The sequence below is a fragment of the Coffea eugenioides genome, chromosome 11 (genome assembly GCF_003713205.1).
Source record: "Coffea eugenioides isolate CCC68of chromosome 11, Ceug_1.0, whole genome shotgun sequence".
Taxonomy (NCBI): Eukaryota; Viridiplantae; Streptophyta; class Magnoliopsida; order Gentianales; family Rubiaceae; genus Coffea; species Coffea eugenioides.
In genome coordinates, this window is record NC_040045.1 from 39,356,438 (window position 1) to 39,427,202 (window position 70,765).

General features: G+C 36.1%; 6 protein-coding genes across 9 annotated transcripts in view; 3 read left to right on the forward strand and 3 right to left on the reverse strand.

The window, feature by feature from the left end:
- The first annotated feature begins 5,514 nt into the window (after window positions 1-5,514).
- On the forward strand, window positions 5,515-11,588 carry LOC113751329 (pentatricopeptide repeat-containing protein At1g22960, mitochondrial). Of its 3 annotated transcripts, none has more exons than XM_027295298.1 (5): window positions 5,515-8,085; window positions 9,728-9,833; window positions 9,932-10,032; window positions 10,358-10,436; window positions 11,198-11,588. In XM_027295298.1, exon 1 carries the CDS (start codon window positions 5,661-5,663, stop codon window positions 7,923-7,925), a length of 2,265 nt encoding a protein of 754 aa, XP_027151099.1. In that variant the 5' UTR covers window positions 5,515-5,660; the 3' UTR covers window positions 7,926-8,085; window positions 9,728-9,833; window positions 9,932-10,032; window positions 10,358-10,436; window positions 11,198-11,588. The 3 variants fall into 3 exon arrangements, with proteins under 3 accessions (XP_027151099.1, XP_027151098.1, XP_027151100.1); XM_027295297.1 differs by having other exon boundaries at window positions 11,219-11,588; XM_027295299.1 differs by having other exon boundaries at window positions 9,728-9,807; window positions 11,219-11,588.
- A 2,947-nt stretch (window positions 11,589-14,535) lies between these two features.
- LOC113752543 (palmitoyl-acyl carrier protein thioesterase, chloroplastic-like) lies at window positions 14,536-16,965 on the forward strand. The gene is made up of 6 exons (XM_027296657.1): window positions 14,536-14,898; window positions 14,974-15,107; window positions 15,824-15,937; window positions 16,019-16,187; window positions 16,262-16,330; window positions 16,439-16,965. Exons 1-6 carry the CDS (start codon window positions 14,536-14,538, stop codon window positions 16,778-16,780), a joined length of 1,191 nt encoding a protein of 396 aa, XP_027152458.1. The 3' UTR covers window positions 16,781-16,965.
- A 7,729-nt stretch (window positions 16,966-24,694) lies between these two features.
- On the reverse strand, window positions 24,695-33,359 carry LOC113751310 (CDP-diacylglycerol--serine O-phosphatidyltransferase 1). 2 transcript variants are annotated; one of them, XM_027295267.1, is made up of 14 exons: window positions 32,980-33,359; window positions 32,691-32,756; window positions 31,343-31,509; window positions 29,968-30,033; window positions 29,812-29,871; window positions 29,045-29,135; window positions 28,538-28,592; window positions 28,319-28,398; window positions 28,067-28,183; window positions 27,895-27,979; window positions 26,972-27,063; window positions 25,479-25,732; window positions 25,258-25,346; window positions 24,695-25,106 (listed from the first exon to the last, which is right to left on the reverse strand). In XM_027295267.1, exons 2-14 carry the CDS (start codon window positions 32,691-32,693, stop codon window positions 24,979-24,981), a joined length of 1,287 nt encoding a protein of 428 aa, XP_027151068.1. In that variant the 5' UTR covers window positions 32,694-32,756; window positions 32,980-33,359; the 3' UTR covers window positions 24,695-24,978. The 2 variants fall into 2 exon arrangements, with proteins under 2 accessions (XP_027151068.1, XP_027151069.1); XM_027295268.1 differs by lacking the exon at window positions 32,691-32,756.
- Window positions 33,360-40,718: 7,359 nt separating this feature from the next.
- On the reverse strand, window positions 40,719-55,429 carry LOC113754391 (DExH-box ATP-dependent RNA helicase DExH5, mitochondrial). The gene is made up of 19 exons (XM_027298792.1): window positions 54,900-55,429; window positions 53,344-53,498; window positions 53,171-53,258; window positions 52,560-52,790; window positions 50,724-50,819; window positions 49,613-49,801; window positions 49,363-49,522; window positions 49,151-49,281; window positions 48,190-48,357; window positions 47,830-48,102; window positions 46,561-46,755; window positions 45,296-45,499; window positions 45,051-45,120; window positions 44,786-44,934; window positions 42,837-43,142; window positions 42,491-42,550; window positions 42,260-42,412; window positions 41,932-42,042; window positions 40,719-41,721 (listed from the first exon to the last, which is right to left on the reverse strand). Exons 1-19 carry the CDS (start codon window positions 55,284-55,286, stop codon window positions 41,254-41,256), a joined length of 3,594 nt encoding a protein of 1,197 aa, XP_027154593.1. The 5' UTR covers window positions 55,287-55,429; the 3' UTR covers window positions 40,719-41,253.
- A 1,136-nt stretch (window positions 55,430-56,565) lies between these two features.
- Window positions 56,566-60,350, reverse strand: LOC113753057 (fructose-bisphosphate aldolase 3, chloroplastic). The gene is made up of 6 exons (XM_027297134.1): window positions 60,003-60,350; window positions 58,733-59,002; window positions 58,541-58,650; window positions 58,331-58,421; window positions 57,965-58,234; window positions 56,566-57,087 (listed from the first exon to the last, which is right to left on the reverse strand). Exons 1-6 carry the CDS (start codon window positions 60,165-60,167, stop codon window positions 56,809-56,811), a joined length of 1,185 nt encoding a protein of 394 aa, XP_027152935.1. The 5' UTR covers window positions 60,168-60,350; the 3' UTR covers window positions 56,566-56,808.
- Window positions 60,351-65,399: 5,049 nt separating this feature from the next.
- Window positions 65,400-70,765, forward strand: part of LOC113754225 (uncharacterized PKHD-type hydroxylase At1g22950-like) — a 6,349-nt gene continuing 983 nt past the window's right edge. Inside the window, exons 1-7 of the mRNA XM_027298588.1 lie at window positions 65,400-66,094; window positions 67,298-67,345; window positions 68,690-68,866; window positions 68,962-69,112; window positions 69,206-69,292; window positions 70,002-70,126; window positions 70,717-70,765. The exon at window positions 70,717-70,765 is cut by the window's right edge and continues 70 nt beyond it. Coding sequence (XP_027154389.1) covers window positions 65,633-66,094; window positions 67,298-67,345; window positions 68,690-68,866; window positions 68,962-69,112; window positions 69,206-69,292; window positions 70,002-70,126; window positions 70,717-70,765 — 1,099 coding nt within the window. The 5' untranslated portion in view covers window positions 65,400-65,632. The remainder of the gene's footprint in view (window positions 66,095-67,297; window positions 67,346-68,689; window positions 68,867-68,961; window positions 69,113-69,205; window positions 69,293-70,001; window positions 70,127-70,716) is intronic.

A 70,765-nucleotide genomic window follows, 5' to 3' on the forward strand; every position in this document is an offset into this window, starting at 1 on the left:
TATCCGCCTCAGAACGCAATAGGGAAGAGATTGAGCTTGACAAGTTGATACGATGCCCAGTTGGAATAAAGCCTTTAGGACATCAAATTGTATATATTAAAACTTTAGACCTCAAATTTGGAGGGTCAAATCAAAATCGGCCGTGCGGTAATGTCCAGCCACACCGGCATCTTCAGTGGCGCCAACTGCAAAACCAGAGTAGAAAAAAAGGGTAAAAGAGAGTCAAACTTTCGAGTTTTGACATTAAAGTAGTTGGGGAGCATTGATTGCTGAGAACAAAGCAATTAGTTTATTTCATTTAGGAATCTGAAATAGTACAACAAACAAATTGTAGCAGCAGGCGACTTTTGGATTTTGTCCCAGCCATCTTGGTTTCTAGTTGATGCAGACCCTTGTTGCAGAGCTGAGTTAGCGAAGCTTTTGATTCTCATCATGACTTGTACCTCCACTGATGTTGTCTTAAAGGGTCTTGATGAGCTATAGAAGAAAGGGAACTTGAACATTTTCGCAGAGGATCAAATCGAAGAGCTTAAATTTCAGTTCAGGTTCATCAGAATATTTACCAAGTGGAGGCCAGAAATCCAGGATTACTATTACATCCAATTTTGTTATCGAACTATGGAGGATCAGGTACGATATGCTGAAACCCAATTTCTTCAATCAACAAACATCGATGCTAACAACTTGGTTGGTACAATCTACAAGGGTCTTTCTGATAAACATAAATCTTTAGATCAAGAAATCCATTCTCTTGGTGGCTATTATTTTGAGTATCATCAGAACACTCGAATGAGTTATGAGGGCATGGAAGTTGAGAAAATTATGACGGAACTAATCATCCCTTTACAAGAAAATCGGAAATATCAGCTCAGAAACAGATTTCTTGTGGAAGAGATAAAAAAAACTTGAAGAGAAGCTAAGATTACTGGCAAATTTCTTGAAAGTTACGGAAAAGGAAGAAAATAAGATGAAAAAAGGTGTCTTAATTCGTGTTCAAGTTGCCGTTGAAAATGCTCTGGTGCTGTCCTTCTTGTGCTCTGTGAAGAGTTCATTCAAAGAAACATACTTGAGAGTGAAGCTTTTTGATCTGTTATTAAAGATAAAGCATGTTGAGCCATAGATCAGAATGTTTTATGTGGAAGCCTTGAAAGCTTCAAAAACAATAAATCCTAGGTCTATTGAGGTTGATGTTCAGGCTGTGCTTGCTGTGGATTCTCTGCTGGATGATCTAAAGAACTGCTGCACATGAAAGCCAATCGAAGTGTTATCAGATTGAAGTCCTTTTTGAGGAACTGAGGTTCCTGAAAGATTTTCTCAATGGATCCCCACCTGAAGGACTATATGGAGCCAGAGAAATTGACTTCTCTGCTAATACAGATTGAAGATTTGACCAAGGAAGGAGTCAAAATCTGCCATTCACTCATTCTTTGCTGGCCAATTGGAACATGACATGAACGAGGAAAAGAGTCCTTTGCCCGATGATTTGCTAAATAATGTAAACTTTGCATGTAAGCCTGAATGCTTCTTCTCTTTCATTTCTTTATTTATATTAGTTACTTCTGGAGTCGAGCTCATCTGATGTTCGAGTTTCTTGTCCTTTGCTTCTCTCGATTGTTTCTTGTCCATCTCAATTGATTGTGGATAAAATGATTGTAAACTATGTTCCACTAGCTTTCTTGAGTTACATCCACAAGTCTTGTTCACTTCCACATATTAGAAACTACTTTGCCTTGCTTACAATCACAAAACTTAGATAATATTGCGCCAGATGAGAGCAGTCCTTCCTTCCATTCCCATGATACAAGGCAATATATTCACATAATGTGACAAGTTTTCTAGATCAAAGACTAAATGCTGTCTTTTGTGCATCTTTTCCATTTAAATAGAAAAACTCTGTACCTTCTCTTCTGGTCAGAATATATCTACCTATCTAATATATTAATTACAGATATGCTAATATACAGCTCATATAGTAGACCATAATCAGCTACCCTTGATTAGCGCAATTAGTAGACCGTAGCAGCTGCCCTTGACTTTTGTAATCAGTAGACTAGATCACATAATCAACTGTCTTGACTTTTGCATTTAATAGACCAGATCCCATAATCAGCTGACCTTGACTTTTGTAATTAGTAGACTAGATCCCATTGCCCTTGATATAATGCACATTGTCATGCAACTAAAGCAAGTCCCTTAAAAACTTATGTCCTTAATTTCTTTCTTCGTTGCAGCAAAGGAGAAGGAAAAGGAACAATAGGAGAACCAGATGCTTGCATAAATTTGAGGGCAGGTTCTTGTACGAATAGGGGAAAAAAAGCCCGATTCCGCCTGTTGTCCCGAAATATTGCACGGTCCAAAATGGACTGGCAAAGCAAATTTGGAAATCAGCGACTGCAAAATTTTTCAGCCATGATAAATACAACTTTACCAAAGAATATCCCAAGTTTTACATTTTATATATAAGTTTGTACAACGGTTCCTCGAGTATGTACAATTATTTTGAACTGTTGTCACATATGACATGACCGAACAAATTTCAAGGTTTCAGTTTTAGCATAGTATGATATTTGCACTTCAAAAAATAAAAAATAAAAACACTTCATCCTTTTTTTTTAGGGTTAATTACATTTACCTCCCCTGAGCTTTGACCAAATAATGAATCGATCCCTAAGATTTGACCAAATAACAAAAAGGTCACTCAAATTAAAAGATGTATAACAGATATACCTCTCCCGTTAGTTTGTTGCCGTTGACTGTTAGGGTTAATTACATTTACCTCCCCTGAGTTTTGACCAAATAACGAATCGATTCCTGAAATTTGACCAAATAACAAAAAGGTCACTCAAATTAAAAGATGTATAACAGATATACCTCTCCCGTTAGTTTGTTGCCATTGACTGTTAGGGTTAATTACATTTACCTCCCCTGAGATGTGACCAAATAACGAATCGATCCCTGAAATTTGACCAAATAACAGATTCCTCTCCCACACTAATTTCTGTCACTTATATGTAACGGAAATAGCCAAAAGTTTGAATAACCCTTATTGATTTCCATCAAATTTTTAAGGGTTAATTACATCTACCTACCTTGTGGTTTGACCAAACTACTTTTAAATCCCTGTGGTGTGGTAATATTACAAGTACCTCCTTTTTAAGTAATCCCGTCAAAGACACTTAAATAGAAGTAGTAAAATGTCATATTTACCCTCTTTGTAAAACTTGTAGTTAGAGAAAACTTAAAAAATCAAAGGTGGTTTCAATAACAACAGACAATTGAGCGATGAAAGAAAATTTATAGAAGCAATGTAAAGGTTCACTCAATCCACCACAAAAATGAGACGGGCATGATTTTAAAAAATGAGACCATTACCAGATTCTCAAATATCCTTTGACTACTGAATCGGCCATGACAAAGTGTTTTGTGTAGAAAAGCCTTCTGCTGGTTTGGTTTTACAATGGGTTACTAATAAATAGAGTAAAATGCCAATAGAAAGCTGGTACTTCGTTTATATAATATAGAAAAAGTATAAGGAGCTGGTACATTATGGAAAGAAAAAATGCATACTACGTTTTCAACCCTCTTATTCGCTGGAAATTTTAATTTTACTTTATCTTTTAAATAAATTATTTTTTGAAAAAATGGGTACTTTGTTCATATAATTGGGAAAAGTCGTAAAGCACTGGTATTTTATGAGATAATGGGTATTACCCCATGTAACCCAAAATTTGTCACACTATTTCACCAAATTACAAAATACGTGTATGGCAAATTTTGCGTTACAAGGTCTACCAGAATTTACTCTAATTTTATCTGTTAAATAAATTAATAATTTGTTGGATTCAAAATTTTATCTGTTGACCAAAATTTTTTTTCTGAAAACACAAAAATCGATAGGTCAAAAATTTGAAGGAAATCAATAAGGGTTATTCAGACTTTTGGCTATTTCCGTTACATATAAGTGACAGAAGTTAGTATAGGAGAGGAATCTGTTATTTGGTTAAATCTCAGGGATCGATTCATTATTTGGTCAAATCTCAGGGGAGGTAAATGTAATTAACCCATAATTTTAATAGTCAACGGCAACGGACTAACAGGAGGGGTGTATCTGTTATACATCTTTCAATTTGAGGGACCTTTTTGTTATTTGATCAAATCTCAAGGATCAATTCGTTATTTGGTCAAACCTCAGGGAGGTAAATGTAATTAACCCTTTTTTTTACTTAGTGAAATGACACAAAAACCTGTCAAAATTTCTAAGAGACAAAATTGTGCCTCTATGCATACATGAATAACTCTTAAATTAGTTTTAAATTATCGTACAAATAATAATAAAGAAAACTCTCAAAAATGATGATTTTAAAACTTTCGTATTTACATGAGTTGTTTAATAGTTCTTGAACAAAGTATTGGATTTTGTTGTTTGGAGTTGTATATTACCTTTGAGTTTGTTTATTATTTTTCAGGTGAAATTTTTACAACTTAAACAATGTTAAAGGTTTTTTTTTTTTAGAAATTGTAAATGATACAAAAAACCTACCAAAAACTCTAAGAGACAAAATTGTGCCTTTATTTATTCATCAATAACAATTTTTAATTTACTTAGTTTTTTCTATTCTTAAATTTATTTTTAAATTGTCATACAAATAATAACAAAGAAAATTCTTAATAATGATGATTTTAAAACTATCTGTTCACATGAGGTTTTCAATAGTTCTTGAATGAAGTACTAGATTTTGTGGTTTGGAGTTGTATATTTCTTTTGAGTTTGTTTATTATTTTTCAGGTGAATTTTTATAACCTTAAGCAATGTTAAAGTTTGTTTTCTTAGAAATTTAAAAAGAATTAAAATTTTGTAATCAACCGTGTAGAGATCTCTATAAACATAATACAAAATGATCATTAAACTATATGTTTTGAAGGTGATTTTGGCATTAAGGTTGTTAAAGATTCTAGACTAGAATTTTTTTCAGAATGCTAATATTGTTTACCTTAACTTTTTTTTTTATCAAAAGAGATAATAGTAATACTTCTAAAATAACAAATAACCAACCAAAGCAAAAAGGAGGATTATAGAATAAGGGATAACAAGTAAGGGTGGAGTGTCTAGAACTTTTTTAGAGTGTCAATATATTATTTACCTTAACATTTTTAATTACAAAAGATAACAATAATACCCCTAAAGTAGTTTTTAATTACCAACCAAAGCAAAAGGAGGATTATAGAAAAAGGGATAACAAATAATGGTGGAGCGCCTGAAACTTTTTTTTTAGGGTGCCAATAATATTACCTTAGATTTTTTTTTTTTTACCAAAAAAAGATAACAATAGCAAATTATCAATACTCCTAAAGTAGTAAGTTACCAACAAAGCAAGGGGAAGATTATAGAAGAAAGGGACCCGACCCATTGAGCTTCTCGGCAAATACGGGTTCGGGCTAAAGCTTCTGTAATCCTCACTTAACCACGCTGCACACTTGCCCGCCGATAGCAGCTCCGAGTTTCCAGAGTTTCCATCCACCACCGCTAACTGCCGCCCTATGCAGCTGCTGGAGATTAATGGTAATCCATCAGTGGCTTCATCTTCTCAAATACCCAAAATTCATTTGGACCAATTAAATTGAAAAGCCAAATCTTCATCTTTTTCTTCTTCTTTACGCACATGCATGTAATCTTAATTTCAGTTTTTATCCGGCAAGTTCTCTTTTTTATCCAATTTATGATGACCCTTTATGCCAGAGCTTCAAAATCTATCATCTCCAAGAATTTTCTAAAGGTTGAGGTAAAGTTATTATTTTTTGCCTCAATTCATCAGTCTCATTGCCCCCCTGTGTTTATTGGTAATACTGCAGATTTAAATAGTATCAACTTTAAAGATATGTCTCCAGTTATATACTCAGTTAATAAGCATTCAGATAGTTATTTTCAGAATTTTATTTTGAGGACAATTCTTGAAAAGCCTTATGTTGCTGGGAATAGTTTATGGATTTTTCCTGACCATTATCATGCTGATTCTGAGCTGTTAATAAGGGTTCTTAATTCAATTCAACAAAAGCCGAAAGTGGCCCTCAAATTGTTTAGGTGGGCTGAGGGGAAACCGGGGTTCAAGTATTCTGAGTTTCTGTTTTGTACGATTCTTGGTGTTTTGGTACAGCATGGTTTTATGAGGTCTGCTTATTGGGTTGTGGAAAGGGTTGTAAGTGTGAATCTGAGTAGTGTAATGGATGTTTTGATCGACGGTTATTTGAATTCGAAAGTTTCTGTTAAGGTTCTTGATTTGGCTTTGTGGGTTTGCACGAAAAAGGAGAATGTTGAGCTTTGTTTATTGGTTTTTGATAAGATGATGAGGAACGGGTTGTTGCCAGATGTTAAGAACTGTAATAGGATTCTTAGAGGGCTTAGGAATAGGGGTTTTATCGGGAAAGCCAGGGAGGTGTACAGAATCATGGGCAAGTTTGGTATCAAGCCAACGATTGTTACATATAATACAATGTTGGATTCTTATTGTAGAGAAGGGCAAGTGCAAGAAGCAGTGGATCTTCTTTCAGAAATGCAAAGGAGAGGGTGTTTTCCTAATGGTGTTACATATAATGTGTTGATTAATGGACTATCAAAGAAAGGGCAGTTTGACCAGGCTAAAGGGTTGATTCAAGAGATGTTGAACAAGGGATTGACGGTTTCGGCTTACACATATAACCCTTTAATATCTAGCTACTGTGCTAACGGAATGCTTGTTGAGGCGTTGGGCCTTGCTAAAGAGATGGAAATGAGAGGAGCTTCTCCTACACTATCTACATATAATACATTAATGTATGGCCTTTGCAAACAGGGAAGAGTTGGTGATGCCTGGCAATGGTATCCTGTGGTGTTGAAGAAGAATTTTGTTCCAGATATAGTGTCATACAATATTTTGATTTATGGCTATTGTCGAATGGGTAATGCCAGGGCTGCTACCTTCTTGTTAGATGAGTTAAAACGCAGGAAACTTATTCCTACAGTTGTTACGTACAACACAATTATTGACGGACTATGCAAACTTGGGAACTTAGAGGATGCAAGGCAGCTCAAGGATGAAATGGTTGATCATGGTATATCCCCTGATGTATATACCTATACGATTCTAGTAAATGGTTCTTGCAAGGCAGGACGCTTGTCTATGGCTGCAGAATTCTTTGATGAGATGTTGCATAAAGGCTTACAGCCTGACCGCTTTGCCTATACAACTCGAATATCCAGTGAATTGAAGCTTGGTGATGCATCCAAGGCATGGACTCTGCAAGAAGAGATGCTTGCAAAAGGATTCCCACCTGATATGATAGTCTACAATGTCTTTGTGGGAGGGATCTGTAAGATGGGGAACTTAAATGAAGCATATGCAGTGTTGCAAAAGATGGTATTCGACGGCCTGGTGCCTGACCATGTCACCTACACAAGCATTATTCATGCTTGCTTGGAAAATGGGCGTGTTAGAAAAGCCCGGGAGTTATTTCATGAGATGTTAAGCAATGGCTTGTCTCCAACTGTTGTGACTTACACAGTACTGATTCATGCACATGCTGGTCTGGGAAGGCTAGAACTAGCACTTATGTACTTCTCAGAGATGCAGGAGAAGGGGATTGTGCCAAATGTGATAACATATAATGCACTGGTAAATGGTCTTTGCAAATGCAGAAGGCTCGATCAGGCTTACACATACTTTTCTGAAATGAAAACAAAAGGAGTAATACCTAATAAATATACTTACACCATTTTAATAAATGGGAACATTGACTTGGATAATTGGTTGGAGGCTTTGCGATTGTATATAGAAATGCTGGATATGGGAATAAAGCCTGATTCTTGCACACACAGTGCCTTGTTAAAAGATCTAAACAAGGACTATAAATTATATGCGGTGCAATACCTTGACTATGTAGTCGGGAAGTGAAGATAGAGCTGATGAAAGGACTTGAAATAACCATACGCATAACACTGGACTTCTAAGGATTTGGTGTATGAATGGGATACTGAATTGCTAAGGATGTTGTACATGATTGAAGAATTCAATATCTCCTGGCACTATGTGCTTTTCCAGGATGAATGACTAGGTACGAGTTCCATTTCCCTGAATTTTTCTGTAGCACAGATTTTGAGAAAACTTCTCTACATTGTGAAGCAAGTACCAATACATGTTATCTTGTTCATAATCACCTGAAATTTTGGTTCTTCAACTTGATAGATATGCAGTCGAATGACTATTCACTAATTGAGAATGATGCACACAGCTAGTTTTGTGTAGAATCTCTGAAAATTTTTTTGTCCAATTTTGAATAGTGTTAACTCGGATCAATCTAAGTATTAGTTTCCTGGCATTCCTGATAGAATTGATAGTCTTCTGTTTTACAAATCCATGAGAATGAACCTTAGATTGCAGCAAAGTTTTGAAGGAATTACAGAGTTATTTTATTCCAAAAAATAGTTTCTGCTCTTATGTTATCTCTCTTCCTCCCTATCCTTCCCTTTTGGCATAACTGACATAACTGTTATTGAACATAACTTTGATTTTGGATCTGAAGCAGAGTGGCCCCATAACTTTGCTTGGGTTAAACCTTGATCTGAATATTTATTTGTGAAAGGACCAACCTGCTTGCTAGGTTATGGATTACTCAAATAAGGGCTAGAGGAAGTAGAGTTAAATTGTTTACCTTGCATCAAGAATTTTAAGGAAATGTTTAAATGTTCAGTGATGACCAGAACATCAAATAAAGGTTGAAAATCTTTTTTGAGAAACTACTCAAATCATAATTAGTTGACAAACTTAAGTATGAAGTGACTATTATTTTGGAGGACTTGAAATTTTCATAAAATGGTATATTGAAGTAAGAGAGGCCATACATTCCTATTGGAGTTTGGAAGTTCGAAGGAGCTCAGAGGAAAGGAACTGACCCACCATCAAGGATAAACTATCTCAGCTAACTACATTTGCGTCATGACTAAGAAAATGTTTTAAGTCTATACAGATTCTATTACTACTATAACTGTGCAAGTTAAATTTAAAAGTCTTCAGATTGACATAGAAGTGATGATTCATGCAATTGGAATTGTGAGATGGTGAATAAGCAACAGGAAGGTGTGAGACTACCAAGAGTGGAGACACTTTATTTCCTGCAAATCTGTTTAGAAGAATATAGGAAGCAAAGAGAAAATTTTTCTGTGTGTTGTTGCTGACATAGGGAAAGCTTATTGGTGTTAAAGCTATTATGATTTTGGAGGAAAAGAAGTCAAAAACAAGGTATTCATGAAGAAGATGAAGATTCTTGAGAATTTTAATCACTAAGTTGCATGAAGAGTGGTTCAAGTGCTTAATGTTTTTGCCATGACCATGGGTGAGTAAACTATAGAAATGAAGGTTAAGGTACCTTGGTAAAGTTCATTGCCAATATTATAATTTCTCTTGAGAACAAGAAGAGGAATCAATGTGTGGTTTAGAGCTGGTGAGTGAGGTGCTTGAAATCATATTTAGTTCTGGAAGGGTTTATGGAAACTCTGTATTTTATGTGAACATAATCTTGTTAATTGATTTATTAGTCCTCTCTGGATATATATGCCCATATAACCTAGTAAATTACATGGATGAATATTTTTTTTCGTTCATTTGTCCACCATGGACAGTTATTCTACAATGATTTTGTTTTCAAGTCAGATCACTTTGACTAGATAATGAGAATGTAAATTCTTAAATTTGTACAGGTACCGTAATGTTTATTGACCATTGATAGTTGCACAATCAGCGAGTTGGTGCTTGCTCTGAAGAAATTGGGGAAGAAATTGTATACTTCTTCCTTCCAAGAGTATAGTGAGTTTCCATTTCTGTCTAAAATTATAAATTTTATTAATGCATGCTTTGGAATTGTCATTGTTGTGGAAATCATAATTCTGGCGCATTGACGACAGGATGTGCACTGTTTGCCAAGCGGAATTCAATCTGGTTCTGAGACAGTTTGAGTGCCTCTACTTCAACTTAAAACAGGCTGCTAAAAGCTGGACTTCTGAAGGTTAACTTCTCTTGTAACCTCTGTGGTTAGCGAATTTCATGCTTAATTGTGCTTGTACAATGTTTAAAATGTTTGCATAGCTATGACCTCTAATAAACTGGTGTTCTTTTTTTCCCCACAATGTATTAAGTTCGTTGTTCTACAGTACTTCTTGTGTAATACTTAACTTCTCCAATGCAGCCAGAATGTGATGGGCTACTCTCTTTTTTTCTTTTGGGGGGTTTCTCTCTGTTGTTCTTTATATGTTGAAAGGTGCTCAGTTTGGTACAGGTTTCTTCAGTCTTGTAGTAAATTTACCTCATTAATCATCCCTAACCTTTCTCAGGTAACATAAAGGCCAGTGGTGCTGCAAAGGGTGTACATGTTTGATGCAGAATTATGCAGGTCCTATATGTGTTTATGCGGTAAGTTGTGAGCACTTTACAGATCGATTTAATTGGTCATAGAAGTAACTGCCACGCCTTCAAGCTACGTAGGCTATGGCCCAATTTGTGGTTTTAGGGCATCCAGGCAGCTAAAACCATGAAAAGATGTTTTGGAAAATGTGAGCCATTGTCAGGCTAATTAATTTAGAATACCGAATGATTACTCTGGACATCAGCTTCTTTCGCTATGTGACTCTAGATATATATGGACACAAGTTTATATGATTTATGAATTGAAGATGATGCCTGGAACATTTTTCCTGATATAGTTATTTGTAATTTATCTTTCATGTTCTATACACTTCCCTCTCGACCGTTCATTGTGTTTGCACGGTGACTTGTACCCACTAATGACAATGATTCACTGTTTGATGGGTCTTTTTTTATTTATCTCCAATTTGCAGTTCTTTCCTTCTTAAACATTGTACTTTCTTTGTTAGAATGTTTGACAAGCCATTATTTTTTGTGTCAAAACTTAATATAGGACTTAAAACTTTAGTAAGTGATGAATGTTAACTTTAACAATGTTTCTATGCTGTAAGTTTTCAGTTTTGCATTTTTGTTAAAGTTACTTATATTTAAGATATTTTTGTCTTTAAAGTTAAAAGACTGAGACAGTAATGTTACAAAGGCTGCAATGAGGAATTGCAAATGGTTGAAAGATGGAAGCTGATGATGCTTCTTTGCCTTATGTATTTGTGATTTTGCTTTATTTGCTCAGTTATTGGCAATTTATGCAGCTCTTGCTGATATTCATGCAGAAGGTATGATGCTGATACTACTAGCACTTCCAATCTGTGTCTCAAGAGATATGACAGTGAGTGCACGCTGGATGCAACAAAGATCTTATGCGGAGGTTTGAGGGAAGGCTCGGATGTAAGTTTGTTTCTGATGAGAAGGAAGGATGGAATATTTTCTTTTTATCATTGATATCCTAGAACCCTATAAAATGCTAAGCACCTGTTGCTTTGGTGATTGGCAAGTTAATTAGGTTTTGACTGTAGATGCTGGGATGGGATGCAGAATGTTTTTTTGTCCTATGCTGTATTATTCAATTTGCGTGAAGTGTATGACTCGTGAACCAGATTCTTGGATTTATAATTTATTTGTTTTGTCAGTTGCTTTCTTGAAGTTTAGATTGTCGAGCCAAGCTATCTTTGGGGGGTGTTTTGGAAATACACTGTAGCCTTGTATATAAAAAACTTTCATTATAATTGTTTGTTGGAGTATTCTTAAAATTTAAAGTTTTATGGGATTATTATTATTTTTTTTAAAAAAAAGCACCACCCACCATCCCCCTCCTCCCTCCACTTCCATGGCCACTGTCACCGCCACCACTACCTCTCCCATCTCCTTCTTCCTCCCCTCTGCTCTTTCCTCCGGCTCCCTCCTCGCCTCCCCCTTCTCTTCCGATCGTGGGGAAGGGTGGCGGGTGACAGAAGAGAAGTGGTAGGAATTTTTTTTTTTTTTTGTGTTTTTTATAACTTGTTTTTGAGATGTGTGTTTTTGGACTTTTTTTACGGTAAATTCCACAAACAAAAATAGTTTATGAAAAAAAAAAACCCTAATCCAAACAAAGTTTTAGTTATCTTGATAGATCCCTTTTAAATAAGTCAGTAGAAAGTTCCCTCGTCAAGTAAAGTCAAGATGCACTTCCTTGATGTCTTCATCTGCCCAAAGTATCTGGTTATTTCCGCGAGCATGACATTTAATTCTTAAATTCTTCATCTTGAAAGTTTGTCAGAAGGCCAAGTCATTGGTCACTCATTGGTTGGCTGCTGATTGTGATAGTACAATTCTATAACGAAAAGCATTGGATGTGTATTCTATTATTCATCACTGTGACAGTTACAAGAAATTCGTTCTGAAAATATGCAACGAGAATCACTACTGAACTCCTGAAACTGGTCAATGACACGTTATCTTCTCTGTCATTTCTAAGCTTTTTTTCTTGTCAATACAGGCAGTCCTTGTACGTTTCATATAAAAGTCCACCATTTGCCATTTCTCTTGAGTCACATAGAACCACCAAGTTCAAGGCTCCTAAGTTTCTGAGTGGCAAAACATTTCTTTCTCGAGGTTATCGAGTGAGTCAAGAGTTGACTATGGATTTTGCATTTCCAAGCCATTCGATTCTCTTTCAAAGGTAGCAGAATAAATACATTGGTAAAAATCCAAACAAACCTGACAGTTACAATACAAAATTTCACTTTCCTGTTTGGAAGTTACCTGCCTCGTAATTAACCTCAAGTGGAGAATGCTCTAATATGTTGGATGATGCATATCAGCTTTAATAGTGAAAGCATGTGTTCTGCATAATTCTTGAATATGAAGTGATGTGATGTGATGGATAGGTAAAGATTTTCTATTGTATTTTACAATGAATTAGATTGTACTTGAACCCTTTCTAAAAATAATACAAAAACACAATTATGATGAACTTCATGCTACTTGGGAGATGCTTCATGAACTTGAATAGCTCCAAGGAAAAAAAAAAGAAATTGTACCGAATCTACTGATGTAGAGAAGTCAATAGGTTAGTTACTTTGGTGTGCTTGAGCCATCTTTTGTACAGCTCCTACCATGTTTTTATTTTATTGGAATTATTAAAGAAAAAAAAACTTTCAAGACAAAAACTCATGCTATATAAAAACTAATTTCGTTTTAGTTCATTAATGAAGGACACCAACTAGAGTAGTGCTCGAGGATTAACACGTAAAAGAACCAAAATTCAAAGGGACGAGTATTATATCTAAGTATAATTGACTCTACTTTGTATTATCAGGCTACGTATTCCACTATAATTATTTTTCTAGTAATCTCTGGTAATTTGGAGGATTGTAAATTGTAATAATTCTGCACCCTATCCATGTTCGTATTGGACTATTAATCATGGGACTTTTGTTTCAAGTTCTAAAAGTAAAACCACCCTTTAACCTCCTATACTAAATAGATGTGATTTTGCTAATGTTATGATGCAGCAAATTTTTTGGTTTTTTGCTAATGTTTGGTATTAGGAGCACTATTATTAAGCAATGGAGGCTTCTAAATCATCCTGAGTATTTAGATATTGATCTAAATCTTGCATGCTCACATTCAATCAATAGATATCATCACAAACAAGATTTCAGAATATTATGTTTCTTGACTTCTCTTCTTGTCAGATGTTGATATTTTGGTGAAGATCTTACAGTTGTTATAACAGTGGAGTTTACATATCCAGAATTTATCCTTGAACAACATCTATATTAATCCAAGCTCCATATATATATATTTCTCTTTTATCTTTGAACAACATGTATATATATATTAATTGTTTTAGAACAAGCTGAAAATTTTAAGGTTTTTGAGAAAGAATACATATTAGAAAGATGACAATAGATTTCCCTTTGTTTGAGGAATTGAACAACCCTTTTCCAAGTAAGCATCGATCTTCCCGAGCAGATCTTGAAAATCATTCAGAAAATGTCTCTTGTTCCATGCAAAATTTTGAAGCTGACAAGTTGAAAGGGATAACTTGAGCATGACTTTACCTGTTAAAAATTGCAGCATCTTACTTTATCTCTCGATTGTGTCGCCGAAGCCAGTTTATCAAAAAAGAAAATTAAGGAAACTTAGCCTTGCTAGATTGGAAGGCCTCATGAGATGTTTGTAAGCTCATGGCAACCAAAAATACGTAGCCTTGCTAGATGCTGGAATTCCGAGTATGAAAAACGGATCACTTGAATCCTATATTCTCATAAGTCTAACCACCGAAATACTAATTTCTTTCTTGTTTTTTTGTTTTTGTGGGGAAAGTGCTAGAAAAGGAGCTCACCTCTTTGTCCTACCTCAAATGACGGTCACAGCTAAGCACATAGCTCAACTCACATTCTGGTTCTTAAAATACAATCTTCTAAGAGACATAGAATTCCCCCTTTGATATATATGTAAGACAATTTTACAAAGTTCCATCTTTTGTTCCTCTTAAATAAATAAAAAATTCTGTCAACTCCTCCCACAAAGCACTACAAAGGCACTAGTGCAGCAGAAACAATTTTCCAAACTTTTGGAATCCAGACAGAAAAAAAGAAAAAACATGGCATGCCTCTCTTTCTCGGCCTGTTCTACTGTTAGGCGCTCAAGCAATAGGGATGGCCATGAACCAAATGACCAAAATATTAGTAGTGTCAAAATCAATGGTACTTCTAGCTATCCTTCAGCTAAGGTCGAATTATCAGGCAAAAGGAATGGAGCTGCAACAGTTGCTTCTGAGAATCTTTACATCAGTACTCAGGAGGTTCGACAAAACATTCCAACAAAGAAGCAACTGGTTGATCCTTTTCGTCAAGGGCTGATTATTGAAGAGGGAGTTGGTTACAGGCAAACTGTTGTTATTCGATCATATGAAGTTGGTCCTGATAAAACTGCAACACTTGAGAGCGTACTCAACCTTCTTCAGGTGATTATTCCAACATTTTATATGTAGATATGATTATGCAACTGAATATGTGCTTATCAAAGCTGGAAAATGCAGGAAACAGCATTGAACCATGTATGGATGTCAGGCCTTCTTGGTGATGGATTTGGAGCAACACATGGTATGATGAGGAACAATCTTATTTGGGTTGTTTCAAGAATGCAAGTTCAAGTTGATCATTATCCAATTTGGTAAGTCTCATTATCAAGAGTAGTTCTTCAATGCTTAGAGTTTCAGCTACTTAATTAATCTTCACGGGCTCTAGTTTTTGCTGTTTATATGCACAAAATCTTTAATATGAGTTGTTCCGTCTCATATTGAACCACAGTTTAGAATCCTCGTCTGCATAAAATGGCAGAAGCCACCGCAGCTTCTAATGAGGACAGTTTTTGCAGTGACGCTATATTGCTAGAACCGTCCAATAGAAGAAAATTGTAACTTTTTCGATCGCATGACAAAAGTTTCGGCAAAAATTTGTAATATCTGCAGTCTCGCGTTAGAAACGTTCACTAGCACATTGAGATTTTCGCCATGACGTGGAAAATTGTTGAAAACCAAAGAGTGCACGGTTCCTTTTGCTTTGCTTTTGTAGTTTTGTGGTTTAGTCTACCTAGATTTTTCCTGTTGTTTTACACTACACAAAAGGCTGCTGCTGACAGAAACAGTAAAACACGAGAGACAGACCAACCCTTCGTGTCTGGTTAAACTAAGAATCCGCTTGTTTTTTTTAGTTTTAAAATAAAATGAAATCAGCAGGTCAATACCTTTCTAGCAGAAACTAACATAGTTTTTTAACAGTTTCCATCCATGAAAAGTATAGTCTGTTAATTAGAAAAACCTGCTAATTTACTGTCACATAATCATGCACAATAAGAAGTGAGAAAATATCTTTGCTACTGTATATAAGGGGTGAAATAATGGAAATAGACACATGGGTTGGAGCATCAGGCAAAAATGGCATGAGGAGGGACTGGCTGCTTCGAAGTCATGCCACAGGACTTGTTTTCGCTCGTGCAACAAGGTGAAGCTCAAAATATCATCTTTTATCTTCTGAGGGATTTAGCATTTTCATGTTTGTGCTGAGGATCTCTTGATCGTTCAGTACATGGGTGATGATGAACCAGCAAACTAGACGCCTGTCGAAAATGCCAGATGAAGTCAGGGCTGAAATCTCCCCATGGTTCATTGAGCAGCAAGCTATCAAAGAAGACATCCCAGAAAAAATTGAGAAGTTGGATGATAATGCAAAATATATCATTTCAGGCTTGCAGGTGAGTCCAATAACTCGTATTTCTTCTTCCCATGGAAAGATAATTTTACTTATCGATGGTTTTATTTCTGGCAGCCAAAAAGGAGTGATTTGGATATGAACCAGCATGTCAACAATGTCAAGTATGTTCGGTGGATGCTTGAGGTAAAAATTAACTGCACAAAAACTCTCTACTATATGGTACATAAACGGATGGTATATTAATATCCAGGTCTGAAGTCCTAAATAACTGAACCCTAAGTTCTTCTTCAGGCAATTCCTGACAAATTTTTCGAGAATCACCAGCTTTCTGGCATCATTCTAGAGTACAGGAGAGAGTGTGGAAGCTCAGATGTCGTCCAATCCCTCTGTGAGCCTAATGAAGGTGGACTTATTGCAGATGGAATTCAACAAGATAACAACATTCGTCTACTGAGCGGATTTTCACGGTCATCAGGAGTCATTGAAGGCAATGGACTGCTCCAATCTTTAAATCCAGGGCCATCCAGCCATACACATCTTCTCCAAGCAAAAGGAGAATCCAGAAATGAAGAAATTTTAAGGGGAAAAACAACATGGAAGAGAAAGATCAATAGCCTGCCTTTGCAGGGATGAATCAAGAGGTTATGGAAAAGGGATTAGGCTACACTGCTTGCTAGCTAATCCTCAGGACCATAAACTCGAATCAAAATCAATTTGCTGGCGTCAAATCAGAGTGTGAAAATTGCATTCTCTGTAAATTCCATGAAAATTTTCACCTAAACTTCTGCTAGAATTATAGAATTGTACAAACCGTTAATTCTCATTAGTTGTGCAGTGTGTGAGATGTCCAAAAATGTGCAGTTTGTAGCCTAGAAATGATTGGCAGATTTCGAAATTGCTCTACATCAGCCAGCATGTATTTTTCATTAACTTTGTTGATAGAGTTTGGTAACAAAATTGAGACAATTTGTGCTGTATTTACCACATTTTGGTGTGTCATTCCAGTCAGGGCAGACAAGATTCTTTTGCTGCTCATAGATGTCACCAAGTCTGAATAGACTACGGACTGACTAGGAAATAGAATCTACTAGATTATACCGCAGATGGACTTGGGAACAATCGATAAAACTACAAGGACTTGTTCTAGACTAGGACAGCAAAGGACAATTTAAAGGTAAACCAAGAAAATGACTGTTTCAATTATTTACACCCAGATTGTCTAAATTCCTGGGAATATTAGATATTTAATTTTTAAAGGGGTGAAAAAAAGATTAAGCGAAATAAACTAATGATGTTCTGAGCGAGTAATGATTAATTTAGACCATTTTTAATTCTTTTATTGCTGCAAGTAATAATACATGTGGTTTGCACGTAAATATATTTTCCCAAGAAATAAAACTTTTACTAATCTACTAAACTTTGATTATTGGCATAATATAAACTAAAAACTATATATATAATGAATAAAATCAAGCAATTGATAGGTGTACAAAACGTTTACCATAGATAAATTAATTAAAAGTTTATTATGCATTCTACAGTTGGAAAACCTCTGATGATGGAAAATTATCATATTTAAACTAAGTTGTTGGCATAATATTAACTAAGAAACTATATAATAAATAAAATTAAGGAATTGCTGGTTGTACAAAATGTTTATTATATACAAAGCGATTAAAAATTTATTGTGCATTCTACAATTACAAAACTCTGAAGATGTAAGATTATAATATCTAAACTAAATTGTCACATATTTTACTTGAATTGTGACAGTAAGAAGACGAAATTTTCTACAATGTGTCAAACCAGTGCATACAACAAAACATGTCCACAAAATGAGGGCCTTAAATATATTCATAATGGTGGTTGAGAAAAGAAGAGATATAAAGGATTCAAGTACTTAAGTTTCAACCTTCAAATCCATTGGAGTACATGCTTTTGATTTGTTATGTTACTACATTTTCAAACCCTGATAAACAGATTTTTATAAAATTCAAGAGACCGGGAAAATGGTAGTATATGCATGCATGCACTAGCCACATAAACACATTTTAAAAAAAAAATATTTCGTTCTTTGTCTTGTTAAAATTCAAAAAAGAGAGAATTATGAGTTCAATTTGTTGGTGCCCTTTTCATAGTGAATCAATAGTGGATCAATCATATGATTAAGGTGCCATGTATAATTGGAATTAGCAAAAAAATTTATGAGCAACCAACTTCAAATCCACCTTTAAATCTTTTGAACATCCAGCAGGACAGATTGAGCCAAGAGTTTCTTGGCAAGAGCTAATCTTTTTCCAAGGCCCTCGGTTTGGGTACAAAATTCAACCAGTTCATTATGCAACTAGGAAAAGTAAATAATTCCCTTGAAGTTTTGTGAAATATCACTTAGCTCCCCTCGAATTAACATTTTGTTAACAATGTCAGCCCTTCTAATCAAAAGTAATAGTATTAGACAATGCATGTTGGAGAAGAGAGAGTATTTTGATGGCCTTAATGCCTATAGGCTGGTCAAAAATAAACATTTGAGAAACTAGGAAAAAAATTATATATATGAAAACATTTTGAAAATGAGAGAGCGAAAGTGTGACAAGGGGAAAAGTTTGCTGCAATCAACAGCTAGTAGATTGTTGAAAGCCAATGGCCACTTCGAATGTTGCAGCATTAATAAAAGGTACAAACAATTTCAAAAGATGGGTAAATTAAGAGGAAATTGGCAATAGAAAATGACTAGTTTAGCTTATGGAAAGCAGTCATATAAATTACCATCATCCCTGAACATCAAGAATTGCTATTGTGGATCCTACTTCTGATCATAAAACCCTACACTTAAACATCACTATCAAAGATGAATATCATCATATTCATTGCATATCAAGTATCAAATTCTCTTACAACCCAAACCATCTCCTATTACTTATACATGATCATTTAAAACATCAAACAGTTTAGATTTTTAACTATTTGTAGTTTAGCTTTTGATATATTTTTGGGGAGCGTGAAACTACTTCTTTATTGCTGAATATATATAGGGAAAAAATATAACAACCATGTTCCCATGACTTCTGAGCATAACCCACTACATAATAACAATTCCTAAACATATGCAACTGATTTCCTAAAAACAAGCAACAAATAAAACATTCCTAAAGACTCGTTCTGCAGACTAAGGCACATGTGCACATCTCCAACAATCTCCTCCTTGCCTTAGTGTTTGCAAACACCTAACTTGATTCTCAATTTTTCAAATCTTGCTTTTGGAAGGGCTTTGGTCAGCACTTCTGCAATCTGCTCCTCTGTCTTGCAATAAATCAGTTTGATTTCACCAGCTCTCTGCTCTTCTCTTAAGTGATACAGCTTGATATTGAAGTGCTTTGTTTTTCCATGAAAAACAGGGTCCTTTGAGATTGCAATAGCAGCTTGATTATCTACAAAAATCTCTGTTGGCTCAATCTGATTCATGTGCAAGTCTACAAGTAATTTTCTTATCCAAATCGCTTGGTTCACCGTAGCATTTGCTGCAATAAATTCTGCCTCTGCTGTACTTTGAGCAACCACATCTTGCTTTTTTGAACTCCATGAAAAAACACCTGAACCAAAAGTAAAACAAAAACCAGTTGTGCTTCTCATGTCCTTGGTAGAACCTGCCCAATCACTGTCAGAGAATCCTTGAAGCCGGAAATCATCACAATAGGAATACTTAATGCCAGAATCTGTTGTACCCTTGACATATCTTAAAATACGTTTAGCAGCTGGAAAATGCACTTCACTGGCACAATTCATAAACCTTGACATCAAGCTTACTGCAAACATTATATCTGGTCTTGTGGCTGTGAGATACATCGAACAATCGATCAGACTCCTGTATAGCCCTTCATTAACCTTTTCAGCTCCATCTTCTTTGCTAAACTTCTCCTTTTGATTCATTGGTGTACTAATCTCTTTGCAATTTTCCATATGAAATTTCTTAAGAATTTCCTTTGCAAACTTCTTTTGACATATGAAGACTCCATCATGGCCTTGCTTCACCTCCATTCCTAGGAAGTAGGTCAATAAACCGAGATCTGTCATTTCAAAAGCTTTGAACATTTCAGCTTTAAATTCATCCACTAGCTTCTCATTACTCCTTGTAACAAGCAGATCATCAACATAAATAGACACTATAATTAAGTTGGCATTTGATTTCTTCACATATAAAGTGGCTTCACTTGGACTTTTAACAAACTCAAGACTTTGAAGATAATTGTCAACTCTACTATACCAGGCCCTGGGAGCTTGCTTAAGACCATATAAAGCCTTTCTTAATCTGTAAACTTTCTCCTCCTGTCCTTTAACATGAAATCCCTCTGGTTGTTCAACATAGATTTCTTCTCGAAGATAACCATTTAAAAAGGCTGACTTTACATCCAACTAGTAAAGTTTCCAACCTTTTTGTGCAGCCAAGGCCAACAACATCCTGATAGTGTCTAAACGTGCAATAGGAGCAAAAGTTTCTGAAAAATCTACCCCAAAAATTTGACTATACCCCTTCACAACTAACCTGGCTTTGAGTTTGTTAACAGAACCATCAGCATTGAATTTGGTTCTGTAAACCTATTTCACTCCAATGATCTTTCTATTTTGAGGTTTGTCTACCAATTCCCAAGTGCCATTCTTCTCGATCATATGAAGCTCCTCTCTCATGGCTTCAATCCAGTTGTCATCTTTCTCTGCTTCCTTAAATTCTGCAGGTTCAAAAACAGCAACATTGCTTCTTTCATAGATATCAGATAGAGATCTTGTGCCACGAGTTGGGACATCATCGATATTGTCATCAAGATAATGTGTATCCACTAGCACCTGTTTTTTTAATGATTTCTCCCAACTCCATTGTTTATCTTCCATAAACTTGACATCTCGACTTACAATAATTTTCCCATTTTGTGGTTGAAAAATTCTGTAAGCTTTGGAAGTGCTGCTATAACCAACAAAAATACCTGCTTCTGCCTTCTTGTCAAGTTTGTCTCGTTTCACCTGTGGCACATAAGAAAAAGAGAGGCAACCAAAAGTTCTTAGATTTTGTAAATCTGGTTTGTAGCCAAACCAGGCCTCAAATGTGTTTTTCCTTGTACAACTCTAGTTGGCAGCTTAGTTAACAGGAAAACTGCTGTGCTTGCAGCTTCTGCCCAAAGATTCTTTGGTAACTCCTTTTCATATAGCATGCACCTCGCCATCTCCATGATGCTCCGATTTTTCCTTTCACTCACACCATTCTGTTGTGGAGTGTAAGGTGATGTGAGTTGGTGTTCAATGCCGGTTTCCTCACAAAACTTGTCAAAAACTTCATTTGTGTACTCTTTCCCATTGTCAGACCTTATTATACGCAGCTTGCAATTACTTTGATTCTCCACAAAAGCTTTAAACTTCCAAAAAGTGTTAGCAACCTCAATTTTGGATTTGAGAAACTAAATCCAGCAAAATCTAGTATAATCATCTATAAAGACAATATAGTATTTACTAGCATTCAAGATGGAGTTGCTTGAGGTCCTCCAACATCTGTGTGTACAAGTTCCAGCTTGTGTAATGCTCTCCAGGATGATTGAGAAAATGGTTTTCTTACTTGCTTTCCATATTGACAAGCCACACAATCTGCTAGTTTATCCTCCAACAATGCTACACCCTTCACAAAGTTATTTTTCTGCATATATAAAAGTCCAGCATGATGGAAATGCCCAAGTCTTTTATGCCACAATTCTGCATTGCATATATGACTTGCAAGTGCTGCGTGCTCATCCTCCATCAAATTTAAGGCAAAGCTCTTGGCTCTCATCTTCACTTTAAACACATCTTTGCCCCTTGCATCCTTGATTAAGCACCACTTGTCTTCAAAAATAACTTTAAAGCCTTTTTCAACAAGTTGTCCAACACTAAGCAAGTTTTGATCAATATCAGGCACATATAAAACATCAGTGATGTGTTTCAAACCTATCAAGCTTTCAATAGCCACGGTCCCTTTCCCCTTGACTGAGATAAACTCACCATTTCCAATTTTTACTTTGGAAATGAGAGTCTTATCAATCTCTATAAAAAGAGCTTGATCATTGGTCATGTGGTTGGTGCAGCCACTATCTATCAACCAAGAATCACTTGAGCTGTTGTTGGTAGCAAAGCACGTAGCCACGAAGAGTTGTTCTTCCTCTTGTTGTTCTGTGGGCACTCCTGCTGTTTCGAACTGTTGCGATTTGCAGACCCTCTCCATGTGTCCCATATTGGCACACTTTCTACACTTGATATCAGGCCTCCACCAACACCTTTTTGGCATATGGTTCAACTTCTTGCAATATGGGTAAGGTGAACTTGCATCATTTTTGTTGGCTTTGCTAAACTTGCTGCCTTTCTCCATAATTTTCTTGTCTTTTCCTCCTCTAGAATTTTTTGATTTGGCTTTGAAAGCACCTTCTACAGTTTCTTCTTTCCTTATCATTCTTCTTTGCTCTAGAGCCTACAAAGCATTAACTAACTCTGCCAAGGATATGCTTGACAGATCTTTAGACTCTTCCAAAGAAGAAATTTTAGACTTATATTTCTCAGGCAAAGTGACAAGAATTTTTTGGACGATTCTCTCATCAGAAAAGTCCTTACCGAGCAGTCTCACCTTGTTAACAATGCCTAGCAGCTTGTCAGAGTAGTCTTTAATCGTTTTTTACTCCTTCATCTTCACCATCTCGAACTCTCTGATTAGGTTGAGCACTTGCATATTCTTGGTTCTTTCATTGCCCTGGTACTCTTTCTTGAGATAGTCCCATATGTCTTTGGCTGATTCCAGATTCATGATCCTGGTAAATATGGTGCTTGAAACGGCAGAGAAAAGATATGCTTTAGCCTTTGACTTCCTTGTTTTTCTATCCTTATGATTCTTCATTTGTGCCACCGTTGGATTTGCTGGTAGCAGTGGAACATCATAATCTTCTTCTATAGCCTCCCAAAGATCCAATGCCTCAAGGTGGACTGTCATCCTAACAGCCCATGCTTGATAATTTTGGCCATCAAAAACTGGTGGATAAACATGATTGAAGAATGATTGAGTATCAGCCTCCATACTGAAAGTTTTTGTTTGTATCACTCGATCTTACAGGTCCCTCAAGATGAAAGCTCTGATACCAATTTGTAGTTTAGCTTTTGATATATTTTTGGGGAGCGTGAAACTACTTCTTTGTTGCTGAATATATATAGGGAAAAAATATAACAACCATGTTCCCATGACTTCTGAGCATAACCCACTACATAATCCATGTTCCCATGACTTCTGAGCATAACAACTCCTAAACATATGCAACTGATTTCTTAAAAACAAGTAACAAATAAAACATTCCTAAAGACTCGTTCGGCAAACTAAGGCACATGTGCACATCTCCAACACTATTATATAGTAAAGTTTGTTGAATCATGCCTTTACTTCAAAACATTAGGGGATCCTTTCGCCGGTTGTGCAAATTTCTCCTTATCTATATGAACTACATCTATCATTCTTTACAGAAGAGAGGAAAAAAGGATGGTTCTACCAAGTGGAAACAAAAGTCCTTTTGTAGGCTATAGTACTCTAACAAAGAAGTTCACACCTTGGCTACTATGACAAACAATTCGCATCTTTGCTATATCTAGGGTATGAAAACGGTGCCAATCTCATTCCTAAGTCTTTTCTATTACATGCTAAGATTTTTCTCTCTCCTTTTTTCGAAGCTAGATAATTGCTTGAGAAATGAGTGTATTGTTGACAATTCTTCCCCTCACACCATCGCTTTACAAGAGCTAGCGAGATTTTGAAAATGTCAGGGGAGATAAGTGATATTTCGTGAAATCTCAGAGAAGGTTTCTAAAATGATCCCAAAAAGGAAAGGCAAAACTGAAAACCAATTGATTAATAGTAATTCAAATTCACTCATTTTAAAGTAGTTCCCGAATCCAAATCAACTAATATAGATGAAATCTTAGTGACTTTCAAGCCAAAAAGATGACCTATGATTCTTCGTGTGGCTGTGTGTTTGCTGTACTGTTGGCCACAACGGTGTGATGACAATCACAAGTTGCAATTTGACCTGAAGTTTATGTGCCTCTTTCAATTGAATTGACAGTAAAGTTTAATGGGACACATGTTTTCTAATCTTGTCGAATTGAAATTTGTGGATCCTTTTCTCTGGGGTGCCCCTATCCCTATATATATGGCCAAATGCTGTGCACTTTCATCTACTTTGGAAAAGAAAGGGTATTAAATCTTTTTGCTTACCCCAAAAAAAAAAAATTTTTTTGATTCTGTGTTGGAAGCCAGTGCATTATCTGCAGATGCAATCCAGTGCATAAAAAAATATACAAAGGAATTCGAGGATATTATACTCTGTTATTTGGAAATCAACTTTTGTTTTCATCCACATAATGATGAAGGTATTCATGTGGGGGAAAAACCAATCTCTAATTTCCCCTGAGGAATACCTTGATCACTAAGACAATCTGTAGCTTTTCAAATTACAAGAAAGAAAATGTGTACACTCTCATGCTTGCATGGACACTGGGTGGATAAAGTGTGTCATGTGATTGATGAAAGAGTTCGTCAAAATCATAAACCACCAAAAGAAAATCTCATCAGCAGAGGCAGCAAAATTCAAATTGAAGAAATGAAGATGATTAGACCTTTCCTGCATCCTAATCAAAACTCAAAAGGTTCTCTACATGGATTAACTGTGATGGCTGACCTAGGAGAAAGCATTTACAGTTTGTAATAATGAGGTATTTACAATATGGTTGAATATCAACTGAAGAGAAGGAACCAAAGAATGAGACGAGACAACAAAAATAAACTATTCCTGCTTTGTCCTCATTGTTCGATGTAATACCCAGGTCCATGCGTTCAAGAATATCAAGAGGCCAATACCAAACGCTGTCCAAAAAGTTACCAACCACTTTGGCATGGGATTGGGGAATAATCCTGGAGAGCACAACAGCCACAATAGGGAAAAGGATTTATCAGTTGAAACGTAGTCAGTCAAACAAATCATTCATTCTAGAATGAGCTTAGAGTAGAGGATACAGGGGGAAAAAAAGCAAGAGAAATGGTCAGAATAGGAAAGCAAACAAACCATGTCCAAACTTGATACAGATGAGGAGTTCAACAATGCAGATGGCCACGGAGAGCCAACAAAAGGAGCCCACCTTTTTCACTGGTTTTCTGAAAAATCATTAAACCATTCATTCAAGCATCGTGTGGAGAGAGAGAGAGACATGATAGATACTATCCAATAGAGAGAAATAGTACATGGTTTGTGATTGGCAAAAGATGGGGCAGAAAGCAATGGAGTACCTGTCCTGTAAGTAAGAATTGTACTCCCGAATGGTTGGTAATGCAATAAGCCACCACAAAATCAACCTATAAATTACAAGGGGGTTTCGTGGAGGTATCCAAAGGCAAAACTTTAGGAAAAATGTATTCAGCTCCACTGTCAAAAACACAACGCAAAGACTCAGAACTTGAATAAAACGCCAAGGTCCAAGAAGTGGGTGCCATTCATCTTTGTCCCACCGTGCGGGTGTAAATTGACCCAGCGTCCGTTTGACCTGGAAAGTCCCGTAAAAGTTATCCGCATAACAATCAGATATAACAACTGCACTTCTGCCCAAAGGCCAAAAAAAAAAAAAGGGCAAGCACAAACACTAGACAACAGCGGCTCCTCAAAAGTGTTTCACTAACAATCCAAAAGGTAGATTGATTTTAGAAGAGTAAACCCATATCAAAGTCGAAGAACATATCAAATTCCAGAAAATATAGTAGAAATCCACAAAATTGTGGAGCAGGAACATGGTCCACAATACTGCAGTAATACTAGACCAAGAATAAAATTAACTCTTTTGTTCTGCTGTTAGAAGCTGCAGTGATAATAGACTAACAATTGAATGAACTCTTAATTGTGCAGCAGAACATTGAAAATCAATTGATAGCACAAAGAAATAGAGAGAGAGGAGAGAGAGGAAGGCTCCAATGATCTTCAATGTATGTGTAACTTTCCATCCTTAATAAGTTTTTGCTCGAAAGCAAAATTATTTTCACTCTGTTTATATAGATTTGGGACATGTCAATGGACATATATGATGTCTATGTATTTTTATAGATCACCTGTCCAAGCACTCCAAATACATTCGGAAGGAAATATCAAATCATAACAGAACAGACCTACTATGCGTAAAAAAGGAAGACAGAAACACCAAGAAATCATTGACACTTGGCAATTAAATTTCATTGATACAAAAACCAAATGATGTAATTTGAATGATGCAATTGAAGGAGGTACCATGACAAACATACATTGGAAAGGGAATTATTACAAACAGAGGTGAATGTCCAGAACTATCAGAACCTTCCAACAAGCTGATAGTCTTCTGCTTTTCGATTCCTAAATTTAATTACAATGTTCATAAAATTCTAACTACAAACCCATACAAATTCTCCAATCACTAACCATCATGGTTTTGTCTATAGAAAATGCTTGATTTTCCTTCACTTGTAATTGTTCAATGCAAGAGGAAATCAAGAAGCTTAGACAACACAAAGTCCAAAAAGTGAAAGATATCTGCTGAGGAAGGCAAGTTATGGAGCATACACTTTTATCAAAAGCGAGAGAGAATGCAACAGAAGGTTATACTCAATAGGCTAGAGAAATTTCTGTCTTGGTAACAAACGGAAATTTCTGCCTTAGGTCGGATACCCGAAAAGAGATGAAAAGATCTGATGGCCAACAGAAGTTTATAAAACAATCTCAAAGCACAGAGAAGTAAAAGTAACTGGAGTGAAACACATACTTTGCCCATGATATTTGGCTGCCGACTTATGCCAACCCATTCATATGTCCTACCATCAAAGTACCGTACAGTGCGCATTCCTGCCCAAATTCCTAAAGAACAAAGCAATAACACAAACAAGAAAGTCACTTTCAACTAACCAACAAATGACCTGAAAATAGCAGGAAAAGGAAATCGACTATACAATTATAGGAAAGCATTCAAAAAATGACATCCCTTTTCCCAAAACAAGGATTTGTTACTCTTTATCAAATAACATCAGACATTAATATGGCTGCACCCATCAATTTTTCGCTGTTGAAAATTTTCAAAAGGAAGATGCTTCATTATTCCCCTTGTTCTCTACTTCACAATATGGTGCACACCTTAACTTAGCTAGAATTACATTTTTTAAGTCATAGCTAAATTTATGTGAAGAAAACATAATCAAAAAACTTTAAATGGAAAGCTATACAATTTCAACTCCCAAAAATATCAACAAAGCCAAAACATAAGTTTCACTTTGAAATGAAAGGCAATGAACATTTTCCTCAGCACCTTCAACAAACTTTTTAACATGAGATTCCAAAGTATCAGCCCAAGCATTAACTCATCTCCTACCACAAAGTCTTTCTCAACAGAGTGATCGACAGCTCACAATCACTTTCAATAGGACCACAATTGTAACAATCAGAGGAATGACATCTCAAGTCTTGCAAGGAAAAAATAATAAAAAATTATTCATGTTGCATGCATCCTAATACCCTGACCATCTTAACTGACAAGTACCATCATGCATATGAACAAGAAGTGGGATGTGTCCTAGGGATAATGTATCTAGCCAACATTGACAAACATAGACAACAAAATAAAGTGGCTGTAAAAAGAAAGCTAATGCCTGTAGTTATAGCAAGCAACCAACATAACGGCTTCAAGGTACTTACCAAACCAATTGCAGATCAAAATGTCAAGAACAATGCTGTCCCACCAGCACTCATTGAAGTTCGGTAGCATGTGGCGGAAGGTAAGCTGATAATACAAATGAAAGAAGAAAAATACTCATAGGTTAGGTAGGAAAATCACTAATCATTAAGCATAGTTGACTAAGCCTCTCACCTCCATTAACTCAAATCCAATAGATAATACCCATAAAAGAGGTTGGTTACGAATCATTATGGCCTTTCCCCACCATCCAAGGATATGTGCCAAAACAAACTCATCAAAAAGCGTATCCTAGAAAAGGCAGAATGAAATTTTAAAAGATGCAAGAGACAGGCATTCGGTACCATGCTTCATGTATAATATAAGCAGGAGAAAAAATAAGGAGAGATTAACTTTATGAGGTAGAAGGACTGAGAGAATTCATACATAAACATTCTTAAACCTGCTTGTGGGATTTTCAGGCACATATATCCGGCAATCAGCACCATAAGATCTCTCTGGAAGTTCTGCAAGAAAAAGGGAGCTTAGAAAACAAAGCCAAAAATACTCAGATACTTGATCTGTTTCAGAAAACATTTGTGTAATCCACATAGAGCCATTAATAGCCAATTCAGTAACTGAAAATGTGAAGATGAAATCCATTACCAACACCAAGATCAGGATGCAGATATCTCATGAACTCCCGAGCATCATCTCGCTTCTGAAGATCAGGAAAAGGGAAAAAAATTAGTAGCTACACCAAAACTAACAGTTTAGGTACAAAATCCCATAGATGACACAAAAATACTTCTAAAAAAATCGTAGATATGAAATCTGGTTCCAGAACAAGGTTAATGCAGGACTTTGAGAGGGGAGGGGGGAGGGGCCAGAGAAATCAAGAATAGGAAACAGACTTGATACTTCCTTTCACCACAAGTGGCAAGTATCAAACAAATGATAAAAACAAAATGCACTTTCAAAGTTCTTATTACTTTTAGACTTCATTAAAAAAATTTAAAAAAAAAATGAACCAACTATACTTGAGCTTAGCACCACTACTGAAATCATCATGAATAATCAGAATAAATAACTAAAACAGAAAACAAACTTAAAATTAAAGTCTTAGCACCTGCAAAGGAAGCAAAAATAAAGAATCCAAACAAAAGAAATCACCTGAAAAAGCAAAAATGTCAATGCAACAAGGTAAATCACAGCCATTCCATGAACCAGCCGCCAAATTGCAGGATGAGGCCTAATCAATATCCTGCAAGTGTAAGAAAGTAAAAAAGGAAATCATGGCACAATCCCTTTGCTGTTCAGCATATAAGAACTCTATGAAGCACTTCAACAATCCATCTTGTTCCCCAACCACATGACCCCATGGTCACAGATTAAGTAACTAAATTTCAGTATATTTCTCCTTATTCTTAACTTCAGTTGGGAACCACGCAACCACCCATCAACAATTAGCTGCCTCATGACACAGCAAGTCATCCATTTAGAGAAAAAGGTAAAGAACAAGAATTAATTGCTCTTGGTCAAAGCAACGACAAACTCTGGAATGGTTGCCATGTATCTTATTCCCAAAACTTTCATACCATTACTTGTGGACTCACATTTGAATTTAAAGGTTTTATTTTTTATACACTTTGACACAGCAGGAAAAAAAAGAATAAGAAAACTTTTAGAGTTAACATTTGCAATTCATGGGCTGACCTGTGCTCGGGTATAATATTTAAAAGGACAATACCAGTACAATTTATCAAGGCATTATAACAATAGAAGAGTGTTCCTTTCTCATGAAGCTTACCTGTTAAAATCAGCCTAAATGAAAAAAAAGGCCATTTGACAACTTCCTCACTCATCATAAACTTCAGTTACTTTAAGAAACACCAGAAGACAAGAAGAACCAATATTGAGTATGTTAGTATTGTACTTACGTATCAGGGGCTTGCAGCAAGCAATAAGTAAGAAAAACTGCGATCATTGCCCATACACCCCTATCAAATGCCATAAATGCATTGGTACCTTAAAAAAAACTGATTCTGAAAAAATTAATGTAGGAAGGAGAGCGCTCATAAAAAGAAAAGACAAACCTTTTCACAGATGCAACACTATCTCCAGCTGAAACGCTTTCAGGCTCAAGGGCTCCACTGGCCCAGCTAAAAATTTATTTTAAAAAAAGGATCAAAAGAATCAGGAAACAGAATACACATTCCACATACTGCATATAATACGACAGCCATGCCAGGACCACAACAAAATAAAAACTATTCAAGCAGTTGAATAAACATGATGCATGAGATCTGCAATGAGAAAATAAGCATGCAATTTGGGAGGCATAAGGACCAAGATTGATACAGTAGTATATTTGTATATCCTCCATAAGCTAGAGATGCTCGAGTAGGCTATGGTGAAATTTAAACTACTACATGCTAGAATATCTGTCTGAAAGAGGGAAAAGTAGCTTCAAAATGGGACAAGGTGGGTTGACAAGATTCTTAAATTGATGGAACAATAAAATAGGGAGAAAATAAGCCTAGATCAGAAGCTGAAAAGTGATGAAGTCAAACAATTGGCAGTATTCAAGGCAGCCAAGAAAATGTTAAGCTACTCTACTGAAAAAGTGTATTAGATATTGAATTACAAAAACTAATCAAAAAGTAATTGTCTATATAACTGGTTATAGTTACTCCCAACACTAACTTCTTTACAAAATGGAAAGCTGTATGTACCACATAGATGCATAGTCTCAACCAACACTAAGGAAAAAAATCAGAAACTAAAAGGGGGATCATTTCCAACTAGACATCACAATTGGTTGGAAATTTGATTTATTTTTTCACCATAATTTTACAGGAATTCCATGACTCTGGTTGTAGAATTCATCTAGACAACAAAACGTCATCAACTTTGCCAATTTGGAAAATATGCTGAAGCTTAATGGACTTTACAATGTTACCCCAACAAAGCTTAAAGCATAAGATCCGAAGGGAACTAAAATTCTGGAGGCCTCTCTTATGGCAACTAAGATGGCAACTGGTAATTAAATAGAAATGCCGAATGTTCTAGATGCTTTTTTGAAATGCCAAGCATATAGCTGTAATAACAGAAGAAGCTCTTCAACCAAGAATATACACTCTACCAGTCTACCTAGATTTCAACAACTTAGAGGCTGAGAGAGGAGTCAAGTTTAAATTTTCAGCCTGTGGCTGAGAGCAAAGAACAAAGTTGATCGTCAGGTATTCACATGACTGAGGGTATAAAAATTAAACATGACCGCTTCTAAAGGCTAATCGACCACAGTTTATGTTAATTTGTGCTTTGGATTCCCTAAGTACCTAGAATCACCAAAGTTGGATTCGTATGAAATGTACCTCATAACTTGAAACATCTATACAACTAAAAAGAAAAAAAAAAATAGCTGAAAACCAAAATAGTCAATCTATCATATAAGTAGTGCTTGCTTACATGAGAAAACAGGCACCAACAAACAACAATGTAAGTGTGCGAGGTTTGTATGCCCAGGCAGTCCATGGATCCAACTCATCATCAGCACTTGATATGTTGACATTACCATTTTGCTTTGCAGTATAATCCTTCCTCCTCATTTTCTGATGATCATTAGGGTCCATTTCCTAGAGTTGAGAAGAATTCAAGTTTCCAATTTCAATGGCAAAACAGGCATAACAAGAAAAAGAAAAGAAAGAAATGCTGCTTCAAGAAAATAGATAAACTAACACTAGCTATATCAGAAAAGATTAGATAATAAATGTCCAGAAAGAAGTACTGAAAGTGAAACGACAATAACATCGCTATACTTTGAAGCATGAACTCTACAGACATCGCCAACAAAAACGATTTGGCAATAAGAATAAGAGAGTGAGTCCTGTGAGCTTAGAGATGTCAAAATCATTGTTAGTATGAGCGGAATTGTCAACCCCACTCATAGATGGCATATGGTTGGAAAAAGGCATACAAACAAGTGTCAAAAGATGAATAAATAAATAACTAGCAAGTACCCCATGTCAGGCCATGTACTCTACACACAACAATCCAGAAGAAAGGTAATAATCAAGGACAGCAAAAAAGGCAGTCAAAGGACATCCTAAATACCAGCATACCTTCTCCGCAATTACATAATCAAAGCTAGTCTTGGTATTCTTAGCCTATACAGTGAATATTACCGCCCAAACATCAGTTCAGCTAGAGTCACTTCGACAGCTTTATCATAATAAATTTGCTTCTTTACTTACACAACATGGCCATGCGGTAAACTTAAAAAAAAAAAAAAGGACGCATATAATAAGCTGAATAATCAATAAGATGTACAAGATATCCCTTTTAAAAAAGATTTTTGAATTTCATTAACCAGAAATCATATCACCCGCATAACAACTTCTGAAACAGCTCAGCGACAGTAAAAGTTCAGTTCAAAAGTTAAAAAAGTTATCATTACCATTAAATGCATTGGTAATACTTTACAGAAGATGAGAATTTGAGAACTTCATAAGCATCAAAAAGCCTTAAAAATCAAAACACAAATTAAAAAAAAAATTCCCAACGCCACACAAGTGGGAAAAAAAAGCTGACATAACAGCATACTAACAAGAAAAGAAACCTAAAACCAAATTGAAATCATTATTGCCACTGAATTTAATAGACAAAATCTAAACTTTAAACTCCCTCCTCCCTCCCCAATGCTATTAATACCTCTACTCAATATTGCATGTGATCAGAAACCGTTACAATCTCCCAAATTTCCACTAAAAAAATGGAAATCATGGAAAAAGTAACGCTTATCCAATCCAAAACTTACCATTACTCAAGCAAATAACAACAGCTCAGAATTCAAAACCCAGCAAAACAGCCCAGAAAGCATTGCCTGCCAGGTTGCCAACCCCACACGTTATTGGCATAAAAATGACAACTTTACACCATAAAAACCAAGGATAAGAATACAAATGGAGAAAATTACAATTGAATAGAAGGAAGAAATGGGAAAACAAGCAGAACCCAGAAAAGTTAATTGAGTATTTAATCAGTTAATGAAGACAGCAACAAACGTAATGGTACGAAAAAAAATGCCAGATGTTGTCGAGGGATACCTGGCCGAACGATGAAATGGCAGGGTGATTGAGGCCGTTGGATCAAACCCCTCGTGTTAGACAATAGTAAAAGACCAAAAACTTTAATGAATTTATCGAGATTGACAAGAAGAAAGGAGCAGAAAATGAAAAGAAAAGCAAGACTAAAAGATAACTGCCTCTTCTTTCTGTTCTTCTCCCTCTCTTAAAAGGTAGTTTTTGTAGTAGTAATAATAATAAGGCGGTGGTGGCGGTATTTATAGTAACGGAAGGAGGGACGGAGAAAGGTCAGCTGTTCTTTTTGCCAGTTTTCTTTTATTTTCTGCGAAATCTTTCTCCCTCCCTGCCAGAAGAAGCTGGATGACAAGGAGGAGAAATGCGTGTCAAAAAAGTGTGTGTGTCTGTGTACGATGGTCAAAAGACTTGATCTGAGGATTGTGTGTGTGTGTGTGTTTTGGTGCAGTGTTGCGTGTGTATATTAGATACGGAGTTCGAGGAAAAGGACGGTGGTTTTGGAGTAATTAATTGATTGCCATTTGCTACGACTGATAGTCTATTACTTCTACAGGGTACCCTCTGCTGGCTGCTGCTACTTTTGTTTAGTTTTTCTTAGGTTTAATTCAATCTACACACACTTGGATCTTAAACCTTTTCCTGTGTTTTTTTTTTTGCTGGATTTATATTGCAAATGGGGTGTTAACTGTTAAAGGATGCTGACGATTAGATGCTTGTTTTATAAATTTTTTTTTTTAGCAAAAGATTTGAATGGATGCGATTTCAATCATCATCATGAATCAAAACATGTTTATAGAACTATTGATCGCTATTCACCAACATCAGACTTATTCTGCAGTGTAAGAAGTCAAAAGTATAATAACTCCGAACTTGACGCTAGATTGGATTCTAAAGACTCCCTCTCACCGATGTCAAGCTTATTCGAATAATTGTTAAAAAAAAATGGATACATTAACATTAAAGTACAGTAGTATTGTTTGCACAGAGCCAGAAAGTTCACAAGGTACCATCTGTTTAATACTACTGCTACTACACATAGCAAGGAGGATGAGAATGTTAATAAATGAAAGTACAGTTTTGTTGTTCTGCAAGGGATATACATGAATTGCAGCTTAAATATGTGGATGAACCAGCTTGTTCTTTTTATATGTCAAGATATTTATGTTTTTCAAATCTTCATACCAATACTCAATGATTAATGAAGCTCGATTCTACTCCACCCCTCGAGCAAAATTCTTCCAAGTGAATAAAACCTCAACTAGAAAAAAAAAATAAAAATAAAACCTCAACTAGAAGGGAAAAATAAAAAAAAAGTACTAATAATTAAATTGAGAAGCAAACGTGGAAAGTCTTCTTGGCAACTTTATTGACAGTGACAAAAGGTCCTTTATGTAGATGCCTATTGCCTAAAGCCTAAAGGGCCCTTCTTTCTGGGATAGCAATTTCCAATAGCAACAGCATATTATCAACTGTTAATTAGGTGCTTTCAGGCATATGCCTTGTACCATTGCCCAGGCTGGTGTATGTGACCAACATGCCATTTTACTGGCTATCCCTGACAAATTTTAGTTTGCATTAAAATACAGGCTTCAACTGGTCCAAGAAACCCCAGTGCTTGAGATGTTGCATTTTTTCACTGCAATAGCAGATTACAAATACTTGGTTGAGCCTCAGGATAGTCTACTAAAAATGAAGAGCGATCTGTCTAACGGGTGTCCGTAGGACACTTGTTAAGATATATTTCAAGCATTATATTTTTTGAGTGATAGATTAAGTGAATACTATACATGCTGATAAGTGGTCTAAAGGCACCTGCTAGAAAAACCTGCAAAGAGATCTAAGCAAAAGAAGTTTGCCCTTTTTGGAAATCTCTTTTTCTTGATTCCCCAGCTCATGAAGAGAAAATTCTTAAATTGTGATGAAAAAAAAAAGTTATTCTACAAAGGGGGTGATTTGTGAAGTTGGTTCCACAAATGTGATCTTCGCATTTGTGAAATGCGAGTTCAGGTACCTCGCATTTCACAAATGCGAGGCAAGTGTTTTCAGAAAAAAAGAAAAAAAAGCTCGCATTCTCCAAATGCGAGCTTTATAAGCTCGCATTTGGAGAATGCGAGCTGAGATACCTCGCATTCAAGAAATGCGAGGTACTCAATCTTCTTGCTCCATTTGCTGGTACAAGAACCAGCATGAAGTACAAGACCTCGCGGTTGCAAAATGAGAAGCAACAAATGGGATTTTTCTTCATTTTTCTTTTTTCTCCAAGATTACTAATACACAATTCCACCTCACTCACCAGAAGATGCCAAGAATATTCTGGAATTAAGAGTATCAAACGGCTCAAATTCTGGCCATAAAAATGCAGCAAACAATTACCATGGATGCCAAGAACTGGGGCTGAGAGTTTTGAGGGACTGAGGAAGACAAAGAGCAAGAGTGAAATGGGGGGAAAAGGGAAGAGTGGAAGCAAGAAGCTTTCGGAGGGTTGGAAAGGATGAGCTGGAGCAGGAAAGAAAAGAAAGCAGAGGAGAAACTAAGAGAAAAAGGAGGAACTTTGCAGCTGGGTTTGTAAGAGAGCTACGGGTTGAGTGAGTTGCCTGGGCGAGAACCTCGCATTTGTTAAATGCGAGGTATATGACCTCGCATTTAACAAATGCGAGGTCTGTTTTTCTTTTTCTTTTTTTTTTTGATTTGAATGTTAGGAAAATTCAGGGAGACCTCGCATTCAGCAAATGCGAGTTCCTTGAGCTCGCATTTGCTGAATGCGAAGACCCCCTGAACGGAATCCCATACAAAAAATGCCCCCTTTGTAGAATTTTTTTAAAAATCATCATAATTTTAGAAATTTCTCATGAAGAGAAAAAGTCTGTACAGAGAGTGGTGGGGTTGGATTCACTGAAGTTGGCTTAGCCAGTTAAAATGAGAGTGGATAAACTCTACTCCAGTGGCTTTATTAATTATTGCCCACCTATTAGCTTTAAAAATCAGAAAAGAAAAAGAGTGCCAGTCAAACAATGGCTGTGAGGATCTATGATGTAATGATTCCTGGTTTGATTTATTAACCACAAAAGATTCAGAAAGATTGCTTTCTGTTCTTTTGGGACCTTCCAATGATGTAGGTCTAATTACTTTGCTTAATTTCTTTGACTGCACAACTTTTTGTTTCCGTGATTCTTGAGTTCGTAGAAAAGTTTGTTGTGTATAATTAAGTACAAAAACTTTGATACCCTCGTCATTATTTGTCAGAATATTTGGTACAATCATTCCAATACATTGGAAGATTACACAATAATTGGAATAAGATATCTTCATTAAGATACATATTGAAATGTCCTGTAGTCTGGCGAATACACTATAACCGACCATGATTTTGTGAATGACTAATCATTTGAGGCAAGACATCTTGATTAAGATTAGGGTGCTTGAGATTCAAGAAATTACTTGGCTAGCTCTTACCACTAGACACAACAATAGCTATCAACTATTTCTACATAGGAGAGGCACTCAACCCCATTTTTTGTTTGAGCAAATGATCAATAATGACCCTAATGTCATTTATGGCAAAAAATTTTAAGGGCCAAGTTGCTACTATCTTTTTTCCTTCTTGACTTAAAAAATTGAGCCACAACTTTAATTTCAAGGGTAAAAATGGAGCAAAGTATTGGCTCAATGTGTTTTTCTGCAGCTTTTATGGCTTTTAGAAAAGTTTACTCTTAACAAACAAAGCCCCTGGCATTTCTCTGCTGAAAAAGATTTCCCCCAATGCAATTGCCAATTCTTGATTCTCAAAAAATTAGAAAAAAAACAAAAAAAAAAACAGCAAGCTGGCAAGCCACCATGTGTGGTCCAGATTGGTAGGTAGTATTCTACTATTCTCAACCCAAAATTGGAAATGAAGAGACAGAAAAATTAAGAATACTAAGGTTTTAGTTGCAGTTGGGCCCAGAATTATTTAATAAACGACTATTAGAACTACATGTAATGTACAAAAAATGTGGCCCACGGTCAATATTGACTGTAGGGTTGAAGATATAGAGAGATTCCAAACAGAAAGAGACAATATTATTCCACAACCCATCAAATCTTCTCTCTAGCATACAATGACATCTCTGTTTAGTATAATGCGTAGTGCTGTAGTCTATAAATTTGCCCCCGCTTGTTTTACATATTTTGAGTATAAATCTTTCGACTTTCATGCAAATTCTAATGGAAGAAAGTATGTTTTAGATCCATCGGTCTGTATATGCACTGTGTTTTTCATAATAGGTCATTCTCGCACGTACATTTTGTCTGGAATTTGTGGGGTTTTACGTTTTTGTGACAGATCACTTACGTAAGTTCGATTCATATCAGAAATTTCATAACAATAGTGTTCCAAAACAAAGGAAGCAACCGATGTATTAATATCGATCGATCGACGGTGCAAATGGTTATGGTTATTATTTATTGAAAGCAAGGCATTTTTGTGGGGAAATTTAATTTATCCCTTTGTAACTTAATTTGGTGAAAGTAGAAGGGCCTTAATCTATGCTGATGACAAAAATTCGGTCCTTATGATGATCATCAAGACCAAGCAAGCTTAGAAAATAATAATTGATTTAGACCTGACAGGCCGTCCCACCTCCCCATATGGTTTGAGATTTTGACCCATCTTTCTTGGTTATATTATAGGTTGGGAATCACGCATCTAAGATCTAAACCAACATGGCCCAGAAAAAGAAGACACAACGGAAAGTAGTAAAAAACAATCAGCCCATGGCCATATATATTGGGACAAGGGCTCTTCCCAGAAAAGGATCCACAAATTTCAATTCGACAAGATTAAAAAACATGTGTCCCATTAAACTTTACTGTCAAATTCAATTGATGAAAATGTGACATAAACTTTAGGTCAAATTGCAACTTGTGATTGTCATCACACCGTTGTGGCCAACAGTCCAGCAAACACACAGCCACACGACGAAGAATCATAGGACATCCTGTTGGCTTGAAAGCCACTAAGACTCTTATCTAAATTGGTTGATTTGGATTCTAGAACAACTCTAAAATGACTGAATTTGAATTACTATTAATCAATTGATTTTCAGTTTTGCCTTTCTTTTTTAGGATCATTTTAGAAACCTCCTCCGAGGCTTCACGAAGCATCAATTAACTCCCCCGACATTTTCAAAATCTCGCTTAACTCTTGTGAAGCGATGGGGGGATTTTATGTCACTATTAGAGGGGAAGAATTGCCAACAATACACTCATTTCTCAAGCAATTATCTAGCTTCAACAAAGAGAGAGAGAGAGAGAGATCTTGGCATGTAATAGAAAATGGCTAGAAATGAGATTGGCACATATAGCAAAGACACGAATTGTCTCTCATAGTAGCAAAGGCGCAAACTTCTTTATCAGAGTGCTATAACCTACAAAAGAACTTTTGTTTCTACTTGGCAGGACCATCCTTTTTTCCTCTCTTATGTAAAGAATAATGGGTGTATTTCTTGGAAATAAGAAGAAATTTGCACAACCAGCAAAGGGATCCCCTAATGTTTTGGAGTAAAGGCATGATTCCACAAACTTTACTATATAACAATTAAAAATCTAAACTATTTGATGTTCTAAATAATCATGTAATAAGTAACAGGAGATGGTTTGGGTTGTAAACAAATTTGATACTTGATATACAATGGAATATGATAATATTCACCTTTGATAGTGGTGCTTAAGCCCGAGATTTTATGATCAAAAATAGGATCCACAATAGCGATTTTTAATGTTCAACAATGATGATAATTTGTATGACCGCCCCTCGTAGCTGTAGGTTGAACTAGTCAGTTTTTACTACCAATTTCCTCTCAATTTACCTCTCTTGATGTTGTTTGTGCCTTTTATTAATGCTGCAACATTTGAAGTGACCATTGGCTTTCAACAGTCTACTAGCTACTGATTGCAGCAAACCTTTCTCTTGATCATACTGTTACTCTCTCACTTTCAAAATGTTTTCATTTCCTAGTTTCTCAAATGTTTATTTTTGAACAGCCTAAGGGTATTAAGGATACCAAAATACTCTCTCTCCTCTAACGTGCATTTTCCAATACTCTATTACTTTTGATTAGAAGGGCTGACACTGTTAACAAAATATCAATTCGAGGGGAGCTAAGCCAAATCTTGAAAATTTAGAGGAGCTAAGTGATATTTCACAAAACCTCAGGGCAGATTTCTAAAATTATCTACTTTTCCTAGTTGCATAATGGACTGGTTGAATCTGGAACCCAAACCGTGGAAGGGGATTAGCTCTTGCCAAGAAACTCTCGGCTCAATATGTCCTGCTGGATATTCAAAAGATTTAAAGGAGGAATTGAAGTTCGTTGCTCATAAAATTTTTTGCTAATACCAATTATACATGACACTTTAATCATATGATTGGTCCAATATTGATTCACTATGAAGAGGGCACCAACAAATTGAACTCATAATTCTCTCTTTCTTTGAGTTTTGTAATTTGAATAAAAAGGCGAAAAACGAAAAAAAAAATTAAAAAAAAAAGTGTTTTATGTGGCTAGTGTGTACATGCACATTCTACTATTTTCATGATCCCTTCAGTTTTATAAAAATCTGTTTATCAGGCTTGAAATTGATAGTAACATAACAAATCAAAAGCATGCACTCCAATGGATTTGACAGGATGGATTTGAAAGTTGAAACTTAAGTACTTGAAGCCTTTATATCTCTTCTTTTCCCCACCACCATTATGAACATATTAAGGCCCTCATTTTGTGAACAGGAGCACAGCATTTGGCCATTTGCCGACCCTACAGACTTAAATTTTGCCTTTTCATGCGCAGCAAAGATTGAGACTAATTAACAACGCATTTCTCAGTTAAGGATTCAAGACAAGGAGGAACAGAGTTTCCCAAGCTGTCCCAATCTCGTATGGTTAGATTCCATTTCTCTCAACATTATTTACCTAATCACATAGATGATCCCCGACAGTCAGATCAATGTCGCATTTCGAGGACACTCCTGATTTTTTATTTCATTTGATTTGGGAACAGTGTCACAATCTTCTGGAGGTGGTCCAACAACTTACTAATTTTCATGCACACACGTTCACAGATTCGCAGGCGTATTTGTCTCAGAAGAAAAATAACTTGGAACTGCAGCATTTTTCGCTCAATCAACAACTAAAGATATGGCGCACAAGGAAAGTGCATATAAGGCGCCTATGATAATCCAACTGTAACTTTTGATGCTCTAATTCAATGAATACAAGAAAAACCACGCAGGCTTGACCCACCCCCCACCCCTTTAAAAAAAAAAAAAAAAAAAAGGAAGAAGAAGAGAGATAGAGAGAGAGACAGTTTGGATAGAGTTTATTTGGATGATTTAAGATATTTACTGTAGCAATTTTTGTGATGTGATGTATGTGAGATATAAAGGTGATTGGGAAGATAAAAAGGTGATTGGAATTTGTGAGAATAAATTTTGCAAATCAAATTATCTTTGTCCAAACAAACTCAGACTCTTCTCTTCCACAAGAATTAACTATGACGGCAACCTTCAACTCTGCAGTGTCTGTTTTCTTGTACCCGAAATTTAGACTTCAGAAAGTTTTCCAGGTTATCAAGCAGGCCTGCGCGTGCCCCGCTTATGTGTTGTTGATTGAGGAATAGGTACATGGTTTATGACTTAAAACGGTCGGTTGCCAGCAATCGTAAAGCAAACACTAAGAAAAAACCTTCACAATACAGGTGATTGGAGACTGAAAGGAAAATGATGACCCATCGGATTATGATGATGATCTTACAACAGAACATTAGGTACAACAAGCATCAACGTGATCATTAAGCACTAAAGGAATACACTAGCCCGGTTTTCAGAGATCTCTCCATATGCTATCATGCATATTTTCATCGGGATCATCTCAAAGTGCTTGCTTGGTAGAAGCACAAAGGCTCCTGACCTCGTTGCCACTTCATAATAACAATTAATCCTCTAGCCTAATTTCTACAACTTCGTCTATCTGCCAATCCATCCACATCCAGGAGCGGCTGCATATCTGACCAACACTTGCATCTCTGTGCCTGGATATACCGACCCAATAGCTCTTGCCATAAACAAACTTCACATTGACAACCTTTTATCTACCTGTCAATGGATAAGCTCCTTGGTGCAAGAGCAGAATCCGTACTCCGTAAGCCTGCAAGGCATGCACTTAGAAGCAACACTTCCATGCTTCATCATCGTGATCTTGCAATATGGCAGCTTACTTCTGTTCATTCTATGACAACACCAACGTTATCTGTGCTCTTTCTTGCTTTTTTTGAGAAACAAGGACATTTGTTCAATATAATCATGACCTCTCTGGTGTCCTTCCAACAGCCACTCGAGAGCCTCAGCTGCTGCATCTTTTTCTGCTTGTTTCTTGTTGTTACAAGGGTGGCCCATTATTTGCACTCCATTAAATTCAACTGTTGCTAGAAACTGATTATTCTTCTCTTGCTTGGTCTTGTAGATGGGTGCTGCATATCCTGCTCGTGTCAGCAATGTTTGTAGTTGACTCTTTGAATTATCACCTCCAGGGCCACTTTCTGTCCTAGACATCAAGGTTGGTGGTGCTGCTACTGCCACAGCAGATGGTTTTGGGGGTTGTAGAACCTGCCGATTGAATACAAATCTGCCATCACCTTGATCCTCAGTGATCAACAATCTAATTGCTGATAGGAGCGCATGATGGGAGTGTATGTCCATTCTAGGATTTAGGAGCTGTAGATGAACTTCATTAGTTTTAGTACACTGTTTACAAGTGATTACACTTATGAAACACTAAGCAACCAAGAGTCGTAGGGAACAAAAAAATGCAGCAATACTAGGTAAAAATCGTTACAGACAATCACAGAAAACAAAAATCTGCAATGAAATAGGATAGGAGCAACATTCAGGCATGACAAAACTTTCTTTCACTATTCGACATACTTTGGTCTGAATTAACTCCTCGAGTTCTCTCCTTAAGCTTTGGTACATTTCAGCTACACTAGGGCTCATAAAGAACTCCAGGTATCCACCAAGCATTTTTATGTGTCCATCCTGTCAAAAAGAAGAACACAATTTCACATTACACATCAAATGCATAACGAAGCTATAATCTCAAAACAAGCAGCAACAACGAAAGCCTGATATCCTTCTTCTCCCTCTCTCTCTTTAATTCTTCTTGGACCTTAGTTTTGCAGCTAAAGAGATGTGTGGTCTTAAGGCAAGAGGGTTTGTTAAGGCAGAATATATATGCTTAAATGAATGAACTCACCATGTCCCCTTTCAAGACACTTCCACCGAAAAGGAGGAGTACTGAATCAGACACGGCTGTTGAATCCCGAAGAAAAATAGAGTTCACCTTGATCTTCTCATTGAAAACTAGCCATGGATATGGTATTCTAGATTCACGTCCATTGACTGAGTTCTGAATAAAGTTGAAACAAAAATTAGCCAACACCACTTCTAGAATTTGAAAACAAGGAGGTAGAGGATGAACACTTACAGAGTATAGAAGCACCTGACCATCTTCCATTGTTTTGAATGAGAACGACTTTTCATTTGGCTGTAATGAAATTTGTGCAAGCAATCAGAAATATAACAAGCAAGGTCTACACAAAAATCTATAACAAGCAAGATTTCCACGATGTCAGTATATACGTAAACTAATTCACTAATCATATTAAAAAACGTGATGCTACAGTTAGCGGTGTCTTGTAGCACGATTCAGTTCATTCAAACACAAAAGGTCAATATTATGTTCATATTATATAAGCATTATTACTGATGCACCAAGAAACCAAAGGCCATAAGAAACTATATACAGAACCTCCAACAAGAGCATGGCTTACCACAACAGAACAAATTCCTGGATACAACCCATAGCAAATAACTGCCCTGAGGAGATGCTCGTCATAACTCCAGGTGTTGTAGGTGGTGGAGTTGCTATCAACAAGGCCTGTATCCTTGAGCAACAAGTAGAACTCTTTTCTAAGAGAATCAATTGCTTTCATCGACTGTGCTGACAGAAAATTCTTCCAGCAGTACTCGTATCCAGCTAGGTCCATTTCAGAATCTTTCCATCCGTCATATGCCCTAACAAGGGCAAGGTGGTCACTGTAGTCTTGAGAAAACTGTGCTTTTGCAGCTTCTGCTAGCTGAGAATAAAAAAGCCATTTTATGAAACAGTTCATTAACATAGATATCTCAAAATGCCTGTTAATAATGCAAATCAGCTTGATCACACATAACTGCTCACAGATTGCCAAAGGAACTTCCACTTGTGCTTAAAATCCTAAATCCAAGTACTTAGAAGTTAATGCCAGTAGAAGCTTGACAGTGAAGTGCCTAGTACTTTCAAATTAAGCCTTGCCAATGATTTTTCTTTTGCACTTTATGAACTGGCAACATCTCATCTGCAATGTTAACAATGTCACCTTAGCATCAAAACATACATTTTCAGAAACACCAGTATTTTACCTCAAATGCTATTTCGATAATGATCCTTAACATTAATGGTGAGTCTAACTTGTTACTCTCAGTGATTTTGACACATAAATTACTGGCACTAATTATCCCCCACAATGTCCTCTAATTAAAGGGAAAATTATTGCTTATGCACTAAGACACAGACTTAAAAGAGCATCAACGAGGAGCAGAAAATCCAATTTATACCAAGTTTTCATTCACACATACACGAATATGGACACAGCAGAGGGGCAATGGAGCAACAGGTGCAAACCAGGTTCTTCTTTCATCAATTAGACTTTTAAAAGTCCATGTAACCCCTATAACAGATATGAAGTGACATGATCACAAGCAGACAGAAAATGTCAGGTTATTTATGTGTTGAGATTAAGATGTGGAACCTAATTTTGATAGAATTCAAAGTTTTGCAGTAATTAGTCTGATATTCTCCATTTGGAAATGCATTTGCAAGCAATAGTTCACTCTTTTGGTAGCCAATGATCCACAAAATGCCTGGAGAGCCCTTGTTTAACGAGCAGTATAACCTAATGTATGGGATCGGTTTATCTTAACAAGATAAACAGTCTATCTTAACAAGATAACCTAATGTACAGGATCACTTTCTTTTTCCCTTAATCCTGATATGCCTTTCTGTTTTATATTTTTAGCGTTGCTGGATTCCCCAATTTCGTAATAAGTCAAATGATTGTTTAAGAAAGAAGGGTAGAAGCTGGTTGAAGACAGACAAAATGAAAACAAGGTAACTGCTTCAGGGAAAATGATAGTGGCATTAACTGCCAACAACATTTCACCCAAGAAATCATGTGGCCCCCATACAAGGTGCAATACAAGAATTGTTTTATTTCACTTACATCTGATTATATGGAAAAGATTAATACAGAAATACAGTGCAAAGTAAGGTTGCTGGAACCAGATCATCAGCAGATCACAGCAATGTAAACATGTTTTTGGATGGACTAGAGGTTTGACAGCAGAAAATAACATTAAGCAACTGGTCACATGCTTCTGTTAACCATCTGACCATCCAAATAATGCCATCAGCAACTCCTGCTTATCCTTGTTTGATGTACATGACTAAAATCATAACTATTGCACAAAATATTAGCAGTTCTACAAATTAACTGGATGATTTAACTGGAAAGGATATGCAAGGGCAGGAAAACCACCACACTGGTAGACTGGATATAGCACCAGGTCTTTAGGACATTTTGGAGATCAAAATAATATTTGTAGGAGTAGAATAGAAGAAAGACCAACTGTTACATGTGACAAGCAGAAAGAATCTATATAAGGAAAAGAAAGCTTGACTTACATCTTTTTTGTCTAAAGGGCTTAAGAAAGGATCACGGACACTTAGACCAGCAACAATAGTTAATATAGGGTCCAGACAATAAAAGATGGCACCAAGTACTAGCATCTTCCCAAATTTAGGCTCCATGGGAAGCATAGTTAAGTAGCGCCCTGTCCAGAAAATGATGAAACACAATATCAGAATCTATACTAAATGTTGATCTGCTGATATCCATGATTAATAAACAAAACACAGGCTGGCGATGGAACACACAATGAACAAATACCTAAAACAGTCAGGTTTTCATTCTCATCTAAAGCCCCAATAACCTTCAAATACTCGATAGCATTTTGCACCTGTAGCAAATTCAGGAAAAAGAATTAGTTAGTAATGTTGGAATTTAACAATTTGTGTGCTGGGAGGTCAAGTGCCCATGTTGCTAAAGGAACCAACTGGAAATATTGCAAAAGAAGAGGCTCCACATTACACAAGTGATAAGAACAAAATGAAAGGTATACTTCGTAGTATTACCGCTAGTAACTCTGGTGACTGCAGAGCTCTAGAAAGGAACTCTGAAATACTACCGAGTTTTAGACTTTTGATTTGCAAACAAAGTGACTGCAGAGGTGTTCTCAATATCTCTGGCAACTGATAATCTGCAAAAGCATCATATACACATCTGGGATAAAGACGGTAACATTCTCCTGGTTGTACACGTCCAGCTCTTCCTCTTCTCTGAAATTCCATGAACCAATAAGATAATGGGGTAGTCAATATAGAAATCAAAACTTAAGAGCAGTATATCACTCATAAGAGTGCTATAGGAACCCCCTCAAATTTCCAAATTCCCCCTCAAATTTCCAAATTAGCATCATAGAAGGGCTATGATAAGATTTTTGGAAGGAAATTCTTTTCTGCATGCAAACCTAGCAGAATTACGGAAGCAATTTATCATCACCCACCTGACTATGATCAATACTACTTGTTCCAAAATAAAAATTTGCTGGACTAACATCATAGAATAAGAAAAAACTGTCAATTTTTATTGCCTTACTTTTCTTGTGAAGGACTTGCCCATATGATACAAAGACCTAAAGTTAAGGGTAAGTTAAACTAAACTACAATACCTCCTCCCATAACTACAAAGAATTTTTTCAAATTCCTACAAGCTTATGTTAACCCAAAAATTTTCATGATTTTATGTATACCTAAACTGCCAGTTAAATGCTGTTGACATCAACTACATTCTTTTTCATAAAACCTCAAAACTGCACAATGATTTTGTAACAGCTGCCCCTTCCCTGTCATATGTGTCTAGTAATTAAACATTCCTGAAACAACAATAACCCTTTGATATTTACCTTTTCATCAAAACAATGATCTCGATACTGCGACACCTGTATCTTAAAGCTCTCTTATATTCAAGTAAATGATATGGTCATTAAATATTTCATTCTCAATCCCACATAGTCACTAAGATCAGATTTTTTATTCCTCTATATTTTTTTTCATTTTCCCAACATCGCAATGCCCTAAGTTTATATCACAGTAGTATGTATCTGTTGTTCATTGTCGGCCAAACAAGAGATCTGATCAAGTCTTTGAAGGGAAAAAATATTGGTCCTTTTATTATTTGCCTGAACATGACAATGCCCTGAGGCTACATCCTCGCAAATGTTATGCTCATGGTTAAAAAGCCAAAGGAGAAAAATCAACTTTTGAGGGCAACAAGATCACAAAATAATGCCAGCAAGGCTACCACATGAAATAAACTATCCAAAAAGAAAAGTACTCACTTGTTTGGCTGAAACTTTAGAGATCCAGGAAGGAAGCAAGCAAGGAGTGTTATTTAATGCATCATATGATGTCTCCTTTGCCTTTCCACAGTCGATCACAAATACAACATCATCAATTGTGATACTGGTTTCAGCAATATTAGTAGCTAAGATAATCTTTCTTACTCCATCTTCAGCTTTGTTAAAAATTAAATTCTGCAGGCATCCAAGATCAAAAGCATAAATCACTAGAATTGGATGTCTCATAATTAACTTCAAATGGTAAAATTTATTACTCTGCACATAAAGCTGAAAGCAAAAAAATATAAGACTACTAAAGTTTCTCTGAGATACATGTTACGGCCTAAATGTTGAACTATTGACACTACAACCTGTTAAAATGCTTCAAGATAAAGAAATATTTGGAACTCATGTTTCCTTCTTGATATTTCAACTTCTCTCAGGCACCTTAAAAGCAGTCATCCAACAAGCAATTCAGAAAGATGAAGCTTTGGTTTAATATAATTTTTCAAACAGGCAAAGCTACTTCGAAATGCACCTCCATGGCTGCTTGTCAGAATCAGCTTGATTAAACAAATAGAAGTCAAAGCAAACAACAACACTTCGAAACAGATATGAGCATAAAAAAAAAAAAAAGCTCATCCAAACATTTAACTGCACCGGAAAAAAGGAAGAAACAACATGTTGCACATCTGATATAAAATGTTCTGTGTTATTTTTAAATCTAGATGACAGAAACCATCTTAAGAGTGTCAAATTGACAAAAATATCGTTGCTGCTGATTATTATGCCAGAAAAGGAGCATCTAACGCAGCTTCGGCTAAAGCAACTGAAAGGAAACTCAACTCTTAGAGCATCTCTGGTGGGCCACAGGTGAAACCAATGTTTCCACGGGTGGGTCACCTTTGGAGAAGTAGGGTAATGACCGGCACTTGTCAGTGGCAGGACGGTGGCAGAAAACTCAGGAAAGAAATTTCGTATCATTCAACCGTCTAATCCTCGCACCTTTTCTTTAAGCAAATACTTCAATTTAAATTACTTCATAATTTCTCATTGATCTATCTTCCATCACTGAGATGGGTTTACGTGTATATTTATATTTTCCTAGACTCCTGATCACCAGGAATCTACAGCTACAATAGACAAATGCCAAGGCATCTGCTAAGTTTTGGTGGAATGACAAACATTACCAACAGATGTGCTCATTTTAACACAACTTTATAAAATGAGAAACCCAAGAAGCAAAAAATTTGTATACTTTGAAATCACCTGTTCGGAACTAGCCATAGAACCATGGCAGGTCAACAGCAGAACCTGGTTTGGATCTCCTATTATTTGATGGCCCTGGAGCTTTTCTTTCAATGCACTTATGTCATCCCAACCAGTCATAAAAACTAACACAGCACCAGGCCTTTCATTTTGACATATATAATCCAGAAGATGCTCTATAAGGTTGAACCCAATGCAATCAGGGTTCCAACAAGACAAGGACTCCCGTGTCAGTGGGCTATAATCCTCAAAGTCAGCTGCTCTAAGTGCATCCTGATTACATTTACCAAACATGCAAAGCATGTCAGCAAGAGAATGACAAACTTAGAATGATGTGGAAGTAATAGTAACTTACAATACCTCAACAGCAGAAGCAATTTGGCTTTTCCTCTTTCTTGGAGCTTGCTTGTTCATTTTCCATAATTTCTCCAGACCATAATCATCAATTTGATTGTATGGTGTTAACCTGTATCCCGTCATTTCCAAAATGTTCTCCAGAAAATGAGTTCGTACAGGATACGTGAAGCCCTAGATAAACACAAGTTGATAACAAATTTCACTTGGGGTTCCACTGATTGCACAAATTATTCATCCATTTGTTTCACAAGAAAAACTGTTATAGCGTTGCAAAACTATATATCTTTTCCATCTTTTCTGACTGAACACCAAGACCAGTAAAACCACACAAACTCAGACTAACTCCAATTTCTCACACATAATCCATGATAACCATGGTCTTAACAAGGCCTACAATGACTAAATGGTAAATAATCCAAGTCCCATATTAAATGTTCTGCATTGCCTTGGCATGATTTTCAATGTGAAAGTTGAAAAAGCAAGTTAAACGTCAAACTGGGACGCTAAAATAAAAAATTAAAATTGAAAACATGAAAATCATTGGAGGAACCATAAGCTCCAAAAAACAAATTTGGATGAGAAATGTGTTTGATGACCAGATTCTTTTACCGGAACTGTAGTAGGTAAAACATTTCACTAAAGGGGCATCATCTTAAAAATTTTCCTAACATCAAAGCCTTCATGAATTTCAGAAAAAATTCAACACCAGGCACCAGCTGATTTACAAGCTATACAATTGTAACTCTTGAACACAAATCAAACAAAACGAGTTGAAATATGCACAAAACCACGCAAGTCTTATTCACACACACAAGAAAACAAACAAAATAAATAAATAAATAAATAAAAGAAAAAAGAAAGGAAACCCACAAAAAGAAATTAAATGAAGTGATCTGAAAGAAAATTTAGCCAGTCAAGATAAACCATAATTTCCTTATAAGTGCAAGATGCAGTGTATGCTCACTGGAATGTGGACCATAGGAGCCCTGCCAAAGTATGACGAGAAGAGCTCTGCATCCATTGTTGCACTCATCAAAATCAGCCTCAATTCTGGTCGATGAGGAAGTAGATCTTTTAAAACTATAAGCAGGAAATCTGAAATCAAGAATAACTAGAAGTTAGAAACTTTCCTTAATGAGATCTGATGGTACGATCTCTGTAAAGACAAGATTTTACCTTCATTCATTCCACGTTCATGGACCTCATCAACAATAACATGTGATACACCTTTTAAGTTCCTATCTACCAATAACCTTCTTAACAAGATGCCTGTTGTGCAAAAAAGGAGGTGAGTATCCCTTCCTTTCACACCTTCTAATCGGACTTTATAACCAACCTGAGAATATACATCAGATATTTAGGTCACTTTACATGTCTGCAAACTCATCCCTGGCTATACTGAACATTTGGAAATATCGGGACTTACTGTTTCACCCAACAATTCTCCCCTCTCTGCAGCGACTCTTTCAGATACAGACATTGCAGATATTCTTCGAGGTTGAGTGCATATGATATTGCACATTGCACCACGAGTAGCCTCAATCTCAGACTCCAAAATGTACTGTGGAATCTGTGTTGTCTTTCCACAACCAGTTTCACCAGAGATTATAACCACCTATAGACAACAAATGTTTTCTCATCTTCAATGAAATAAGTTATAATAACCAGAGAAAATATTTCAATCTACTTATAGAAGAAAAGCTTCCAAGTGAAAAACTGAAAGATTCCCATAATGTTCAAAACTAATTTAAAGTCCCATTGTCTCAATATCTATCTTTTTTTATTCCTTTTTTTTGGTGTGTGTGTGCGCTTGCTTGTTCTTGTTGGAACAAATTTATGAAGACTTAAATATCTATAAATATTTCACAAAGCTACGCTAATATATAGCTAATAACAATAAAAACAGATGCACAAAGGAAGAGTTTTTTAATATATTGTTATCACGAAATGCACTGGAGAATAATCCCAGCCAAGCTTTTCAATACTAACTGGGGCATTATATCTTCCCTCCACCAATAAGAATAATTTGCATGCATTCTCCAACAAAAAGAAAAAGAAAAGAAACAAAAAAGACATTTAAGCATCAATAACAGGAAGAAATGGGTGCAAGAGACCCCTATCAAAGTTTCAGAAGTTGAATTAATAAAACTCTCTCTCTAGAAAATGTGTAGCCCTTGGGGTTTGGCTAGTATCAGCAAGGCCATAATACAACTTATGCACCAAAATATTAGAAAGCAAGAAAAACTTTCTTGTCAGAACATCTTTCCTGGACTGTTTAAGAACTCATACCAAACTGCAATTTGATTAGCATATTGGTAAGGGCAGAATAGAGTGGAAAGAAAGTCTGAAAAATTTTTAGCTTAATCTAATGGACAGATGACAAATAAACTGATTTTGATGCAAAAGAGGAGAGGATGAAAGATGTAGCTAAAAATATTTTGTCTAATGGTCCAGAAAATTTAGAAATATGCATAATTCTCAAAGGTCTTTGACTCTTGGCAGGCAATCAGTAAGGTCAAAATTAGCATTTCCACTACCTGGTTATTTGCAATGGCACTTAATATTGCATCCTTTTCCTTGTAAGCAGGAAGACTCCTGCGAAATTCCATTATCTTCTGGCCTTGTTGAGATTCCTATCAAAACCAAAAAGCATTATAACTACAATTACACCTCACTTTTCTTTCAATTAAACAAGAAACTGAAAAGTTTAAACGTTCTGCATAGCTCCAGACTCTGCATTAAGCCTTAAATACTCGATAGCTAAATAAGCAATGCGTATGAGAACACCATAACAGAGAACAGAAACTCTATGAACTTGAAACTTCACACAAGCATCAAGAAGGATTTCTTGGATCCCCAAGCCAATGGAGAAGCTACATCAACTCAAAGAGAGTGTAATCAACCTCAATAAGCAGCACAAATAGCATGTCAGATACTACATTCCAAGCCATACATGCTACTGCAACAGCTGATAAGAACTAAAACTAGTGGTGCATCTCACCAACGGAAGATCTCATCAGGGACTGCTATCTTACTGGCATTATTAAGAACCTAACCAGTCAGGTGAATGATATTTCCACACTCTGGTGAGATATTACTAGGCCTAAAGCTCCAACAGTTAATCACAAGGGCAGTCACAACCTTCTACTTTAAGAAGAGAATTAAAAGATGAAAAAATCAACAAGTGTTAAGAAATAAATTTTTCTCGAATGACAAAAAAATGTAGTTCGAGATAAATCAGCAATATACTGCTGTTTGAACAAAGGAGAAATGAAAAACAAACAAGAGGCCAGAAGGAAAAAAATGTGCATGGTTATGTACTAAGAGGGACAAAATGCAGCGCAAAAGTTGCGAACAAAGCCCCTCAATGCTAAAATTGTATCAGAAGAACCAGAATATGGAAATTGATCCATTTCACATTAAGCATTCACTTAAGTTGCTACCCCATTGATAGTTCCCTTCACAGCACCAATTTTTTGGTTTCAACTCGCCAAACTCACAATTCAGTTGGTTTATTTTGACTCTTTTTGCTAATTTCTTCTTCTCCAAGTGATTCTGTAATGTGATACGAAAGCTTGTCTACTCCAATGAAGTTTTCCAGAATAAGAAGCCATAGGACACCTAAAATGATGACTTCTTCAGTTAGCATCATTACCTTTATTGAGCTTTCTCTTCCCTCCCAGTACCCATAATTGGCCCATCTTAATTCTGCAATTATTATCTCTATTTGCCCAATGAACTATACCCAACTGCTGATCCTTTTTACAGTATTCCTATCTTAACTACTTACCCTCTGCCATATATCGCTGACACTTTTGCCTGTTTATACCACATATCTGAAATGGCAAAGCTATCAACCACATAATGTTTTTTGTGAAACTATGCAACTGCTATTAAAGTTCCATCACCGTGTTTATGTGCACTTGTCTTTCTCTAAGTTTATATTTGGCACTTAGGCCCAAGGAACCATGCCCCGGGTAACATGCAAACACCAAATAGAAAAAAAAGTTCTCAAAATCTTGCAAATGCCAATATGCTTCTCCAGCCATTCAACAAGAACTCTAGAGCCCTTCCAACATGAAAATGAGAGACCACTAGGTTGAGAAGTAACATCCCTGTGTTATGAAAACTCACGCTCTCTAATTGAATGTAACTATGCACCATTGTGCACCTCCTTCAAATGTGTTTTATGCAACTTGGCCATATAAGCTATGACTCTGGGATAATTTTTAAGTGCAAACACAGCTGAATTGAAATAAAAATACAGGACAGCAAGCAAGTTGCTTTCTTGAAACAGCAAATATCCCAATAATTCCACTTTTTAGTCATGAAAGAGGGATATCATGCTTTCTAGATTTGAAAGGTTCTTGAACCTGCCAGGTTTGCCGCTCAGTGTGCATCTGCAAACTTCTCCGTGAAATAATTTTCTTCATGGCAGCCTTATTATGTGAGAATGGTTCTGGTTGCTCAAAAAGCCCCTCATCAGTGGCAATACTACCATTACTGCTTGACCTTGAAAACATATCCATGCCCTTAGGCTTTTGGGACATGTACTCTCGCAAATAGTAGTCCACGCTTCTCAGTATCCCTGGATGCAAGATCACCTGTGATAAATTTGTTGATCCAGAAATTTAGTAACTTCCAAAGGTGAAAGTAGAAGAGGGAGTAAATGAAATGGTAAAGGAAGAACATTCTTCGTAAGCAAGAATTCTAATGAGGCCATGGCAACAGCAAGCACCTTTTTAACTCAGTTGGCAATGATTAAACCTACTCACATCGAGGAAATTGATATGACTCAAAATAGGAGGGAAAAGCCAGTTGCATCCAAAAGGTAGACAATCTAAATGAATAAATTGAAAGAACAACGAAAGCCAACATGTTTGTAAGACCAAATGAAACAAAACTAATTGCACAAATATATATCAAACCATCAAGCATGCACTTAAGCGAGGGTACACATAAAGCTTTATGAGCTTAAACATACCTCTCTCTGAGGACGCTTGTCATCCAGATCAAACCTGTAGTTCGGCAGGGGAGCCTTGCTGACAACAACCACTTTAGCATACAGATGGCTGCAAAAGACAATCACATGTCGAGATTGCATGCCAAAAGTATGTTGAGACATAAGTAAAGCTGATCCTATGAAGTTGAAGATACCTATACAAACCCATTTGGCTTGCCAGAGCTGCTATATCTTCATAATCACGCCTATCCTTTTTCTCCCTTGATACTACTTCTTGCTTATCCTTGTTTCGCAGAAGAGTGGTTAGCTTCCACTTCCAAGAATCAATATTATCAAAAGAGGAACCACCCTGGAAATTATCATATATAAGCTTTAAGAAGAAACAAACGCATCATTCCCTCCTCATATACATAAGAAGTCTAATATTACTCAGCTAAAATCGTAAGTTGAGCAGTCACAAAACTCAATACAGACAAGTCTATTTCATTTTTTGAATGCATGTTGCACACAAAAGGCGCACCAATACCTACCCTTTCAATCTGTCAAAGAAGTACTACAAATTTAACTACTTGTACAACTAACTGGCATCCTACGTTGCATCTATTGCTGTCGAACACACTCAATAGAACTTTACATCTCGAAGAAAATGAGAGAAGCAATAGTTTAATTGACCCAGGATACACTAAATGGTAAATGGTAATAAATGAGGAATATATAAATAAAGAAAAATTTAGACAAAACATCCCAGAACCAATCAAATGAATTCTTAGACACTAATCTAAATGCTAAATTGCACCACACCATCTTGGATGGCTTCAGATTATTGGAACCTTTTTGGAACACTTAATTATAATGTTTTTGTGAGGAGAACTGCATTGCTTTTATGCTCATGAAAGCCTTTTCTTAACTCAGACTTTAAACAATTAATTGAGAAAATCTATGCAATATGAGGACACCGTGATGAAGTAGCAAACATGCCAACCAGCCTTATGTGCCAACGGGAACACTAAGCAGAACTCACCCTTGCAAAATTCATTAGAACTCTCCAATAATGGATAATCAAAGAATTTTAAAAAAATATCCCAGAAGTTAAACAAAAAGAGAGAGCCACAATGACAGCTTGCAAAACTGAAAATAGAGAACTTCACGTTGACAAGACATGATGAATACCAAAGAATAATACTTCATCAAGACTCCTTCAAGCAGATTATGTTAACATAAATCCGTAACATGAAAACGACAACAGCAGTAAACACCATTTCCTATCAAGTCTGAAAATTAAGATTTTTAACATGCTAATGAATCACTAATAGTTAAGGTATAATTATATTATCGCCTGTAATTTGACTCCAAAAAAATTCCTTTTCCTTTTTCCCTTCAATTAGATGCTTATTCATGCAGCTATACATCCACTGACAATATGAAAGAAATCACCAATTAACTCGACTTCAGTCACCTGATAAACATTCAACTTGACTGCTAATCAATTTTCACCATTGCCCATATATCCAGCAAAAATATTAAAAAATTTTCTAGAGAACCAGCTCAGCCTTTACAATGGGGAAAAGCAACCAAAATGTGAAGCTATAAATTACATACCACATAGTAAGTTCCACCAAAAAAAAATTAATAAACTTGTTCCCAATCCGTCAACTTCACAACAGAATCAATAACAATAAGCACATTAATCATGACTACAAACTAAACAAAACTATCATTTATGTAAAAGCTAAGCAAATTCGAGATTTACTGGATGAACAGGGAGATCAATGTCACGGTCGGAGCCTTCCGATGACACGTCATCAGTCGAGCTTTTCTTCTTAAGCTGCTGGTGAAAATGGTGAGGAGGCAGATAAGTATTGTTTCTAGAATTTACAAATGAGCTGTGTTTATCATCACTGTTGGTTAACGCCGGCTTGGAATGAATAGCACGAGGAGGAGACGTGGGAGGAGCAGTAGGAGTGCCGGTTTTGGAAATGACGGAGCGGAGGCGGTGGTGCGGAGGAACATAGACAGCGCCGTAGGAAGACGGCAACCGGTCCTTCATTTTCACCTCCCGAGATACTACCAATTTCTGGGGTTTTAGGGTTTTGGCGTGTGAATTGTAAGTATAGAAATGGAGAGAAGAGAGGATCATCCACGGCGAGGTGTCCGGTGAGGTGAGTCAGCGGTGCTGGTGCCGATTCCGGTGGCCGGAACAGTCATGGAAGTTTTAGCTGTTTTTGTGGGGGTTTGGGCTGAAGAGAAACGGTTTGATCGGGTGGTTGGTTCAAAAGGCGATTAATGTGAAGGAGTCACGTGACCTGATTTATTGGGGGGTGATATATGGAAGAAAGATTCACAAACTAGATTTGTGGGCTTAATGCTAGATTAGATTAGTTTTGAGATCCCAATTGATCAGGAGCAGTCAAAACCATCGGTTAGAACAGTTTTAAAGTATATTTACCATTTCAGACACTTTTCTGTAGCCCTTGTCTTCTTCTTCATGATTAAATAATTAATCAAACCATTTAGCTGCTGATTAGCTTCAATGCAAATTAATGATTTCATGTTTAGCCTCACTTAATAATAGTTTCCAGCCTCTAATAATAAAAGCTTGACATGTACTGATATAAAAAGTTCTTGATGAACGAGAGAAGTATAATTCCTACCAAAGAAAGAGAGGAAAAGATTTTCTTGTTTATCACGACTTTGTGTAACGATATAATCCTGGGGCACAATTGTCAGATGACTTCTGCACGGTTGTGGATGATTATTAAGGTATGGAAATTGGAAACATGCTTGGAGTGCAGCAGGGGAAATGAAGAGTGGAAAATGCACAAGCACGTAAAGAACTATAATAGACTACTTCCAACAGCCTTGGGGCTTGGGTATCGAACAAACTCAAAACATTTGTAAAGGCAGTTGAAGTTCATACATTCCTCTGTAACTGTAGCACTACATCCTGAGAACCATCTACTCTAGAAGCAATTGGCCTCCAAGTACAGAGATTTAAAACTTTACTTAAGTGCAGAATTCTCACCCTAGAAGCAATTGGCCTCCAAGTTCAGAGATTTAAAACTTTACTCAAGTGCAGATCAAGGGATTTAAATACAGATCAAGTGATCACCTGCATTCTAATATCCAAACTTTCCTAGAAATATTGCATCAACCTGCATTCTAACATCCAAACTTTCCTAAAAATATTGCACCCGCATCCAAACTTTCCTAAAAATATTGCACCAACGGATGCCTGCATTCTAATATCCAGACTTTCTTGAAAATATTTCGCCAAAGACTTTCTTAAAAAAAATATTTCGCGACGGGTAATACACACCCGTTTAGATCGATGGTGGTTCATTGAATTACCCTTAACCCCATTTATGTCTCCCCTCCTAATGTAAAGTAGGAGTAAGTGTAGCATAGATTCTATCGTGTCGACCAAAAAAAAAAAAGAAGCTTCTTGAGGCTGCATTTCAATAGCTTCTCACAATGGACTTATTCAAGCATTTTGTAGTAGCATTACGGCAAACAAAGAAATAAAAATAGGGTAGGGATTCGGGCAAAATGGGCTTCTCCTAGTAAGTCTCCTCATGTTTCAACCTAGGGAGATGTAAATTACACAAAATGAAGTACAAAGCTACAATGAACCGAGGGTGCCAAGTTGCGAACGATTCCAGTTAGTACGTATAGCCCTTGACGAACATTCCCTTCTTAGCTTCCTCACTCTCACCCTCAGCGGAGTACTTTCCAAGCTGAGCCAAGGAGTTTGCCTTTGCACGAACCAGAAGTGCCATCTGAGCAGCTTCTGCATTCTCAGGACGTCCCTGCCATGTCTTCAGCACACTGTTTTGCAGTGCTCGGGCATAAGAGAAGGAAACATGCCATGGGTTGGGACTTTGATTCATAGCATTAAGGTTCAATGTGGCTTCCACTTCAGATTGTCCACCTGACAAGAACTGACCAGAAAAGCAAAACCGTCTTCAGTAATGCTTATACAATACATGAAATGATGAAATGATGAAAATGAAGAAACAAATAGAAGCTAATCATATGATTCAAACAGTAAGGCAGCAACAAAGCTGCATCAGGGATGAAGGTTCAGGCAAAGGTCCTTAAGTGAGACTATTGTCAACGACCAAGAATTTTGGCATCATGATGCCCAAGAAAATCACATATTACTTGTATCACATGATTTAGCAAGTTGCAGAAACCTAAGATTCTCATTCTTCTATATTTGTGCAGCTTCATTTCTGTCATTGTTGGTTATATTCACAGAGAATGTAGCACAAATTAAATAAATGTCCTCGCTCACACGTGGTACTCATGCCAAACTCTGCCACTAGGGGTAAGATCTATAGCACAATTCCAAAATGATTGAAGTTGATCATCTTTGGCAAGGTTGCTCAAAAAGACACAGGAAGTGACAGCTTCACCTAGCTTTCCCCTCTTTGCTGTTCCCAGATAATAGTAGGTTTTGCTTAGTACCATCTGATTTTCTCGAGAGCACACTATCCTAAAATTGAGTTATCCCAGAAAAAGCTTATGACAAATGGCTACAAGAACTTATTTGAACTTATACTAGCTAATTTACAGGCCTACTACTGTTGTCACAATTGTTGTCGCAATGTTCCACACACTTTCCTCTTAGCCCTTCTCCTCTTTCTTGTTCTTGGAGCTACACTATTAGCTCTTCCTCCAAACTATGTCCCGGCTCCAATCCTCACTAACCGACTTTGTCTACACCTTGGTTATTTGGATGAAAGAACTCAGAGAGATTTAACATTTTCCTAAAAATAAACACGTGTAAATCAGAAACTGTTAAGGTCTCCATACCATGATTCCAGGAACGGCTGGAGGTACTCTCCTCCTAAGCATTGTCAGAGTATATTTTGCAATAGTCTCTGGAGAAGCCTTTTCCTTGTGTTCGGCTCCTGGAGTTACCATGCTAGGTTTAAGCAGAATACCTTCAAAGACAACATTATTCTCAGCCAAGTAGTAGAAGACCTCCGCCCACACTTGCTCTGCCACTTCAAGCGTCCTTTCTATTGGGTGATCTCCATCAAGCAGGATCTCTGGTTCCACTATAGGCACAAGACCATTATCCTGCACCAACCATTCTCAATTTGAACTCCAGTATCACAGGTTATGGACCGGAAAGCACCTCATAGGTCATAATTTCTAGAGAAGTGGCGGATATACCTGAGAAATTGCAGCATAACGTGCAAGACCCCATGCAGCTTCTTTAACAGCCAAAGCAGAAGGACCACAAGGAATGCTAACAACTGTTCTCCTGAAATTGTGAGATAACACTATCAAAGAAATGAAGTGTAAACAACTGGAAAGATTTCTTGAAACATCCAACGTCTTTAATAAGCAGCATGACTAGAATAATTGCAGAAAACCACTTACCACTTTGCAAACCGCGCGCCCTGCTTATAGTACTCGGCAGATCTAGAAGCCAATCCATCTAAACCTTGGCACCATGATTCATTGTTGGATCCTGGTAAGGGGGACAAACCCTGTCCAGCAAAGTGAGAAATTTAAAAATGTGTGACAGAAACACCACAATTTCAATATCTGAAACTACCAGATCAATCATACCTTGTCAACTTTGATTCCAGGTACAATACTCTCATCACGCAAGCAATCCACAAACTTCTTTCCATCAGTGGTTGATTGGTAAAGTGTCTCCTCAAAGAGAATGGCACCAGAGATATAATCACCGAGGCCAGGAGTGGTCAATAAAAGTTGCCTGTAAGCCTGCCTGTTGACTTCTGTATTATCAAGTCCAATAGATGCCAACCTCTTTCCACAAGTTGCATTTGATTCATCAATGGCAAGGATACCCCGTCCTGGAGATGCAATAGATTTCTACTCCGAAAAAGGGAAAAAATGAAAAAAAGGAAAGCAAATCAGAAAATGGTCCTGTATAATACATACATAGCATGCTTTACTCTCAAGGATGCAGTTGGGAGTCATTGTCCACAAAGAGGAAATACACTGTTCTCAAGTACCTAGTTTAGAGTCATTTTGAATGAAGGGACAACCAGATAAGCAGAAGAAGAGTAATATAGGAAACAGAAGGAGAAAAACCTTCTAACAAAGGCAAGCATCTTTCTAGTAGAACAAGTAGGAAGATCCATCACCAGTTTTAGTGTTTGCATGAGCAGTTCATCTTTCTTAGCATTAATATAAAAGATTAACCAATATAACTTCCGGTATCAGTACATTTCAATCCCTAGACATAGAGATTCCAGTTCATCAGCACATTTCAACCTCATGATAAAATTTTAACTCCTTCACAAGAAATGCTAGTTAAAAAAATCAGTTCCAAATATCTTACCCACGAAAGTAGAGTCAACCATTAACATTTGATTCCAGTTCGCACACCATAAAACGAAAAATTGGAAAGCAAAGAAAAAGTGAAAGAAACTACAAGTTCATAAAATACAAAATACCAGTGAAGTTAGGTGACAAAGTTACATGCTAAAGCACGCGCCCAGAAAAAATAAATAGATCTTCTACACTCTACAATAAACAGCAAAGCTCACCAACCGACTGCAAAAGATTAAAAAAGTCAAACAAATCGTCCTCAGAACAGTATTTAAATACTTTATTAGCTCAATAATGAGCAAACCGCATGCACCATGACATCATACTAAAAAAAAAAAACTCAACAATATCACCACCCAAAATTCCAAAACAGATAAAAAAAATAAAAAACAAGAACTTTTACTATATTACAAATAGCAAATCACAAATATCAAATGAAAATTATGATCATCTCAAATTTAAGAACTATTCAAACAGCAAAAAGATCACAAATCTCGCTAACGAGCCAGAAACAGGAAAATCGGGTCAGAGTCAATACAGCGGTCTTGACGAGCTCGTCGGTGTAAGATCCAGAAGACGAGGCTTTGACGATGGAGACACGGCTGCGGGAGGGGAAAGCGCAGGCCCGTTGGTTGAAGGACTGCTGGCCGATCCACGATGATGATGATGCGTTTAGCTTAACAAAACTCGTGCACGCCGCCATCGTCGCGACTGATTGATCAAAGTCGTCGAAATTACTATTTGTAGGACTGATAAATTTTCTTTCTTTCTCGGTGAGAAAGAGTGGAAAGACGTTTATAAAAAAGGGCGATTTGGCGTGAGCAGAAGAGAACAGAGAAAATGGGCAAAGTTGGTTAAATATTTTGGTTCCCTCGGGAAGTCCGCACTTTGCTATGAACGGGAGAGTAGCTGTTGAAATAATCCAGTACAATATAATAATAGGACAAGTCAGGTGCGGAGCTACCAAACACACACTCACACAGTAGATATTTTGTTGTTTGTCCGATTTGCCCCTAGGGGTACAATGGCCCGACCACGTATGTATACACATTTATATATATATACATATACATTAGCTAGGATAACAGCAAAAGAGCAACTAAAATCCCATGTATTTCACGTTTCAATCACTTGTATCCCTTTTTATGGAAACTTATTTCAATATAAAAATGTATAGTGGAGAGGTGTCAATTAGCATTTCATTGATGATTTAGGAATTTTCTTGATACTCATGAGATGGTACGACTATTGTTTCATTCTCAACAAAAAAAAGAAAAAGAAAAAAACATATTCATGTTGTTCAATGTCTCGTAAAAATGAATCAATACGTGTCTAAAGTTATTTCAGTATTCATTTTTCGCGTTCTCCAATTTAGTTTTCTTAGGAATGTCTTGTATAAAGCTATTTCCGTAGGCTGCTTATGAATACAATAGAAGGCGAAAAAAGGGTTAGGAGTACATCGATGTCAAATGGTTGATTAGTTAAAAATGTGAAAATGCAGTGACTTCAAAAGGGTGCAAAAAGCACTTTGAAAATATGAAGAGAATAATTTATAATTATAATAAATTAGTAAAACTCATAATTGAATCCTTATATAATTTTAGTACACCCATCATGCAAATTATAAACAATCACGATTGATATATAGATTGGATCAATTATCAAATTTACGATTTAATGATCAAAATATCCATGCCATGGTACTTACTCATTTCAATTTAGTCGACACCAAGCGAGATTATAATAGCTTACTCTTAGGAGGGCGGACTCATACCTAGGAATCGGAATTGCAATTAGAATTACATTCAAAAATTCAATATGGGTTTTGATCAAGAATATCATTACAATGACTAGTGTTTGGTACATATTTATAAGGTTTTGGAATCAAATTATTCTTCATTTTCTTTTCTTTATTTTTTTTCTTCTTTCCCTTCTCTTGTTGTTGTCTTCCCAACCCTTAAGTACTCGTGCTTCACCATATTCTCTTAAACCAACACTTGACCATCATCAATCAACCTTACAATCTGTGGAGCATGAAAAAGCAGCTTACAAGAGATGGAAGAAAGATTTACACAAAAAGGAAAAAAAAAAGAAAGGAGAGAGAACCAAATGAAGAGTGGCTGCAATGGAGTATTAGAGGAGAAAGAAAGAGAGAAGACAAGGGAAAATAATAGAGATTGACAAGAAAGAAAAGAGAACCAGATGAGGTGGGTCTGCTGCTATGGAGAATTGGAGGAGAAAGTGAAGAGAGAAAAAAGAGAGAGAGATGATGATAAAAGACTGCTATGGAATATGGGATAAGAGAGAAAAGGTGTTGCCATGTAAATTGGGCCGATGTGATTGAGTGATGAAAACGATATATTTTCTTTTTTTTTTTTAAGTTTTCGAGTCAAATTGAATCAAATTTGAAAATTCGTGAAAATCCGTCCAATTTGCTAGGAATTGAGAACTCTCGAATTTTAACGTTTCATTACAAGATTCTGAATCCAATATGTAACCCAAATAATAAGAATTGGAATTATTTTAATTTTTGATTCCGATCATCTTTTATCAAATGACACCTTAATGCTCTACTGAATTTTCGGCATTAGGCGCTTGAGGATAATTTCGTGATTTCATCCCATAGGGATGGCAGCAACAATAATCAGTTGCCGTCGGGTTTCCGAAAATGCCAAGGAAACGGGATCGGGGATGATAGCTCAGTGTGAGTAGGTGACGGACCTTTCCCTTCACCTAACATGCAAGCTTGAAAAGTGCGATGGCTATCTTTCCCTACAACCACGTGCCGCTCCTGTAGAAAGCTCTAATTCAATATTTCAATGAAGCATTTTCCTAGGATGAAGATGCATCTTTTATTCTAGAATTTTCTAATGCACAAATTTGAATTGCTTTTTTTTTTGGCTTCTAGCAGAAAAAGTTTTCGTGTATTATTTGGAGATTTATGTTTCATTCGTATCTCATTTTTTAGGACCTTTAGGGGTATATTTCAAAAATAATTGAGTTTTGTTTCAATAACATTGTAAGATGTTTTATGACATGATCTTAAACGAAATACAAATGTAGTTGAGAATTAAAAAAAAAAAAGTGATTGGAAATGTGTCTATGATATGGTAGAAATTTTTTTCATTTTTCCGTTTTACAAATAATTTCCAATCTTGTTGTAATTGAGATGTAATGCATATGAGACAGAAAAATAATTAAAAGTAAAAAAGTCATTAGAAATGTGTAAAAGAAATATTCAGGATTGCATTTTCCGTCATTTTTCATGGAAAAAGAACTGTTTGGATTGCATATTCAGAACTGTTTGGATTGCATTTTCCGTCATTTTTCATGGAAAAATTACTGTAGCGATTTGATATATGTGAGGGAAAAAGGTGATAGGAAAATGTGATCACAGAAAACGACAATATTTTCTGGCGGAAACAAGCAATCCAAACAAGGATAATATGTCCAAATAATGACAATTTAAACAAGCTCTTGTATTCTAAATCACAATCAAAATACATGTCTTTAAAAAAATTTTCTTTCTTTATGAGGCCATGTAGCATATTGAACTTGTATTTATGTATATTGGTACAATTGTGCGTATTCAAAATCATATATATTTTTTAGATTTCATCTATAAAAAAACAATTGAAAATCACGACAATTTTGAGCGATAGTCACAGACAAGAAAATCCTCAAAATCAAAGACGTAGGCTATTTGTTAGTTTGTTTCTATCACTTGTCGTATGTTGTTTAGTATAGGATTTCCTTTTTTTACTAGCCGAAATGCTATAAGGTGTCTTTGCTCGAAATCATAATGATTTTCCTTTTTTGGATAACTGTCATTTATAAATATAATTTGTTTGTATCATAAATATATTTTTTAATCATCTCATATATATCACATAGCAAAAAGTGCTATAATGTTATTTCAAATAATCTTCTATTCTAAAGTATAACTTAACTAGATTAATGTACTTTTATAAAATCTCATTTTATAATCTAATTCTATCCTAGGCCTCCAACCTCCTTAATTTTCATGTTGCTGTTTATGCAGTGATGAAACCATGGGCCAAATATAAGTCTCTAGGCCAAAAAGCCTATTTCAACATGAGAAACCTATAATTTCCAAAAAAAAAAAAAGAAAAATGTTATCACAATGTTGTCAATGAGATATACTCCTATCTCATAATAAAATTGAGAATAATAGACACCTTGTTCAACTTTTGGTATTAATTTTTCATCTTGGTACTACAATGTTCTTTTTCAAGAATTTTAAAGAAGATTCAATGTTACCATTTCCATCCCAAAAAAAAAAAAATTGAATGATTTCGTTTTTGCCTCTCACTTTTCCACTAATTTTTTTTTTTATGTCTTTGCTCCATTTTGAATTTAAGCTTTCAAGCTGAATTTTCAACTTAAACATTGGGCCTTTAAAAAAAAATCGTCTTTCTCAAAAGAACACCTAAGAAATAGTTTCCATTTCAAATATGTTTTTCTTATACTTAAGGGTCTATTTGGCACGCCTATTTTATGTATGTCACAAAGAAACAAATTTTGGTAAAATATCATCTACAATGATACTCTTATATCCCTACAATTTTTTAAAAATAAAATAGAGTAATAGTGGTGGGTAGTAGGTGTTGCCAGTAGAGGCCTAGAGGGTAGCAAGCAGTGAGAGGAAGAGTAAGGGATAAGCATCAAACTTTTTTTAAAACAACTTTCATATAGCTTAAGTATTTTTTGGTATATTTTTCAAAAACTACACCGTAACATTGTATCTCAAAATTTTTTTTGGCTGTAGATATATTTTAAGATATTTTAAAATTTTAAAATTTCATCTAGAAATTTTTAAAAATTTTATTAGGAATGGGTGGTGGGACGGTGGGGGTTTGTGATAGGTGGAAAAAGAAAGAGATGGTAGAATATCTTCTTATTTATTTTTTGTCTTTTTGTTAGGTGTGTTTGAGATTCGTATTTGAAGTGTTTTTAAGGATACGTATGCCTTATGGAGAGTGTTATCATAGCATTACATTTGAAAATCTAGTATTTAAAAATAGGCAAATCTATAAAGATTAGGTTATATTAAAACACACTATTAGGAATATAAACGTATCTAATTAAGTAGAACACCCTAAGATTCAAATTTGTTTGACTTTCTTAACAAATTTGAAATTTTGTTCAAAATTAACCTGTTTATCGCCTTATGGAGTGTGTTATCATAACATTATATTTAAAAAACTAGTATTTGAGAAATAGGCAAATCTATAAAGATTAGGTTATAGTAAAGCACACAATTAGGAGTATAAACGAATCTAATCAAGTTGAACACTCTACTATTCAAACTTGTTTGATTATTTTAACGAGTTTAAAATTTTGTTCAAGTTGTTTATTCACTAAATTGAGTTTGAACGAGTTTTTTTTTTTATCAAATTTGAATTTTATCGAATATAAAATGCTATTTAATCTTGACTTGATTAGTTAACAAATCAAACTCGAACGAATTCTTATCAAATCGAATTTTTAAAATAGTTTGCTCCATCTTTCAACTCTACACACTATCCAAATGGATTTGGAAATAGCAACTTGAAATCTATCCCTTGTCCACAGAAAGGGGAAATGTAGATGAAATTAATAAACTGTAAATGTTTATGATGAAAAGAACATTTCAAAATCTTAAACTTTGGATAAAGTAAAAAAGTTCCAAAAAGAAGAACAAAAAGGTAAGAATGACAAGGAAAAACAGTCCATGAAAGAAATAACAAATTTGTTCACAAAAAAACCTCTTGCAACATATTCTTTTTTTCAATCCTGCTAAAAAAAAAAGAACATATTCTCTATTTTTTCAGTTGCTGATATTATCCAAAATTTTTAGAAAGTCCTATCCACTATTTGTCTGCTGTTTCTGAAATTTAAAAGGAAGAAAAAGAAATAAACACAAAGACACACGTCAGCATTGTCTACTCGACAGAAAACCCTAACGTTCTCCATCTTCATCCTCTCCATCAGAACCGAACTGAAACGGTAACAAAATTTCCTCATTTTCCAAACCCAAACCCAAACCCTAACCCCAAGCTTCCCAAAATGCTCCTATAATCCCATATCATTTCGGCATTGCCCCTCCCCTTCCATACATATAATCCATACATACATACCCATACACAAAACAGATTTTCTGAAATTATGTCGCAGGATGGGGCAGCGGCAATGGTTTCGGCATCGCTAACAGCGACTGTGACGGGGACGGCAGCGGCAGCTGGGACGGGAATAGTGCCTGCAACTGTCGATCGGAGGATTTCCGAGCCTCAATCTCCGGCAACTGAAATTAGAAATGTTAATAACAACAATGGCAGCAGAAACGATAAAAGTATTACCAATAAGAATGGGAATGGGACGCTTATGCCTCCACCGCCACCGCCATCGCAGGTTTTTCCGACCTATAGTTCCCACAGGCTGCGGCTGAACCCTAGCGCCGATCACAAGCCGGATAGTTATGAGGATTTGCAATTGGACTTCAGTCCTCTGCTTTTCAGCTCTCTGGAGAGGTATTTGCCGCCAACTCTCCTCAATTCGTCGCGGGAGACGAAGGTTCATTACATGCGTGAAATCCTCCTCCGTTACTCCACCGAAAGCGAGCGAAATCGTGTAAGTATATATACATGCACTAATATTTCTGCATGTTCGCTCATTTGCTTTTGTTGCTTGCATTACGGTTTGTGGATGGGGGAAATGTGGAAATTTTAGAATTGCATGGGGGGAAGTGAATATAATGGTTACATTTTACGTGTATTTATACGGGTTTATATCTCTGCTTCTACGCGTATGTATACATGGGCTAGGCATTGTAGTGCAAGGAGACACGTGTAAAAAGATTGGAATTTTTATTTTTAAAGAACTTTTAAAGGACGTTTTGAGGTATTCTTGCATGCAACTGTGCATGCGAAGATGCAGTAGTGGTGTTGGGAGACAAAAGTAGAATTGGATTGAGCTACAGTTATTTATTTATTTATTTATTTTTGTTTTATTTGACAATTTTCTGTGATGGTATAAAAAAGATAGAAGTAATAAAAATGTTAGGAAGATTGTGAATTGTTTTTACTGGTAACTGTGACATTAGCTTAAAGTATGGAGAGGGTATGAACTTTTGGAGTAAATTCTATGTGTTTTTTCCTTGTATTTTTATTTTTTCTTCCATAATAGAGGTTGATTTGGGGAAGGGGACTGAGGAGGAAAAAGGAATGCAATTTCTGGAGGGTTGGAAGTTTTGCTGCTGTTACTGAAAATGGTCATCATTTTTTGCTTTGAATTTCTGCTGCTGTTTAGCGTTGAAAGAGAATGGGAATGTTGACAGTAAGACTAATTGGGTTTTGGGCATTTTATTCATGTTAAATTATTAGGGATTTTGATTGGCTTTTTGGAGGATATGTCTGAAGGGATAAGAAATCTGAGAGAAAGGAATTTGTTGGATATTTTTGTCATGTGTGTGTTCTCTGTCAGTTGAACACTTTATTAGGTAATGGAGCTGTCTAAGGGGCTTACATTTTTGCACAGACATTTTGTGTTCAACTACGATATTAAGTGACATTCCCCTGGAATTATTCATGTGGTTCTGTATATCTGTTGGAAATCTGCTCTTTTTCTAATTATTTGGGTTGTCTCAACTCAAGAAGATTATTAGCTTGATAGTGTATGGTGGAAACTGAATGATGTACAAAACATGATGCAACTGGGATTCTTGCATGTTCTGTAAAGCATGCTTTTCCCATTATCTTGATGAGAAGATCTCTTGTACGCTATGCTTCTGTCGAAGCAACTTTTGAGAGTTTTCAACTTCTTTTGTGTTAACAGGTTCAGAAGCACAGAGAATACAGGCAAAAGATTATATCGAACTATCAGGTATAAACCCTGATAAAACTATAGTTGAGGATTATCTTTTTACCTAATTATGTTAGACATCGACATAAATATGGGTGCTCAATTTATTTTTATCAACAAGTAGAAAGTGGATTATATTTTAAGCTGCAATAACTTGTGTTTTGAGGAACCAATCCTTCCTGGTTTAATGCCTATTCTATCGGGAAGGGGATGGAAAATTGCTTACCAGCAAAAGATAATTATGATGGCTTAATGGCTATTGCCACTTGCCCCCAAATTTTATTTTATAGGTGCCAGATGAAATTAGATTGTCAGTGGAATTTTTTGTGTCTGGATGGAACTTAATGTTGGTTGTGTGAGCATAGTTTGAGTCCTATGGCTGTAGAAGCTAAAAGGGCTAATGGACATGTAAAGTGTGTAATATTGAAATTTGAAGATAATACTTGAAAACATATGGACCATCTATACACTGGAAATTATAAAGAAAGGAAAAAAGTATTTTGAGATAGAGAAGAAGAGAAAAATGCTCCTCACAAGATTCATGTGAAAATTGACTTCTAAAATCTCAATTTCTCTTTGTTGTGTGGAGATCAAATTGGATCAGAGACACATATATACTGCTTCTATGGTACAAAGTGGCTGCTCCTATGAAATACTGTTATATATGTTAATTAGGAAATATAACACACTACAGCAGCCTTTTCATTACCAATTTACAGTAACAAATTATGCTGGCAAAATTTTAGTTCCCCATTCTTTTGCATGTGTTGTACTAGTCATAACAGAAACACCTAGACAATGTTTGCAACATGGTAAATACTACGGCTTGATGTTTATCCAGCTTTTTATAGCCATGAATTTTATTCCCACTAGTGTTCAAGGCACACACGAATATGTGTGCAACTAATAAAAGAAATTTGTGCCAAATTTTTTGACTCTATTTGAAATCATTTTCAAGAGAATTAGTTTTATGTTGTAATAGTAAGTATGTAGAAAATTCATTAAAATAAAATATATGAACAAATAATTATTTAGTAGTAATTCATAACCATAATTGATAGTTGCTAAAAAAAAAATAAGGTTTACTAAATAAGTTGAAAAACAAAATAATAAGAAATACATATTAGTTGGAAGAAAGATATATTGGACGTTGGAAGTGGGTAGTTATCAAGGCTAGTTTAGGAAGAACATAAAGTGATACAAAAAGTTTACACCAACTCCTCCCTCTCCCTTTATATATAGCATAGATATGCGTTGAAAAGATAGTAGTGAATGGATACACTATTCATGTTGCTATTTTGCTTACCTAGATCTGCTCACTGTTATGTTAGCCATGTTCCTCACCTAAAGCTGTTTTTTTTCCAGCCTTTACATAGGGAACTGTATATTATGCAAGCTTCAAATTTCTTTGTCCCTTCGTTTCTCAAGGCTGTGAGTGAAAACACTGAAGAAAGTTTCAGAAGTATAATGTCTGAACCATCTCCAGGAGTTTTTGCATTTGAAATGCTGCAACCTCGCTTTTGTGAAATGCTGTTGGCTGAGGTATGATGTAGATCGTTTTCAGTGATCTAAAATGCTATTTGTTTAATTTCTGTAGTTTAGCTTCTATGTTTTCTTATCAGGTTTTGATTGCTTAGGTAGAAAATTTTGAGAAGTGGGTGCACGAAACGAAATTCAGAATCATGCGGCCCAATACAATGAACAAATATGGTGCTGTCCTTGATGATTTTGGACTGGAAACAATGCTCGACAAATTGATGGAAGAATTTATACGCCCAATGTCAAGAGGTATGAGGTTTTTTTCCCTCCCCTGTGGAGGGTCAATTTCTGAACTGTTTAACAAGGTGAATGCAGGATGATAATTTTTATTTGTTTCTGCAGTGTTCTTTCCCGAAGTTGGTGGAGCCACACTTGACACACATCATGGATTTGTCGTCGAGTATGGAATGGATAGAGATGTTGACCTCGGTGTGTGATTGCATCCGAGCATTTCCGACTTCCTATTATGTTTTATTTCCTGATCTCAAAACCAGTGACTCATAACTAGTGGATGCCAATCTGATTCAATTCATTAACAGGATTTTGTATAGGATGTCATTGCATGGGTCTGCTTTTTGACATTACAATGAAGCTAAGTTACAGTCTTACAATCTGGGGTGTTGTAACAAGTAGTTACTATATATATCATGTTTTCTGTCATGTGAATTTTGTTTTAGGTAGCCTGGTTTTGTCAGAAATATTTGGAAGGATAAAGCATTTGCACATGTATGACCAAGTCCACTAGCTTGAAAAAGAATGTAATGAGCTAAAGACTTTCTAATCAACTGGTGATTACTGATCACTTTTGCCTGTCCACACTTTTCAGTTCCTTGTATTACAGAAGTTTAATTTTTAGTAAAAGTATTAATGCTGGATTTTTGTAAATCTCTAGTTGTATTTTGAAGTGTCACTTGATTAAGGACTGCAGGTTGCTGGAGTATATTGTGGTATTATATCTGTTTCCTCATCAAAAGGTGCTCTTCTTTGAAGCCTTGGACTGTGATGCTAAGGATACTTCATTTAGAGTAAAAGTTATACATTGGTCCGGTTGTGATTCGATCAAAGATCGGGATGGCTAATTAACTTGTTATATGGCAAAACAATACGTCTCTGACTTTCAAGGGCTTTACATTTATAGGTTTCCATGTGGATGACTCAGAAGTCACTCTGAATGTATGCTTGGGAAAGCAGTTCTCTGGTGGAGAGTTATTCTTCCGAGGTGTGCGGTGTGAGAAACATGTAAATTCTGAAACTCAGCCTGAGGTAAGTGACATTTGAACTATTATATGATCAAGTAGCCCAATTAAAAGAAGAAAAAATGAAAAAGTTGGTGGTGACTTTGGGAAAAGCTTAGTGTTGATGTATTTATGCAATGCTGTAGTTTTTACTATCTGTTGTAAATGCAACAATGGCGGTCATGTCTACGCCCTTTTTTTTTTTGACGCCGGGCCACAGAGGTGGTGGGGAGGGGGGTTATGGGGTGTGCTTTATGTTAATTTTGCTAGAGGAAAGAAGTTTTCTATAGTCAGCAAATGGAAATGGAGCTCCTGATTTGTAATAGCCCTGCATGATAAGTTTTGGCATGCTTTTGTTTTGGTTTTGGGTGTGGGAATTATCATCCTATTTTTCATTGTCTTTTTGTAGTTTATCACTGAAATATACTACGTTACCATTGTGCATGCATTGTACTATTTCCTCACTATGAAATATGCAACTTTTATTATAATTTGATGATTGATCTTTTTCCTGTGAACTCTAAATCACAAGATGATGACTATCTATAACATATGCTGCTTTTAGTTTTGCATGTACAAGCAAAAGTTAATGTGTACTTGATCTTTGTTCTTTTTTAGGAAATCTTGGATTATTCCCATGTCCCTGGGCGAGCTGTTCTTCACCGTG

Coding starts and splice junctions, on each gene's coding strand:
- LOC113751329 (XM_027295298.1), top strand. CDS start 5,661: ATGCATGTAATCTTAATTTCAGTTTTTATCCGGCAAGTTCTCTTTTTT.
- LOC113752543 (XM_027296657.1), top strand. CDS start 14,536: ATGGCATGCCTCTCTTTCTCGGCCTGTTCTACTGTTAGGCGCTCAAGC. Junction 14,899..14,973: donor GCGTACTCAACCTTCTTCAG/GTGATTATTCCA, acceptor TGGAAAATGCAG/GAAACAGCATTGAACCATGT. Junction 15,938..16,018: donor GTTTTCGCTCGTGCAACAAG/GTGAAGCTCAAA, acceptor TTGATCGTTCAG/TACATGGGTGATGATGAACC.
- LOC113751310 (XM_027295267.1), bottom strand. Junction 29,872..29,967: donor AGTGTTGCATCTGTGAAAAG/GTTTGTCTTTTC, acceptor GGCATTTGATAG/GGGTGTATGGGCAATGATCG. Junction 25,347..25,478: donor AATTCTTACTTACAGGACAG/GTACTCCATTGC, acceptor ATGATTTTTCAG/AAAACCAGTGAAAAAGGTGG.
- LOC113754391 (XM_027298792.1), bottom strand. CDS start 55,286: ATGATCCTCTCTTCTCTCCATTTCTATACTTACAATTCACACGCCAAA. Junction 49,523..49,612: donor GAGAATTGTTGGGTGAAACA/GTAAGTCCCGAT, acceptor GTATATTCTCAG/GTTGGTTATAAAGTCCGATT. Junction 48,358..49,150: donor CTCCTATGGTCCACATTCCA/GTGAGCATACAC, acceptor GTGTTTATCTAG/GGCTTCACGTATCCTGTACG.
- LOC113753057 (XM_027297134.1), bottom strand. CDS start 60,167: ATGGCGGCGTGCACGAGTTTTGTTAAGCTAAACGCATCATCATCATCG. Junction 59,003..60,002: donor ACGAGCTCGTCAAGACCGCT/GTATTGACTCTG, acceptor TTTTCGGAGTAG/AAATCTATTGCATCTCCAGG. Junction 58,651..58,732: donor CTGGAATCAAAGTTGACAAG/GTATGATTGATC, acceptor TTTGCTGGACAG/GGTTTGTCCCCCTTACCAGG.